General features: G+C 37.4%; 4 protein-coding genes and 1 long non-coding RNA gene across 7 annotated transcripts; 2 read left to right on the top strand and 3 right to left on the bottom strand.

Annotated features, from left to right (window-relative positions):
- The first annotated feature begins 12,527 nt into the window (after positions 1-12,527).
- On the top strand, positions 12,528-13,517 carry LOC126793551 (uncharacterized). The gene has a single exon (XM_050520102.1). The coding sequence runs from the start codon at positions 12,688-12,690 to the stop codon at positions 13,267-13,269; it is 582 nt and encodes a 193-aa protein (XP_050376059.1). The 5' UTR covers positions 12,528-12,687; the 3' UTR covers positions 13,270-13,517.
- A 190-nt stretch (positions 13,518-13,707) lies between these two features.
- Positions 13,708-19,095, bottom strand: LOC126793550 (uncharacterized). 2 transcript variants are annotated; one of them, XM_050520101.1, is made up of 22 exons: positions 18,826-19,092; positions 18,669-18,748; positions 18,511-18,597; positions 18,370-18,420; positions 18,145-18,262; positions 18,002-18,058; positions 17,601-17,665; positions 17,350-17,433; positions 17,059-17,109; positions 16,906-16,968; positions 16,753-16,799; positions 16,482-16,551; positions 16,323-16,385; positions 15,770-15,859; positions 15,645-15,683; positions 15,405-15,554; positions 15,246-15,323; positions 15,071-15,156; positions 14,804-14,852; positions 14,638-14,718; positions 14,278-14,371; positions 13,708-14,059 (listed from the first exon to the last, which is right to left on the bottom strand). In XM_050520101.1, the coding sequence occupies exons 1-22, from the start codon at positions 18,941-18,943 to the stop codon at positions 14,001-14,003; spliced, it is 1,680 nt and encodes a 559-aa protein (XP_050376058.1). In that variant the 5' UTR covers positions 18,944-19,092; the 3' UTR covers positions 13,708-14,000. The 2 variants fall into 2 exon arrangements, 1 of the variants encoding a protein (XP_050376058.1); XR_007672077.1 differs by having other exon boundaries at positions 14,012-14,059; positions 14,638-14,708; positions 18,826-19,095.
- Positions 19,096-19,808: 713 nt separating this feature from the next.
- Positions 19,809-21,911, top strand: LOC126795906 (uncharacterized). Its single transcript, XM_050522632.1, has 3 exons — positions 19,809-19,979; positions 20,267-20,364; positions 20,998-21,911. The coding sequence occupies exons 1-3, from the start codon at positions 19,809-19,811 to the stop codon at positions 21,566-21,568; spliced, it is 840 nt and encodes a 279-aa protein (XP_050378589.1). The 3' UTR covers positions 21,569-21,911.
- A 111-nt stretch (positions 21,912-22,022) lies between these two features.
- LOC126794702 (uncharacterized) lies at positions 22,023-24,175 on the bottom strand. 2 transcript variants are annotated; one of them, XR_007672179.1, is made up of 6 exons: positions 23,990-24,175; positions 23,875-23,914; positions 23,476-23,605; positions 23,268-23,343; positions 22,790-23,023; positions 22,023-22,456 (listed from the first exon to the last, which is right to left on the bottom strand). It is a non-coding gene; the product is annotated as an uncharacterized LOC126794702 (long non-coding RNA). The 2 variants fall into 2 exon arrangements; XR_007672178.1 differs by having other exon boundaries at positions 22,024-22,456; positions 23,268-23,346.
- Positions 24,176-51,825: 27,650 nt separating this feature from the next.
- On the bottom strand, positions 51,826-54,328 carry LOC126795904 (transcription factor MYB30). The gene is made up of 3 exons (XM_050522631.1): positions 54,196-54,328; positions 53,830-53,959; positions 51,826-52,915 (listed from the first exon to the last, which is right to left on the bottom strand). The coding sequence occupies exons 1-3, from the start codon at positions 54,326-54,328 to the stop codon at positions 51,826-51,828; spliced, it is 1,353 nt and encodes a 450-aa protein (XP_050378588.1).
- Positions 54,329-60,948: the final 6,620 nt, after the last annotated feature.

Genomic DNA, 60,948 nt, shown 5'->3' with positions numbered 1-60,948 from the left:
ATCACCATGTATGAGCCCCCTCGTACCACCGGAGCTATTCTATGACTCCATAAATTTGTATTTGTTAGCTTATAGTATAAGTTATGTACTTTGTAATTGATAGCTTAAAACCCAATTTCAGCTTCAATTCTAAGATGACTTGCTGGTGGTGGAGCTGTGGCATGGAGACTACTTTCCCGTTCGAAGAATGAAGCAACACCGTTCGAATTGTCCAGGTAAAATCTCTGTGTTTATTACAATCAACATATTTGTGTACCACCCTTAGGACATATTAGTGTTGTTTTTGGTTTACCGGAAATTTCGACGGTCAAACGAGGTCCAAATTGGATGGAATTTTAAAATGGTCACTAAATATATATACCGATCACATCGGATGGTGTCGATCAATCCTGAGAAATTTCCTTCATATAGTCGCTTCATAATGCGATAGTTTTATTCTAAACCTAATGTAAAGGTTATGATACATTAGTGGACACTTAGGCGATCGCCAACTCCAGTTTGAAATATGGTCGATCGACACCAGCAGATGTGATCGATATATATATTTAGGGACCCTGTAAAAATTTCGTCAGTTTTGGACATGGTTTAACGTACTTACGGTCAAACTGTTTTTCAGTATTCGCATTTTGGTAATGAGTTTTTCCTTATGACATAGTAGTATTGTTTTCGGTTTATCAGAAATTTCGATGGTCCGACGAGGTCCGAATTGGGTGAAATTTTTACAGGGTCACTAAATATATATACCGATTATATCAGCCTATATTGATCGATCCCGAGAAGTTTTTTTCATATACTTGTTTCATAATGCGATAGTTTTATTCTAAATCTAATAAAATATTTATGTATAATATTTTATTATTTGATGGGCCCACTGATCGGATTTTACACCTCTAATCTAAGCCCGACCCTATACTCATAAAAACGGACTTTTACAAGCTTTATCGCAGACCGAACCGGGTAAACATTCATTGAGCTTGCGGAGCTCCGCGGATTTTTCAGATCCGCGAGCTAAATGATGAGGCCTAGGTTTTAACTGCCATTCCATGCTCTCTCGTGCAGTCATCTACAAGCTGATACTAGAAGTCGCTGTATATATATTGAGCCAAATTGAGGGAGACCAGCTAGGTAGTTAATTTTCTTTTGTATTATTTGAATATCTTTAGGTAGGAAATGTAATGAAGGCGAATGATAATATATTAAGCAAGCTAGTTTGAAAAGGACAAGTCAACGTTCACCAACAACAGCAGCAGCATAAAATATTTACAATCAATCAACGCGGACGTACAGTATCATTTACAAATGCAGAGCACTTGCTCTGTCTACATCCATGAAAGTTCCATGAATTGAGCTCCTGGCATGGAGCGCCGTTGCCATTGTATGTATTCCCGCACCCCTCACTGTACCGTACAATTATTTCTCAGAAAAGAAATAAAGCTACCAGCCTTTCCAAAGACTATTGGGTTTGCTTTAATTGCAGAGACCATGAGGTCCCCGTCAGAAAACATAAAAAAAAAAAAAAGGAAAGAAAAAAGACTTCTACAGAAGTCATCCAAAAGCAAAATGACTGCACTAAAACCCTCTTCCTGAGTCCCTTCTCTCTTTCTCTCTTTCTCTATCGAGGGTTAGGGTGTAAGTTGCTTCGCTAACTCATAAAATATTCTATTGCCAACAACTACTTGGATGCGGTGGCTGCTCGGTGTGGTTGAGCGGGGGTGGTTCGTTGTGTGCTTGTATCTAAGTAAGATGCAGGAGATTATCACTGGAATCCCTGAGCGTCTCGCAATTGTGGACGAAGAAGAGTTGAACGTCGTTCAGATCGCTGATCCTAAGGAACTTGCTTCAGGGAGGTTTACAAGAAGAATGGTATATTACACTTCTTAATCAATCAATACAAACTAAGTCCTATATATAATCAACTAAGCATACACTTTAACAATAATCATTCACGCTAACACTCCCCTCAAGTTGGCGCATACACATCAATCATGCCCAACTTACTAAGTGAATCATAAAATGTCTTCTTAGACACACTTTTTGTGAGCATATCGACAAATTGCTCTTCTGTATGAACAAAATGAAAACTGATGATTTTTGCGTCTAGCTTCTTCTTTATAAAGTAGCGATCAACTTCCACATGTTTTGTACAATCATGTTGCACAGGATTCTGTGAAATATCAATAGCTGCCATGTTGTCACAGTACAGCTGCATAGCACACTTAGGCTTAATACCCAAATCTTGTAGCACATTTCTAAGGAATAATAATTTGCACACTCCCTGAGCCATACCTCTGTATTATGCTTCAGCACTAGATCGAGCTACCACTTTTTTTTTCTTACTCTTCCATGTAACAAGATTACCCCCAACAAAGGTAAAGTACCCTGATGTAGATATCCGATCTGTTATATTTCCAACCCAGTCTGCATCTATAAAACCACAAACCTCAAGGATATTATTGTGATTAGAGAACATTACTCCTCTCCCTGGAGCTGACTTCAAATACCTCAAAATCCTTACAACAACATCCATATGGTCCACACTGGGATTATGCATGAACTGACTCACTATACTTACTTCATACGCAACATCTGGTCTGGTATGTGATAAATAAATCAGCGTCCAACTAGCCTCTGATAACAAGGTTTTTCAGTAGGCACTTGATTTAGATATTCTACTAACCGATGGTTATGCTCAATATGAGTATCAATGGGGGTGCAATCCAGCATACCGGTCTTTGTTAGTAGATCAAGGATGTACTTCCTCTGACACAGATATATACCATCACTTCCCCAGACTACCTCAATACCCAAGAAGTACTTGAGTGTACCTAGGTCTTTCATCTCAAACTATGTGACTAGCTGTTTCTGTAATTTATCCACCTCAACAGTATCATTCCCAGTAACTACCATATTATCAACATATATAATTAGGGCTGTTACATTCCCTTATTGATGTCTGATAAATAATGTGTGATCTGAATTACTCTGTCTGTAGCCAATTCTCCTTATGAATTGTGAAAATCTTCCAAACCAAGCACGAGGTGACTGTTTAAGACCATATAAAGACTTTCTCAATCTGCATACAAAGTTACTTGGAGAAGCGGCCGCATATCCAGGCGGAAGATCCATGTACACTTCTTATGTGAGTTCTCCATGAAGGAATGCATTCTTAACATTAAACTGTCTAAGTGGCCAGTTTAAGCTAGTGGCACAAGAGAGCAATACCCGAATAGTGTTTATCTTTACAACATGTGCAAATGTCTCATCATAGTCTATGTCATATGTCTGGGTGAACCCTTTTGCTACTAGGCGTGCTTTATACGGGTTCACTGACCCATCTGGATTATGCTTCATTGTAAACACCCAACGACATCCCACAGTCCTTTTACCATGTGGTGGAGATACAAGCTCCCAAGTATTGTTCTTTTTTAATGCTTCCATCTCTTCCTCCATTGTTTTCCTCCATTTTGGATCTCCCAATGCATCTTGCACTTTGTTAGGTACTAATACAGTAGATATTTGATTCACAAATGATTCATATGACTTAGACAATCTTTTGGTAGATATAAAATTTGCCACATGATACTTAGCTTTAGCCTGAAGGGTAAGTTCATATTTTTTTATTGGCTGACTCCGAGTAGACCTATTTGGCAGGACATATTGTCTACTATTAGCCTCACTAGTATTAGTCTCAATAGAATGACTAACCTCAGATGAGTGATCTTCCATACCAGGAAATCATTGGTCAGGTGTATAAACAGTAGTAGGGGAGACATGAGGGGCAGTTGTGTTGTCATCTTCCAGTACCTGAATCTCTGGAGTGACTATACCAGAATCACCTGGTGGTGCCGGTATAGCTGACACATTGGTAATCTCAATTGATCATGTCACCATATCTACTGGCTTACTTGTCTCCCCCTCTCCATGATACAACTCTTCAAAATATGAATTCTCCACCTGAAGAGCAGTATCGGAAGAGGGAAAATAACTCATGTCCTCATAGTACTTCCTCATAGGCAGATGATAGCACCGGTATCCTTTCTGATGTCCGTCATACCCAACAAACACACACTTAATGGCTCGGGCATCCAACTTAGACCTCTAGTGTTTTGGAAGATGGACACAAGCAACACAACCGAAAACACGGGCATAAAGATTATGAAAAGAGGGTAAGGAGACATGAGATGCAAGTACCTCATATCGAACTTTTTCATGAACGACACGAGAGGGAAGACGATTAATGAGGTGGGCGGAAGTGATGACAGCATCACCCCAAAGGTATTTGGGCATATGGGCACTAAAAAGAAGTCACCGAGCCATGTCAAGTAAATAACGATTTTTCCTTTCAGAAACTCCATTCTGCTCAGGTGTATAAGAACACACTGTTTGATGAACAATTTCGTGTGTGTTAAGAAACTCCTGAAAGACATGATTCACATATTCCCCCCCCCCCCCATTATCAGAACGAATAACTCTAACTGTGGCATTATATTGTGTTTTGATAATGGTATAGAAGGCTTGAAAAGCAGGAAAAACCTCATTTTTAGTTTTCAGGAGAACAATCCATGAAAGACGGGTGCAATCATCAATAAATGAGACATAATACCGCATTCCTAACACAATAGACTCTTTAGAGGGTCCCCAAACATCAGAATGAATTAATTCGAAATGAAGAATACGTTTATTAGAAGTACTAGGATAATAAGTAGACCGATGACTCTTGCCCAAAACACATGTCTCACAACGTAAAAGTGACTCATCCACACTAATAAACAAAGTAGGCAGAGATTTTTTCATAACACTAAAGGATGGATGCCCTAAGCGACGATGCCATAACCAAACTTCACTTAACTTGTCAGAAGTGGAGATTAAAGCGGTTTGAGACTGTGCCCCTGGTTTCTCCCCCGCATATGTCTGATTCAGATGAAACAACCGGCCCCTCAGATACTCCCGACCAATTAACTTCCCGGTGAGAAGATCCTGAAATATTGCATACATAGGAAAAAATGTCACAGAGCACTTAGCATCAGTGTTCAATTGGAGAACATATATCAAATGATGAGATAAAGCATGTACATATAGCACATTGTGAAGTTCTATTGTGGGAGTAATACGAACTGACCATTTTCTTAAGACGGGAAATGCCTCACCATTAGCATTAGTAACATAGGGTACTGGTGGAGGAGACAATACGGAAAAATAAGAATTGTCATAAGTCATATGATCAGACGCACCAGAATCAATAATTCATGTATCAAAACCAACAAAGTTTGAAATATTTAAAGCCGTACCAATTTTTCCCTGACCCGCTATGGATGCGGTAGGTATTGCTCATCCTGTGATATGATGATCATGGCCAACCACACCGTAAATATCGGGTTCTTGGACGAATTGAATAGCTGCTTTCGTTGGGGGACGATAATTAGGCCGCTTAGGCCTAAGGTGTGGATACAGCTTCCAACAGGTCGCACGAGGATGGTTAGTATCATGACAATAATAGTAAGGCGGGCAGGGCTGATTTCCGAAGCCTGGTGGCGGTCTGCGCTGCGGAAGTGGTGCCAGAGAGCTAGCACAGACAGTGAGGCTGGAAACTTCAACTTGTGTCTGATGAAGACTCTCATGTTGAGATTCATCCTTACAAATTTATGTGAAAGCTGTAATTAGGCTAGGGGTTCGGTCTTTTGGAGTAATTCCTATTTCGCACTGTTATGCTTTGCATCAATACCTTCCAAGAAATGGTGAACTCGCTCAAGCTCATTTTCTTTGTGGTACCAAACAACATCCTCTTGATTCTTGATCATGCAAGGACGTTTCACATCAATCTCAGCCCAAATATTCTTTAGTTTGGTGTAATATTACGCCACCGGTTGCCCATCATGTTGCATCGTCAAAGCTGTGCACACTAACTCAAGAACATGTATGAAATCAGAGTCATTAGTATATAAGCTTTCCAGTGTCTCCCATATTGCATGCGCAGTGTCACATCATTGATCTGAGAACTCTCAACGCCGTCTCCATAACCCATTGAAATCAAGAGGTATACAGCGGAAACACCAAACAAAAAATAGAGATGAACCTATCTTGGGTGTACGTGCACCGTCAGTGAACCTGCACTGTCAACCAAGACTATCAAATCAAGTCCGGGTCGAGTCGGGTGAAGGTGGTCTGGGTCGGGTCAGGTGCCGGGTCGGATCTGATTTGGGCCGAGCTGGAATCTGAGCCGTGCTAGCGGGTCGGGTCAGGATAGTACCCGAACGAACGGGAAGAAGCAGGTCGGGATGGTAACGCGCAGTGCCGTTTCCAGTGACGTCGAAGCAGCGGCGTTGGAGGGACAGTGGCGTCGGAAGGGAGCTTGATTTGCCGTAAGAGATGGAAGCAGCGCCGGAGCTGGATACACCGGAGCTTGAGCGAGCGCCGCTGGATGATGGCAACAGCAACGCCGGAGCCGGATCTTGATACGCCAGAGCTTGAGCGAGGGCCGCTGGACGATGGCGACGTCGGAGGAGCGCAGAGGGCTGGGAATCCGGTCGGGTTTAGGTGAAGCCTGCAACAACGGAGGATCACGACAGCGGAGGAGCACTTCACGTTACATGAGCCGGAGTTCTGATCACATGGGAGTGAGCCGGAGTTCGATAGCGCCACGGTGCCGAGCTCGCAAAAAAAAAACGTAAAAACAAAACCCAGAAAAAACAGAGCACTGCTCTGATACCAACAAGAATGGTATATTACACTTCTTAATCAATCTATACAAACTAAGTCCTATATATAATCAACTAAGCATACACTTTAACAACAATTCTCCTCAATTCCCTCCGTGAATCACGCCCGTGATTCACGGAGCCATTCACGCTAACAGGTTTTGGTTGGTGGGGTGACTCTTAACAAATAGGCCTTATTGTTTTGAGGCTTTGAGGAGCACGTTGAATAGGATTTGGTCTGTTAAAGGGGAAGTGACGATTTTTCAATGGGAGGAGTTAGATTGAATCATGTTTTCTTTTGCAACTGATGCTGATAAGAAAAGATTATCGGTGGAAGTCCATGGAATTTTAATAATGCTCTGATCATTCTCTCAGCCTTTTATGGGATTAGTAATCCGCTTTCAATTCCATTGGAGACTCAAGCTTTTTAGATTCGGGTTAGAGGATTTTAACTTGAGTTTATGACCCCCAAGCTTGGCAAAGAAAATAGGCCATCAATTGGGAATCTATTATCCTATAGGGGGAGGTTTCAATGAAGATGGGAGTGGAAGATTTCTGCGTATCAGAGTTGGGTTACATGTGTCTAAACCGCTTCAAAGATGGATTAAGATGTTGGTGTCAGAAGGTTTTGTTTCAGTGAAACTTCATTTGGAGTATGAACATCTTCCACATCTCTGTTTTTTTTTTTGTGGTAGATTGGATCATGTAAGTTCCAGGTGCATTCTCCACAAGGAATGAGCTATTACAAAAGAACGATTTGGTGAGTTTCGAACCTTGTCCAAAGATGTGTTTTCAATTGACCCAGAATATCAAAGGGAGGGGAAACACTATGGGTTATTTCCAAAGCCAAATGGGTGGTCGATTCAGATAGATGATTTTGTGTTGGAAAAATGGTTAAATAAACTATTTCAAACCAAATTTTAATTGATTAATTAAATTAAGTTAAACTTATAATTAATCAAAGTTGAACATAGATTTGAGTTCTCCATAATGAGAGCTATAAGATCATATGTTTGTTTGTGTAATTTGGTTAGTGGGTGAATAAAAAATTGTCACTCAAAGATGACTACTTAAAATGTGGGAAAATGTTTGTCTCACATTGGAAAAGAAAAGTGTTGGAAAAGCTTTACATGTAATCCATTGTTTATGGATTGTAAAGTGTATAAACCCCCTTATATCATCTCGCGCACGCGCATGGTGGGGGTGCAAATCTCAGGTCACAAGGGAAACTCGTGTATTCTTGTGCGACCTGCAGACACGAATGCAACACCGAATTGAAAGCAAAATATGTTATGATATTTTGATTTCCTATAACATCCATTTTATTCATTGCTGATTGCAAATCCTCACTGTATAAATAACTACCATCTTTTCATTGTAAAATCATTCCAAACACCATCAACTCTCACTCTCTCAAAGTGTTCTTAAGTTTTCAATGGTAATAGAAAGATATACTTTTCGAGTTCATTGAGAGTTCTAATTAGTAGTGCAACTTCCTAGAATTGTATAGTCGTTTTTATCCTAGGAGACAAGCGCCAAGCATCCTTGCACCGGTAGAGGAGACATAAACGTCTGAAGGACAGTGTGGTATCACACACGTCTCGACTAGTTCTTCAATCATTAATTATTCGGTTGAATTCATATTGAATTTCTTTCGTGTTTTTCGTCATTAGATTTTATTGGTTTAATTATTTATAATTCAATTTATTAAATTATATATACAATATATCATTGTTTTTTTTTTTTACATTTTGATCGTGGTAGATGTAGAGAAGACTTTGAGAGGTGTTAGATGGAGCTTGATGAGCCGCCTGAGGAATCTACGGCGGTGCCGTTTGCTAAACGTCTTCGGACAAATATGTCTTTGACGGAGAGGGTCGGCTTGAATAAGACTTTGTCGAGTTTATTGCGGGTTCAGTCCAAATCAAGCTTTCTGCGGGACCAGTCCAAATCCAGCCTTTCTCAGGACCAAATTGAAGTGTACAATTCTCGAGACCAGACCGAGATGTGTGTTTTTCGGGATTCTGTTGTAGTTGGAAAGGAGAACATCGTGTAGCGTGTTACCTTTTCTGATGATTTGGAGGTGAAATTGGACTCTAAATTGAGTGGAAATTTGCTAAAGTCAAGTGAAGGACAGTCTGGCAACAATTTGGGCATGGGTGCTAGGGTGGCCCATGTTATGAAGGCAGATATTTACCTAGCTTTTAACCAGACCTTGGCCCAAGTCTCTGTTAAGACCCTAATTAAAATATTGGGGGTTGACGATCTGATTTCAATCCCTAATTGTAATCTGGGACTCCCTCTCCTAACTCAATTCTCTTCACGTCAATTGATTAGAGATGAGGTGTCGGGTGGCTCAGATCTTTCTGAGAATGATGGCAAAATGGCTCAATTTGAGTTCTATTTTATTTAATAAAATAAGCCAGCCCGAGCCCAACTCGAGCTTTTTCAAGCTGAGCTGAGTTTGAACATGAAACACAAAAATCAAATTTAGGCTCAGCTCGAGCTCAATCGAATGAAAACGAGCCAAACATGAACACTTTATTATTCGGCTCCGCTCATTTACACCTCTAGTTGGAATGTGTAGAAATTGGGGAACGCACACAATTTTCGAGCACTCCAATGCTTGTTAAAGGCGCAATCCCTAGATTTTTTCTTTATTATGGAGACAAAAGAAAAATGAAGAAAGCAATGGAAAAGTTGTGTGGAAAAATGGGCTTTAAAATTGTTGTGTACGTAGTAAGTAGTGCCGGGAAGGAAGGTAAGAGTGGAGTTCTAGCGTTATGGTGGAAAGAAGAGGTTCAAATGGAGGTTATTGGAGTTTCTAGAGCTCATATTGATGCCATGGTTCATGTTGATGGAGTGTTTGTCCGGATTACAGGTTTTTATGGTAACCTAGATACCTCTCTTCGTTCAGTTTCTTGGGAACTTATGAGACAGATTGCAGCGGAGGTGAAAGGTCCTTGGTTTATCTTTGGTGATTTTAATGAAGTAAGAAAGGCAAGCGAGAAAAGAGGGGGTGCTGATAGACCGGAGGCATAAATGAGGAGATTTCAAGAAGCAATTGAGGAGTGCGGTTTGATGGAGATAATGTTTTCAGGCTCCCCTTTCACATGGTCGAATGGCCATACGTTAGAAAGCTTGATCGGGGATTCGGGGCTTTGTCAATAAAGAGGCTAGTTCTATTTGGCGTCAACTCCATCAGTTTCATGTTGATTGTCTAGCCTCTGATCATCTTGCCCTTGTTTTTTCTTCGACCATAAAATGTTTACAAAAGAACTTGGAGAAAGAAAACAAGATTTCAGTTTGAGCCTCTATGGACAAAAGAAGAAAGTTGCAATGATATTATTCAGGAAGTCTAGCTCTCTGGCAAGGGAGGCGTATTAAAAAAATTACTCAAAATGGGAGATGTGCTTACAAGTTGGAATAAGCAAAACATATGGAATATTCTGAGGAAGTTGAAGAATCTGAGGAAAGAGCTGGAAGGCATTCCCTTTGATCATCCAGAGAGTTCTGCCCAGGAGAAGCAAAGACAAGTTAAAATAGAGTTAGAAAAGTATGAAAATTACAATGAAGATTTGTGGAGGCAAAGGTCGAGAGCAAATTGGCTAAGAGAAGGAGACAATAATACCAAGTTTTTCCATAACTATGCAAAATTCCGAGGATGAAAAACAAAGCTTTTGTGTCCTATTTTTCTCAACTGTTTACTTCAGAGGGTAGTAATTAGTTGGATCTAATTTTAGAGGCAATTCCGACGGTTGTGACATGTCAAATAAATGAGGATCTGCTTCCACCTTTTACTCGACCTGACATTGAGTTTCTTTGAATCAAATGGCATCGAGTAAGTCTCCAGGTGCTGATGGTTTATCTGCTCTATTCAAGAATTATTGGCACATAGTGGGTGATGAAGTTTCTGAATTTTGTCTGAAAGTCCTAAATGAAGGAGCGGGGGTATAATCGATTAATCAAACCCTTATTGCTTTAATTCCAAAAATTGAGTTCCCTCAAAGTGTTACTGATTTCGAAGACCATTGTGAACATGATGAAATAAATTTTACCATCTATTATTTCTCCTTTTCAAAGTGCCTTTGTGCCTGGGCGCCATATTCTTGCTAACATTATTGTTGCTTTTGAAACTATTCATACGATCAGAGCTCAGAGGAATCCAGCAGGTCCTAAGATTGTTCTAAAGTTAGACATTAGTAAAGCTTATGACCGGGAGGAATGGATTTATCTCCAGGAAGTGATGAAGAAGATGGGTTTTCATTCGAGGTGGTTTAGAAAATTCATATAAAATATAGAAAAACGTAAATATCTAAAATGAAAATTAAATATCATGATGAAATTAGTTTTTTTTTTACATTAATTCAACTTTAACCGATGCAAGTTTAGTTCAAAATAAAATAATAGTTATAAAAAATTATTTACATAAATATTAATTAATTAATATTGAAACATATATAATATATATTTTATTCTTATTGGGTGAGAATGAGGATTAAATACCATCTCCACCCGTTACCTGATTCCATATTTCAAGTATAGAGGATCCCCGTACATGTTCCCATACAGTCGGACACGTGAATTCAATTTCGGACACGTCTCGAACACACGAATTCAACTTCGGACACAAATGTAACCACAGAGGACACGGCTTGTTATCCTTGCATATTCTCTGTCAAAAACTCATAATTGCTATGCCGACAAGTTTGACCCTCGACCTCCGACCTCTAACTTCGACCCCACCCCCGTCGTTGCCGAGTCTCTTTCTCCATTCATCACCACCGCCAACGCCGATCTCATCAGGTGAAGTCTCTCTCCTCTTTCTCTTTCTCTTTCTAATTTCTACCTTACTTGAATCAAATGTCGATTTATGGATTTGGGTTAATTTGGTGTTGAGGAATGAAGAAACGATGGTGGTGAGATCGATCTGGGATCTTGTTGGTGAGGTTGATCTGGGATTTGGATGAGGCCGAAAAGGAATTTGGTGTTGAGGAATGAAGAAACGATGGTGGTGAGGTCAATCTGGGATCTTGTTGGTAAGGTCGATCTTGGATCTTGTTGGTGAGGTTGATGTGGGATTTGCTGGATAAGAGATTAAGAGGTCAATAGAAGAGTAGATAATTGTACAAAGCACCCATCACGTGATTTTGGTGTAAGGAGATGTGTACAGCACAAATACAAATTATACAATTATACAAACACATGTCAACTCCAATTAATTACCGTGAAATTGATTTCAATAAAAATAATTATTAAAGTTTGACCACAAATTATATGCTTCATTCTTACGTAAACAAGTATAGAGAATTATATCATTTATATGCAATGGCTCCTTGTATATACCTATGACATATTAATAAGTGTAGCACAATTTTTTTTAATTATTAAATATATCTATAATATTAAAATAATAATTAATTAACGTGTTCACCACGTGTCCGTGTTTAAAAAAAAATTCATTTATCGTGTCCTCATATCGTATTGTGTCGAATACGGATACTCATATTCATATCCGTGCTACTTAGATTTTCATAAAGAGAGATACACTAAGAATTGTAAACAAAACAAAATAAGGGGGTGTACATATATGCAGGTTGGAAACTAGCAAATGTTTAGTAATTTCTATCCAGCCGCGTACAACCGTGTTCCCAACGAGTAGTATCACACCATCAGTCACATCATCACAACACCAAACTCTGTCTCTTTGTTTCTTTAATTTCAATGATAAGCGACATCAGTTTAACGCGTACAAGTTAGATAATCGACAAACTCTCCGATCTGCATATATAAATAGGCACTGCTCTGCCTTCCTCTCTTCCATCACCACTGGCCACCTCAAAATCTATCTCTCAAGCTCATACTAAAGCGAGCGCATCTATTCTTTCTCTAGATCCGTATACATCTATCTGGCTAGTCAGCTTGAATATATACTTCTTATTATAAACATTAGTTCAAAGTTCAAACTCAGTTGATCGAAGATCGCGATTTGATGAATATGCTGCCCAACAAGAAGCGTGAGGCTGATCGTTTTGGTCAGAGAGCATGGAAGCTGCTGCGTATCGCATTGCTATGGCCAAGAAAGGGCGGCGTCTTGAAACACCACCTCACGATGCTGAGGGTCGTTCCCAAGTTCCTTAAGAATCACCTTGGTACAAATGCATCAACCAAGTCAAGACCACAAATCCATTACTTTGAACGCGAGCTCTCCTTCGACAAGACCCCCCTTTTCAACCTGAAAATGCATCGTCCACCATCCATGCGCTTTATCATTCCTTGCCTTAACCCCCCACTGGTACTGCAAGACGACGACGACCACCTCTTTCATTCTGATAAATATTATGATGAAAATGGGGGTGATTCTGATCTCGATGAAAATGGGGGCGATTCTGATCTGGCAATAACATTGTCAGAAGACTATAATGCAGCTCCTTATTCATGTGCTAATTATGAGGACGAAGCAGTTGATAGAAAAGCAGATGAGTTCATCGCTAAATTCTATCAGCAAATGAAGCTGCAGAGGCAAATTTCAAACATACAGTACAATGACATGTTAAATAGAAGCACAAACTAAGCAACTTTCCCTGCAATATTTTCACTCCAGCATCAACTCTATCGCCCTTCTAGTTTTATTTCTTTAGGTACATTTCATAATGTTTTGCAACAGGCACTGCTGCATTTTGTAGACACCGGAGTTCAAATGACTGATGTGCTTTCTATAAACAAATCAATTCTTTAATGTTAAAGCTTCAGATTTCAGTTTGTTAACGATACATTATGCAACTAACCTAATAAAATTATGAAAATGGGACCAAAATGAATGCCAATATTATGATCCCATCGATGAGACTATGAGAGCATCAGAATGGCTCGACAGTGGGCTGTTGTTGAAGAAATAATTCGGGTGGCTTCATTTGACAACTTACATACATTCTGATTTGTCAGAAGCATTGAAAAGAAGCCTGACAACACATAATCCAGAAAATAAAGCAAAGGAAATTACACTATTAGGGAGAGGAACATCATGCGATAGAAAAACTTACATTAATCCTTCTGGTGTACTATAGTTTGATAATTTGATATACCAACACTATCTCAGATGAGATGGGAACTGTTACAGTATGATGAAAGAACTTAATAGCTAACCCTCGAAATGCACACTTTTTAGCAAACTTTGTATTTGTGCCAACAGTTCTAGTGAACATCCCTAACTATCATGAAAGTGGATGAGACAGAAACAACCGGATGGCCAATTGCTAATCTTGTTCTATGGGCGAATTAAATGCATTGATACGCACAATTCTGTCAACTATTAATCCCACTAAGATATGTTTCCAGCTGCCCTGTTGCTGCCAAGATGAGACCTACAATTGCAATGGCAAAGGATGTCAACTCAAGTGCGGAGATCCAATGACTGAGAAATTTTCTGTTACAAGGAATGTCAGATATAACGGCTGTGTATTCCCCAAGATGCAAACACTTCTGAATAGTTCAAATATACAAAATTTAGCTAATGTAAATTGTAAATTTATGGATCATTTTTGTAATAGTGACAAATGTGAGGATAAGACATCCAAGATACCTAGAAAAAGAGCTGAGGGCCTCCTAGGCCTTGATTTAAATTCTGGATGAAATTGCACTCCAACATAAAATGGATGACTTGGAAGCTCCAAAATCTGCAGAGGAGAGAAGTACAGACCCTCAATATTGAAATAGATTTAAAACAAAATCAATAAACTTACTAGTTCACACTTCACACTCTTTATATATATATATATATATGAAGTTATGAACCGGTGCAGAAATATAAGTCTTCAAAGAAAACGCTTATTAGTATATAAGAGAATAGGAATTTGTGCAATTAAAAAAAAACCTAATTTTTAACAAATACTCAAATTAAAGTAAGCAATGCAGCCAACCGTCAAACCAGAAGAAAACCCACCTCCATTCTTCTTCCGCTATCATCCTTCCCTACAAATTTTAGGCCAGCTTCTTCAAGACTTTCAATAACATCTGGGTTTACCTACATCAGATATCAGATCATGTCGACTACATAAAATATACTTAAGTAATATCATGTTTCCACTAAAACTGAGCTTACAACTAACCTCATATCTGTGCCGATGTCGTTCATCAACATACTCTGAATTTTGGTACCTGGCAATTGAGAGCAATAAATAATATTGAGCATGTAATAGAGTGGATCTTAATCATAGTACTTGTCACAGACTCACAATAGAGAATTTCCTAACAGGTGATCTATTAATGGCATAATTTCATTAAAGCTTCCACAAAACCAACTTTGAAAGTATCAATTGGCAGTAACTGTTACTATATGTTTTTCTGGATTTGAATTAGAATTCTAATTCTCGTACAGTTTTGAAGTAATGCAATCAGGAGTTTGAAATAATGTTCTTCTCGATCCTAATCGCATTGTGCTTCCCATATGTGTTCTTGAACCCTACAGGCAAATATAAAACAAGCATTATGGATTGAATACGCAAGCCATATGTATTTCATAAACAAAGACAAGATGACCTAAATGTTTACCTCGGGCATGAAAATCACAACAGGATTTGGTGTTTGTGCATCAAACTCAGTGCTATCTGCCCTTTCTAAACCCAATACCTAAAAGAAGTAGTTAAGGTGGAGCTGATGTACGATCTTAAGATTAGAAGAAAACGTGTTGGGCAAAAAAATGGCACTTACAGCTCTAGCAAACTCAATCACACAAATCTGCATCCCCAAACAAATCCCAAGATATGGAACTTTGTTTTCCCTGGCATATTTTGCAGCTAAGATCATACCTCTTACACCACGATCTCCGAATCCACCAGGAATCAAGACACAAGCTGCATTCTGCATATGAAGACTAGAGACTTAATGCTAACATGTCCCCTTAGAACCAAAAAATTAAAATCTTCTTGGTAAACTTAGAATGAAGCATACCCTTAGAGTCTCCCATGCAGCAGTATGTGCTTCGGGTGTCTGTATGATAAGGAAAAGTTATAAGAAAATATCAATTAAGACGGTATACTAAATTCGCATCAAAGTGGAAGGTAAGATATCTATACCAATTTAGCACTATCATCTTCAAGGTCTGAAGCAGCAATCCAGTCAATTTCTGGCTTTAGAGAACATGCGATGCAAGCATGCAAAAGCGCCTGAGACAAAATTTAGAATATTAATTGACTAATTGTATATAAGTGGCAAAGGTTCATATTTTTATAAGTTTCAAATCAGCAAACAAGAAAAGGCTTTGATAAAGTTAGGCAGCTACGAGTCGTTCCATAACAATCTGAAAGCATCAAGATAAAGGTGTCTCTTACTATCCAGCTAAATCATTTTATGTAAGAGCAAATTGCTTTTAGATAAGATACTCAAACAACCAATGTTTTGGCATACAAGAATCAATCTGATCACTACTCTATGCTAGCCAGGCAAAAAGCAACTAGCATGTACATGATGATCCATAAATGAAAATGTAATCTAACAAGCATCTAAAGACCTGATGCACAGTGAATCACAACATCACCTAAATCAAAAATTAAGTAACCTGATACACTGATAATGAATAAACCCCTAGAGTTAAATAATATTCCCAATGGACGAGAAAAGACAACACACCTTCACTACAGACAGATATGAATCTGTAAGGCCAACATATTTTCCCACCATGGCAATTCTCACCTACGAATATCAGGTGATCCTCATATGATGAAAAAAAAATTAGAAAGGAAGAAGAAGGATAAATGAATCAGCGAGCATCACTAATCTAATACTAACAGAGTTGGAGAGATTGTCATAAGTCTCTGCCATTTTGGTCCAATCTTTTAAATCGGGAGGTGCAGCAATGCTGAGACAGAAAATTGAACATAATAAGCTTTCTGTGGTTCATATGACAATAAAATTAACAGTCCCAACATCATAAACACAGAATGATGTTTATTTTATGTTATTTACTCAAAAAATAAATTAAAATAAAACATCATAAACAGGATTCATCATCATCATCAAAGAGAGAGTATAAACCTCAAGATTCCAGGTAAATGCTTACCTTAGTAAATTAAGTTGTTGAAGAATTGACCGATGAGCATTTTGGTTCTGGTAGCAATGCGTAATAAAATCTTTAGAATAGATAATTTTAAAATAAAAGTATAAAAGAGGTATTTAGTCCTCAAATGAGACAAAGATATATTACTGAACTTACCCTGAGTAAGAGAGGGATGTACCAGATGTTTGGAACATCATGAATATTAAGAATATTACCAGCCTGAAAGAAACCAAAAAGGAAACTTATTGAGTTTGGTTCAAAGTTTCAGAAATTGAAAATCACAATATACTAACTTCAGTAACAACTTACTGCAACATGACAAAATTGTGAAAGTTTCTGCTTCGTACTTTCCAATAAAGGCTGCAATTTGCACCAGCAAAACAACGAATCATCAACAAAAATAATTAGTTTAATTTTTTTGGCAAGGAAGTGGGGGCGGAGGAAGAGTAAAGGCTATAAAAAAGAGGATGCCACATTGTATTTTACAAAGAGGGAGTCTGGTAAATCATTTCTATAACCAATAGGAACTAAGCAAAATATTCTAATGCCTGACTTCTCTACTCATTTCACTTGTGTGAATGTAGAGATGAGAAAAGGTACCTGCGCAGAGCGACATGCTAACAGATGAGGAGTCAAGCCTAATGCTCTCAGCTCCCGCACACTATGTTGCGTAGGCTTTGTTTTCTGCACGAATATACAAACGCACACCCGGAGAAAGAGTTATTCAACTAGAGACAGGATGAACATATTCTTCTTTAAATAAAGCCATCTAGGACCTTTAGAACAACAAACTAATATTGTAATGAATGAAACATAAGATTAACTAATCAAGGGGAAAATGAAAATCTTACTTGCTCTCCTACAACACCCAGTACCGGTATTAAGCTCACATGGATAAGACAGAAGTTTTCTTGCCCTGAACAAAGAGTAAATGGTTGGTTGCAAATAACTAGCATTCGGCGAACTGACATTTCATATGAACTCTATATGTAATTGAAACTGTAACCGATTTGTTAACACTTTAGACACTTGGACTATACGATAGTGCTCATTACATATCAGGCCATAATCAAAATATTCCTAATGAGATTCTTACATCATTTTAAATAGACCAACAATTGGATGATCAATATTTAATCACCGAGCACACAAACATAATATGCCAAGGGAAGCACGCATATAAGTGGATGTAGAGATGATCTCATAAACAAAAGCAGTGAAAACCCTTAAAGAAGAGCTTATAAAACCTTACCGACAGAGAAAGACAACTGCCGAAGAGCCTCAATGAATGGCATTGATTCAATGTCCCCTAAGAAGAAAGAAAGAAACTTTATCTGTTGCGGATTCAGTGTAAGAGTAATTATGAAATGTATTAATGTTTTAGCTAATGCTTACCCACAGTCCCTCCCAACTCTATGACACAAACATCTGCAGGGCCATCTTTTCCATCCACGGGAATGACAGAAACTGATTCAATCCAATTTCTGATGGCATCAGTGATGTGTGGAACTACCTAATGCCACTCAAACACCAAACACAGCAGGAAGTCGGTCAGCAGTACTCTAAGCATGGAAGAGAAAGAAAAAATATATATGATTGCACAACACATTATATCATCACCTGCACCGTCTTTCCAAGATAATCTCCTCTCCTCTCCTTGTCAAGGACAGACTGATAAGACAAGAAAGAACAGGAATTCGCAGAGTTTAAATTTTGATGACATTTAACAAAAGAGCCGGGTGATTGAAAAGATAAAAGCACCTGATATATCTTGCCGGTGGTGATGTTGTTGTCCCGAGTAAGAGTGACATCAACGAAGCGTTCGTAGTTACCCAGGTCTAAATCAACCTATCAAGAAAAGAGTTAAAGGGGCGCCCTCCAAATGTAAGTTGAGTGCAATTTACAAAAGAGGAGAATACCTCTCCACCATCATCGAGAACAAAAACCTCGCCATGTTCAAAGGGAGACATGGTTCCTGCATCCGTATTCAAGTAGGGATCTGCAGATTGTTGGCCAATAGAATAAGGAACAAACTAAGTTAATGCAAGGGTTTCGCGAGGGAGAGTAAAAGAGTACCAATTTTGATGCAGGTGACACGAAGGCCACAGGCTCTGAGAACGACGCCTATGCTGCTAGCAGTGACGCCTTTTCCCAGCCCACTCACCACTCCTCCGGTCACCAAAACGTACTTCATTCTCCGACAAAACTCACTGCTCCGGCTGCCTCACAGTCAGAGCAACAGTCGGGTCGCTTTCTTCGCCTTTTCTATTCAACTCTATTTGGCCTCTTTGCTCTACAACCCTTCATTAATCTTTATTGTTTGTTGTAACAAATCACAATCATGTTGCCATCTGTTATGCTTGGAGGTGATTTTTTTTTTCTGATACGATATATTTGGAGGTGATTCCGGTCCATATAAATAAGACTACTCATCACTCATCACCTAAACTCTGTCAATACTCGATTGGTTTGATAAATAAGATTACACATTTTCTCAGTCTTAATATTCTGAGTGCCCTACCATCCCAGCATGTAAGCCATTGAAGAAGTTTTGATAGCTCAAACGGTTGCTCTCCGAGAAGGATTGCATACATTACTTCTTTACACCATTTTAAGCATATGTCATTATTGACGGAGATTCCAAATTCCGTACTAACTAATTATATTATCATATGGTTTTCGAGTCATTGTTCAATAAACCTTTAAAATGGCTTCTCGGCTTGATTATATAAGTCTTCCGACATATTGTTTTGTGAAGTGAACTTTGTAGCATACCGTTTAGAAGACTACGCTCAAGTCCACCTGCTTCAACTGCGATCTGTCTTAATGTTCCACTTGTATCAGTTGAGAAGTCCTTATTGGTGTTATGTTATTGTTTTCATTTTATTTGACAGAGTAGGATGAAAATGGAATGAAATAATAATAAATTAATAAGCAGGCGAGCAAAACGATGTCGTTCGGTTTGTAGCTAAAGAAAAGGATTTTTTTTTTTGAAAAGGAAAGAAAAGGACTATAAAGCGAGCGTGAGTGACAAGTGTGGTAGAGACGAGAGCAGAGTAATGCGTCCAGAGGCGAGCTCATCAGGAGCAGCAGTAGTCTCAGAATCTACACCTTCATTTTCATCACCGTCGGCACCGTCAACCCCCGCATCATCTGGAAAGCGAAGCAGAGATCCTGATGATGAGGTCTACCTCGACAATTTCCACTCTCACAAGCGTTATCTCAGCGAGGTCCCCCTCTTCTCTTCTAATCCTTCTCCTAATTTCTTTTTAGGGTTTCATTTTTCATTCTTACTTTGATTTCTTCAATCAACCTTCTTCCTTTCTTCTTTCTTTTCAAGATTCAAACTTTCCTGCAATTTTTACTTTCAATGAATGCTATGTCAATCTTTATAGAATTGTTGGCCTTTCCAATTAAAGATCAACTGGCACTCTAATGCATGTTTAGCTGAGGCAGCATTAACTAATTTTTTTGATAAATAATCCTCATTACTTTTTTTTTCTTTTTTTTTTTGCAGATCATGGCATCTAGTTTGAATGGACTTACAGTTGGAGATCCACTCCCTGACAATCTAATGGAATCTCCAGCAAGGTCTGATCCAATGTTTTATGCAAGGTAACTTAGTTCTAGTAGCTTACCCTCGTTTAACAACCTTTTGCATTCCTCATGTCGTAATGAAATTAAATCGTATCTCCACCTTTAACTGTATTAGCTTGAGTTTGCAAGCGTGTCATAATATTTCATAGTATAGCGAAATCAGTGTTGCTAAACTAGCATCATAATTTCCGTTTGGGTCATAGGTAGGTAGCGCTAACACAAATCTTGAGAGAGGTCAGATTCAATTTGTAGCTGTCCTTGATGTTGCTCTGAATTAAGTCTCCCTTCCTTGAAGTTTTTGGGAAATGCACATAACATAGTAGTAGACAAGTAGCATTCTCATTCCAGTCTGCACTCTGCGCAGTATCTTTTCAAAATTACATTAAATTTGCATTAGTAGGACTTGTCGCTGTTGAATATTTCTACATAATTAGACAACCTTCAATGATTGACAGATAAGAGACATTAGCATCAATGATCTCAGCATCCCTTCACAAATGCTTTCTCATTTTCTTCCTGTCCTTGTTTTCTTCCAAATATATGATGGCATTGCTTTCTCTGTATTGTTCTTTTCTAGTAAAGAGAAATCTTTATTCTCTCATCTTTATTTTGGTCACTTTATTTTTGTTTTGTGTAACTATATCTTTCCAGGGATGAGATGCCCTTAGAATACTCACCAATGTCAGAGGACTCAGATGACTCGAGATTTTGTGAGAACCCTATCAACACATTTTCCTCACAACCTGACAGCACCCCTTCTAGTCCAGTCTCTCCATATAGGTATCAAAGACAACTTAATGGGTTTTCTTCAACTTGTTCGACTAGTTCGCATGCTTCACATAGCTGCCCTCTCACTAATTTCAACTGCCCACAGTCCCGTCAACGAGGCTCTGATTCAGAGGGGCGATTCCCATCATCACCTAGTGACATTTGCCACTCGGCTGATTTAAGGAGGGCTGCTCTCTTACGATCAGTGCAGATGAGAACACAACCCCTTGGTCCACCATCTTTTGATTTGACATTTGGTTCAGGGCAAGAGTCTATATCTAGTATTGAAGGCGAGGAGAGGCCATGTGCCTTTATGAAATCTTTAGTTGATGAAAGGGATTACCAAATTGGTGAGTGTTCTTCTATGGCTATCTCTGCGCCAGACTTCAAGGCAGAAAAATCATGCAGGATGATGAATATGGATGTGAAGGGGAATCAGTCCTCCTCAGGCTAATGCTTGAGCTCGCCAATTGTAGAGTGTTGCAGATGGTGCTGCTAACTGTGGGGGTGGAAAGCTTACCACTTCTCACTTATATGTTCCCTTGATCCTGGGGAGGGGGGCTAACTCCCATAACTGTAATTCTATCATTGTAAATCAGTTGTGTAAATTGTTATTATCGAGACCGAGGCTCGGATTCGAAACCCTCAGCGCCAGCGGTATTAAATTTGATTCCCTTATTCCCTTATGTAAATTATTTGACACCTTTAATAGCTTCTTCGTCGGAAAATAATCTTCTCTTTGAAGTAACCAAATGATTTGCTGGGAATTCAGCAAAATAAACGAAGAGTTGCAAGAATTAGAATTGTGTTTGAACAATGTAGTTTACCGGAGCAGTCTTGAGCGACTTCCAAATGATCTGCGCTGCAGGGTGTGGCCCTTTGTTGATATCTTTTTTTTTTTAAAGAAAACGGAAGAACAAGGTACTTTATAGCTCAGAGATGTCTACATTTCAAAACTTCATTGAACTTTTACTACTACAAACCCTCAAGACCCTGCATGTCAATATGAACAAATCAGATATCAAAAATTGGCATCTCCACAAATCTCTTATTAGTATTACTATACGAAACATCAGCAATCAGCCAATCAGCTCAGTCACCACTGGTACTACTAGTTCCGCAATCAGGGTGAGCCTCAAGGTGGACCAAGGCATTATGCAGATGCTCCAAGTCTCTAAACACACGGCCTTGATGGTGACCTGCCTTCTCACTTCTGCCAACTGATGGCTTATAAGCAATCCCGCATCCAAGTTGGCATTAGTTTTCTTGCTCACAGCAGCAGCTGAGTCTCTGATGTAAATTAGCTGACCACTTACGGTCATTCATGACTGTACCATTCAACCTGGCAACCATACACATAATGAAAATGAGAACATACATGGGAACCTAATTATTCATGCACGATTTATAAATTTATAAATTAATAAGAAACAGTAGTATATCATCTCCTCAGATCAAACAAATTCTTGGGTTTAGAGCATCAAACAGAAACTTTGCTATACTACCCTCTTCCATCTGAAGTACATAGTAGCCGGGTGCGAAATGTTGATAACCCACTAACCCATAGTGATTGTCATACTCTTATAATAATGTAGTCCATCTAGTTGTTATTTAGTGAGTAACAATGCAAACCAAAAAAAAAAACTACATGGAATAAATATAAGTTGTATCATACTTTGCAAGTATGCTGTTTATGTCAGCACTGTCTTTGATGCTAAAGAAAGCATCCACTCCATCCTCTTTTGTTCTGACAAGTCCCTTCAAGCTGCAGAATCAGTGGTTTCTAAGTTGATATTGGTAATCTTAATGCTAACTGACTCTTTGTCGTCTACTGGATGATTTGTAGGTTCAAAGCAGTTTATAGAAACCTCATCAAACAGAACCAGTCTCTTGCTTGCTCCTACACTCTCTGATCATTCACATTGAATACTCATTAGACAACAATGGTAGAGGAGGATCTCGGAGTGAAAAGTAGATAATAAATATCCGCTAAGTATCAATATCACATAAATCTAGCTTATTAATTTGACCCATAAAGAACCAGGGAAGGTTAGTTGTATATGCATATTTCTAATTCTAAAAGAACTATCTTGTAAAGTGGTGAAACATTGTTGCAATTATGAAGGATGAAATGACAGTTGGATTAGAGTTACCCAATTTTGAGGAATCACTTTTCAAGCTGGTGCTGCTTTCTAACCGTACTCCAGACAGTTTCCCCCCACGGTTTGCCTTCTGATTGAAATTGAAATTTGTAAATACGCGTTACATATTCCAACTCAATGATAGTCATGGAAATTCAAGCATACACAGTAACTGTATTGTAAGATTGAAAATAAGCCCATTTGGACATGTTGAAGATACCTTATTGTATGGCTCGGGCTTCTCCGTCTTCAACTTGGGAAGACTATTTGCAGCTTCAGGAACTGGGGATCCCAATTCTGAGAAGTCATCATCTACAGGAGATGAAGACAATGCCCTCCAAACATCACACCTGCCATCGGAAAAGCAAATTGATATGTTTCTGAAAAATGACGCAGCAAGTAGAAAATTGAGGTTACAACACAAGCGAGCCTCATTGTGGAGACCACACACCAACTTACAGAAGCTTGAAAAATGATTGCAAGATTTTTAAGCAAGTAAACTCGGAAATTTAATACTAGAAGTGAGGACTGTACAGAGCAAAATCCTGAGACAAAATGGAATCAACTCGCCTACTGCAATATAGAAAATAAATAAAACATATGATTGGAAAGTAAGTACCGAAGATTTGTTGTTGCGACTGAGATGAAGTCATGTTTAACTGAAAAGAATCAAAAGCGTTATGCTGAGAGTCTGTTGAATTTTGAAGAGAGGCAGAGAGAGTGAAGAACATTACCGGCGCAGGCTCGGAGCCGGAGCTTATTAGGGTTACATCCCCAGAGGCAGCGAAACCGCGCTAAAGTGGGAAATGGCAGTACGCCGCCACTCCATTTTGTAGCAAAACGGAAAACGGGCTACCATTTGTAACCCAACGGGTCTCCTTACAGAGGTAGCCCAAGAATATATTTTCGATGAGGGTGGACCAAAAAGAATGGTATTACCCCATGAAAATTATTTTTCCTTGATTTTTTTTTTCCTTTGAAAGAACAGATGATCTCAATCATAGATTCATAATTACTCGCCTTCCGCGCTCACGCGCGTTTGCATATAATTTTTTTTATTTACTTTGTTATGACTTATGAGGAACAATGTTACATTGCAATTATTAATAAAATCTTGACATTCAAGTTGGAGAGTGTTGAGAATATTACATAATGAAGATCAGATTCTTTGTATCTTTGTAAATCTTGTATATCAAGTACGTATATTTTTCTTTCCTAGTTGGTTAGGTTAACTTGATCTCCAAGTAGAGAACGTGTGTGTATAAACGCCTTGTATCAATGAAAGATATTATATTATTCCAAACCAAAACACCGTTTCTTATAAATACACGCATAACGCTTACGCGTGTTGATTTGCTTTTATTTTATTTTAATATGTAGAGTGTTGAATGAAAAACATCATTAGTGTGTCTTCGTTAAATTAAATAACGGAATGAGTTAATGACGTTTATGGTCAACAGACATAACATATCAATCACCATTATGTAGCCTTAATTACCATTGTAATTATCATTTATTTATATTGTAATTTTGACCCCTATATAAAGGAGAGTATTAATGAAATGAGTAGACCATTATATTTTCCCTACAACACGTTATCAACACTTTTGTTTTAGATATGAGTTTTGAAAAAAATGAAAAAAAAAAAACAGAAAACCATAGTTTTTGAAAAATAATTTATGCCATGAAAGAAATCCGACAGCATAAGACGAACATTTTTGCCGGAAAGAAAAAGTATGTTTTTTCCTAGTAAACACCCAGAAATTCGCTTTGGGCACCCCTCCCTTCTCCTCCGATCTGCCATGTCGGGATTCCTCCACCCGACGTTTAGCATCGACAACGCCGCTGCCCAGGCGAGATTGACCCAAAGGCCGCACCACAAATCGACGCCGCCCCAAGGTCGGGGCTTTCGCTGTGTTCCTAGGTTCCGCCACCTAGCGACGACGATGCAACGCCGACGCTGCAACACCGACGCCACCAAGCCGCCTCGATAGTCGTCCAACCAAGCACAATGGCCCTAGCCAACCCTCAATCCGAATATTCCAATCCGCCGCCGATATGCATGCCAAGACAGGGCGCACCTTCAGCCCCGAGAAAGAACCAGCATCGCTGCCGCCGTCGCAGTGCAGCGAACGATCTGTCGATCCCACCCAGATCGCGATCGGTTCAAGACACTACAGGCACGAACCGGCAATCCATCATTCCAGATCGGCGCACCTCGATGTCGTTTCCGACCGCCCAATGTTGTGCTTGACCCAGATTGGCGAGATCGACTGTGACCCGACGAACTCGCGACTCGGACCTGTTCAGGCCCCAATCCGGCCTAGAACCGACCCACGGAGAAAAGAGATTTTTACCTCTGGTAAATTTAAAACTTAACTCTGTAGTAAAAAATTAAATATAATTATTTTGCTACTTTTACCTTTCAGTGAATCATATTTACTATTCACTGTTACTGATTTCAATTTAAGTATTTAACAACTACTACCGTAATGGTAAATGTGCAATCCACTTTATCTTTTATATATTATTTATTACCTTCATTGAATAAGGTAAATGAATATGATTAAAGTGACTAATCATGTAAATATTGTTGTTTTTTGCATGTGATTTATTTATAACCATGTGACAAACAACATGGAATCATGAGATCAAGAATCGCTTAATATGCAGTTTATTTGGCAAACAAACAAGTAAGATCTAAATTAGTATTACCGGTTTTATTGAATTTCATTCATATAAATGAAACTTTATGTGTTATGTGAGCAAAGTACTCTCAGAATATTGTGCATGTTATATGCTATGTTTTTTTTATCAAAATTTGATTATTTAGCATGTCATTAAATCGTGATGCTATGATTTAAATTTTTTTATAAGCATTATATATTTATACATGGTCATTGGCATGTATCATAATTGCCTAAGTTTTGTAAATTACTTAACCATGTTAAATGATATGCTCTATTTGCTGCATATGTTGTGTTCATAATTATATAATTTTTATAATTATGTTATTTGGCATATTATATGAGCATTGCCATGATAACGAAATTTCATGAGAATTTTATCATTCAAAAACACAGAGAGGACAAACATATTCTTGTGATAAAGTATTTTCATGAAGTATCGAAAAATACGACCATTTCAATTCTTGGTCTTGCAATACGATTTGTATTTCTTTGAAATTAATTAAATTGTATATCTTTACTGTGATATTTAAAGCTCCAAAGTGATCATAATGTATGTTGATATGTTTAATTTTCGTGTACGTCTATTTAGAATTTTAGACTGTGAAAGTAATAAGTCTCGTACTCTATCTATAGTTGGTTAAACCAACACAACATCTCTTGGACTCTAAAGAATTTGATTACTAACCTCTCTTGCATGCCAGCTAAGGCTCAACTATGATCAAATTATGCAAACATGTTTCTTGCAAATAGCTTGGAAGCGTAATGAAAATCTTGAATGAGAAAGTAAGGTCTCTTGGGACAAAGAAATTTTCCCAAAATGAAAATTGCAAAATACGACAGTAATAACCCCAAAGCAAATGGCAATTACTATGAAGATATAGTTCCCTACAAACTGATCAATGACAATTGATACCAATGTACCGTGTGACAAAAGGTATAGGGGACATGACATGAGAAATGAAGCATCTTATTACGAAATGAAAATAGAATGATGAGAATATGATGATTTGAAAAAATATATTCAATATCGAACAACATGATTTAAAAAAAAATCAATTCAAAACAAGCGATAAGAATCTAGCACAATTAATAAAATTTCAAACTTTAATAATAGTTTGTCACTATTTTTCCAAAATATAAATGTAACGGCTATTATATCTGTCTAAAATTTCATTAAACTTCGGTATTGAAGTACCTTTGGATTTGACAAGACCTTGATGCAATCGTTGACATACAACCAAGGTTATGACTTTTTCTCAATGAAATGATGAGAATATTCTAATATTAATCGAGATATATGTGGTTCGATTTTTTTGACTTTGCGAAATACCGCATAGAGTAAACAACTTCCTTAGTTGCTTGGATCATTTCCAACGCAGTCTTTCGCGGAATGAGGTTCTTTCTTATCTTTGTGTGAACTTGACATCCTTTTGAATACGGAAGGCCGAGTGGTTGTACTACCGATGCGATTAAAGACTGAACCTCTACTTGTTATCATGTTCGCACGGTCAAAAACCGACACCCTTGTGATTGATCATTTAATACGTTCAGATGTTGCTCTTCGAGAACCTGGACGAATGCGATTGAACGACGAAATGGGAGGAATTGATTAAACATCTTGACTCTTATCTTCAACTATCTCGACACTGATATGTTGCACATTGGCTCACTCCGCCCTTCTTCTTCCTGAAATTCTAATTGTCTTGCTCGAAGTGAAACCGAGACCAGCTTTAGAAGAATCAATTGTTGCCCCTTACTCTCTTAACTTCTTTTGTGGCTCATCGAGCTCATGCGTCATCTTTGTTACAGTTTGATCGTCTTGTTTGCTTGATGAACCAAAGTCGTATCCAGCCTTTTTTAACAGCTTGTATGTGTTAGGATAGAACCCTTCACTTGTTCTATTCTTGGGCAACAATCCATGTTCCGTCTTACCTTGAATTAGTTTGACAAACCCATTTAGTGACTACTTTGTAGGATTTTGGTTGCTCACCTTTATTAATGGCAATGTCGATTCCTCCCTCAACAATTTCACATAATTCTTTTCTAATTTTTGTGGACACTCTTGTGACTTTGTCCCCACAAATGGAGACTTCTCATCCCTTCGTCTAGACTTCAGAACATAGCAAAGGACCAGAAAGGCATGGCTGGCTTTTCTTTCCGCAGACGATGTTGCAGCTTCAGATGAAACTTTTTGCGACACTTCACCATGAAGCTCAATGTCTTTTGATTTGACATCATTCTCCTTAATTTTAGCGGCTTTCCCCGTAGAGGATACTCTGACCGGAATGACTTCTTTCATTAACTCCTCATCTGTGTAGAATTTAGAATCCGCAAAATATTATTCAACTTCTGTGAATGGTTTAGTTTCACCTACCACGGTTTTCACACCTCCGCGATAGAACTTGAAGTATTGGTGTAAAGTGGATGGCACGATGCCATTTTCATGTACCCATGGTCGTCCCAACAACAAGTTGTACGAGGTCTTCGCATCGATGACATGAAACAAGGTGTTTGATTTTATCTCTCTGATGTCCATGCCTAGTCTGATCATCCATATCGCTCTTTGTCCTCCTTGGTTGAAACCTTGGATTATGAGACGACTCATTGATACCTCATCAACGTTGATGCCGAGTTGAGACATGGTTGACTTGGGCATGATAATACTGCTGACCCTCTGTCTATGAGCATACGGTTCAACTTCCGTTCTCGCATGTACCCTATCACAAAAAGGGGTCAAATATGTGGCTTAGAGCCCAATTGAAGGTCATCATCGTGAAGTGAATGGCATCACAATATGCATCACATGCGCCACATTTCTTCATGCTTGTGGAGTGTTTTTCTACGTCAATAAGCAACTCCACAAGTGCACATCTCGTTGATTTTGGCAATTGCATCAAGTCAGAGAGGCTAAGTTGGAAAGGTAGACTCTCTAATTGTTTCAACACCTCATTTCTCTTTAACACTTGACTTGCACCTATTTCTCTTGCTTCAGATTTTTCGTCTTCTTTGGAGCTGACTTCACAACTTGTGGCCATTGAAGTGTCATTCGGTTGTTTTATAGGCAAGTGCTCTATTGACAAGTTCCGGCGAAGAGCCTTCCACAAATATGGAATAACTTTCGCCTCAAAACGTCCTCGTCTATTCTCCTCCCGTCGTGCAGGTGATTTCTTATGACTTGGTCGGGCTATCAATGAATTTGACATCATACATTTGTGAGTTCTTCTCTGGGTGACTAATATACATCCTTCATCATCGGCATTAGAGGCAACTTGGAGGATAGGGGTGGAAGCAAGACATTCTTTAACTTTTTTGGTCTTCTTATGTTCGCGCGCCGTCTTTGTGAAATTGAACGGTGCTTTCATTCGGTGAAAAGAGAATGGAACTAGCTCGAACAATCCGAATGTTACAATAGTGCAATTGACTTCAGCAACGTCGTCAACGTCCAGCTCAATTTTCCCTTGCTTGGCGAGATTCATTATCAAATCCTTGAGAACAAAGATCTTCTCTATAGGGTGACTAACGAGGGGGTGATATTTGCAATACTTTGGATCGTTGACACGATGCATTTCTTCTGGACGTTTGCAATCTGGAAGATCTATTATCTTGTTTTCGAGCAGATCCTCTAACATGCCCGCCACATCAGAGTCTAGAAATGGGTACGTCTTTCGCTCCATATCCTTCAACGTGCGTTTACTCCTATTCTAGGTTCGAGGAGGTTCCACCTTATTGAACTCCTTCTTATCCCACGTAGAGATCTTAACCGGTGCAGTATTGATGACCATTGATTCTTTGGATGTTTTCTTCATAACCTTGTCCAATATGCTTCCAAAGACTTTGTCTTTTCGTTGGTCAACCAGGGACACATTCTTTCCCTTATGACTTGTCAAGCTTAGCTCCATGTTGTGGGCTCAAGCAGCCAACTCTTCGAAAGAACGAGGCTCGATTCCTTGCAAGATGTATAGCAAATCAAAGTGCATGTCTTGGATGCACATTTCAACGACTGACACCTCTGATAGTCGGTCCTTGCAATTAAGGCTAAGTAAGCGCCATCTATTGATGTAGTCGACCACGGATTCATCATTTCGTTGCTTCGTGCTAATTAGTTTCATCATGCTCACCGTCCGCCTTGTACTATAGAATCGATTGAGGAACTCACGCTCCATCTGGTCCCAACTATCAACATACTCCGGCTCTAAGTCTGTATACCACTCAAAGGTGTTTCCGTTCAACGAGCGAACAAACTGCTTGACAAGGTGATCCCCTTTTGTCCTGGCGTTACTGCAAGTCTCCACAAAGTGAGCGACTTATTGCTTCGGATTCCTTTTACCTTCAAATTATTGGAACTTTGATGGCTCATACCCCAGCGGTATCCTTAAGTTGTCGATCTTCTTAGTGTAAGGTTTGAAGTAAGTGAGGGAGTCACGAGAAGGACCTCCATATTGAGCCCAAATTGAGTTGGTGATGATGTTCTACAATTGCTAGAGTGACAAGGAACCAAGCGAGTCGTCATTGTTCTTAGACGTTTCTCCCTTTTCATTTACTTTGCTCCTGCCAGGAGACCATTTGGTGGAGTTCTCATCATCGTGATCTTCCAACTTGCTATAAAGCTCAGCGATTTGCACGTCATTTTCTTCAACCGTTCGGGTGAGCTTTTCAACCATCTCCAACTAATTGGAGAGTTGCTCCTCGATTGTGGATGTCCCCGTCACCAAGACCTGCGCATTGTCAGAAGAGGACTCATGCTCCATAGAATGAAAGTTATCGCCATCTTCTTTGGGACTTCCATGGTATGATGTTGTACTTGATTCGTCATCAGAGAAAACGTCTTATAGGATAGGGTCATCACCATGAACAGATAGAGGTGATTGCTTGTTTGGCTCCTTCTTCTTTGACACTTGCTTCTTCCCACTCTGAGCGGCATGCTCTATTGCTCCCAAGCTCTCCAAGGTGATGACTGGTTGACGAGGCTTACTAGAAAGTGCCATAAATGTCGTGGGTTGAGCTCTAGCCACGCTTCGGGTGACAGGGGAAATTTGTTCACTCTTTGATTTGGAGAATGTTTGTTTGGATTTCTTGATCGGTTCGGCCTCTCCGCTTGACCTCGCGGTTATGGACTTGGATTTCGTCGATGGAATGGCTTGGTTGTTCTTGGAAGCCATCGCACAACAAATTTGAAGATTTCTTCAGAGAATGAGATAAGAGGCCAAAAAAAAGTCCCACTGGGGTGCCAATTTATAGAATGAAAATCTGAAAACAAATAAGAATGCAGACACGTGTACAAAAAATGTAATTTATTGATAATCAAGCGTGACGTTTTAATCTTTGTGAACTCTTCTGATTCTATCTCCGTATGCAACTTGGCTCAAGGGTGACGTGCACTTGATCTTGAGAATTTGAGTTTGGATTTGGATTTGATAAAGAACGAGCGATTTGATAGCTCAATGATTCTTCGTGGACTTGAGTTTGGATTTGGATTTGATGAAGAACGAGCGATTTGATAGCTTGATGATTCTTCGTGAACTTGTGAGACTTCGAGATTTCTCTAGAGTGATCTTGCTCTCTTTTGTGTTGAAGTCGAAGCAGGGGTCCTTCTCTTGAGCTCTAGTGCCTATTTTCTTGCTCAAGTCTCATTCTCTTCATGTTGAAATGAGTATTTATAGTGTCAATGTTTCTATTTTATAGAATATTTTAATGTCACTAAAATAATAATATTTTTTAATTGTATAATTAAATTAATATGTATTTTATGATTAATTTAAAAATTAGTTATTTTCATAACTAAATTAAGTAGAAAAAAATTGATTTAATTATAACCGTTAATGAATTAATTAATTTAATCAAATGTCTGATTACCATTTCGAATCGTTAATAACATTCAATTTTCGATTTAAGTCGGAATCACGTAGCTTCGATTACGATCATCCATTTATGTCGCGAGTTTTATTCGGATCCGCACTAATTTTGTTGGACTTTGGGCCACATGTGCAATTTTATCGGGTTCTTCATCGACTTAATCATTTAATGAAGATGATTTACTTTATTAAATTCCATGTGTCTACAAAAACCTTCATTATTATTTAAAGAACATATTTCGAAGTTCACTTAGCTCAATGTACAAACATTAATTTCGATCATCTGCTTACTTGTAAAATTGATGTTTTGATATGTATCAATAGGAATTGACATCTTTATTAATCGATTTCGTGTTTTTGTGTTTTCGTCTTGGGTGGCTTTTGTCTGCATAACAGATTGTCATGTTGAACGAAATTCAAAATTCCACTGTAGACCTTCAATCTCTACGTTTCTATCACATAATTGTAAGAGGTACCCAATAATGTACCAAATAATCTACTAATCTATATGTAACACATTCATCTACTAATCTATATGTAACACATTGATCTATTTACAGCATTTTTTTCTATAGTTGTTTTTCTTCCGTTAAGTGTGTTTATATAATTTTTATTTTATTGATTGCATGACCTTTTTCATCAAGTTCTATGTGTTCATAGTTATTTGGATGTAAATAAGATTTGATGAGCAAGAGAACCTACATAATCGAAGAAATTTTTATGCAAGTGCCATGGTGGTAAGAGACATTTAGAATGCAAATTTTTAGCATAACTCCAAAATGTAATGGATAACTGACCCATTTTGTTTATCTTTTAGATCTTCATTTTTACTTTAATTTAATCTTCATGTTTGCTCTATTTACTTATTTTTAGCGGTATTAATCCCGTAGCGGAGCGTGGGCAAACTGTCTAATATATAATGTTTCCGGAAGTTAATTGGAACTATTTGACATGTTTACTTATTTAGGGTAAATAACTTTTATTTGGTGTACTTACGCAATGGAGCATAGACGTAGGCGTCGACTAGGGGTGTTAATCGGTTTGAATGGTTCGGTTTATAGGTGATACCGAACACCAAACCGTTCTATTTATTCAGTTTGGTTCGGTTTGGTTTTTCACTTTTTTTTTCAAAAACCAATTGTGTTCGGTTCGGTTCGGTTTGGTTTTTCTCTGGTTTATATCAGTTTTTTCTTTCGGTTATTTTGTAAAGAAAATCAGAGTTTCTTTCCTTGTCTATCTACTTGATTCTTAACGAAATAAAAAGAACATGCAGACATATTTGTAAAATTCTATTTACAAGATATAGTTGTTTCACAAATGCATACAATTGCAAAAAACCACTAAACAAGTTATACCACATTAGTAGGCATGTTGTCGTTCCAATGTCTAAAATTCAAAATATTAAATTTTGACCGTCAGATGTGATCAGCATATTTAAATACGGATATGGTAAAAAATTCATCTAATTTTGATAAAATTTGGGTCTCGATCGATGTGGTCAACATTAACTTAATTTCATCTAATTAAGTGTGAATTCGTTCTTACCCCCTCCTTCTTGACTAGTTTTGGTGGATTCTTTCACGCACACACTCTCATATATATGTGATGTAGCAGCTAGTGTAAAATTTTCAAAAAATTTACCTTCCAGGGATAGGGCTACCCATAGGCCCATAGGGGATAATAAGCGTAAAAAGGGTTGACTGCCTCGATCGGGACACAAACGTTATCGAAAATATGTGATTTTTTTACCATAACCATATTTCACAATATGTAACGCATCATGCGGAAATATTTGCAAAATTCTATTTATAATATATAGTTGCTTCACAAATGCATACATTTGCAAAAAACCACTAAATAAATTATACCACATTAGTAGGCATGTTGTGGTTCCAATGTCTAAAATTCAAAATATTAAATTTTGACCGTCAGATGTGATCAGCACATTTAAATAAGGATATGGTAAAAAATTCATCTAATGTTGATAATATTTGGGTCTCGATCGATGTGGTCAACATTAACTTAATTTCATCTAATTAAGTGAATTTGTTCTTACCCTCTCCTTCTTGACTAGTTTTGGTGGATTTTTTCATGCACATACTCTCACATATATGTGATGTAGCAGCTCGTGTAAAATTTTCAGAAATTTTACGTTCCAGGGATAAGGCTACCCATAAGGGATAATAAGCGTAAAAAGGGTTGACCGCCTCGATCGGGACACAAACGTTATCGAAAATATGTGATTTTTTTTACCATAACCATATTTCACAATACGTAACGCATCATGCGGACATATTTGCAAAATTATATTTATAATATATAGTTACTTCATAAATGCATACATTTGCAAAAAGCCACTAAACAAGTTATACCACATTAGTAGGTATGTTGTGGTTCCAATGTCTAAAATTCAAAATATTAAATTTTGACCGTCAGATGTGATCAGCATATTTAAATAAGGATATGGTAAAAAATTCATCTAATGTTGATAATATTTGGGTCTCGATCGATGTGGTCAACATTAACTTAATTTAATCTAATTAAGTGAATTTGTTCTTACCCCCTTCTTCTTGACTAGTTTTGGTGGATTTTTTCATGCACACACTCTCACATATATGTGATGTAGCAACTCGTGTAAAATTTTCAAAAATTTTACGTTCCAGGGATAAGGCTACCCATAAGGGATAATAAGTGTAAAAAGGGTTAACCGCCTCGATCGGGACACAAACGTTATCGAAAATATGTGATTTTTTTACCATAACCATATTTCACAATACGTAACGCATCATGCGGACAGATTTGCAAAATTCTATTTATAATATATAGTTGCTTCACAAATGCATACATTTGCAAAAAGACCACTAAACAAGTTATACCACATTAGTAGACATGTTGTGGTTCCAATGTCTAAAATTCAAAATATTAAATTTTGACCGTCAGATGTGATCAACATATTTAAATAAGGATATGGTAAAAAATTCATCTAATGTTGATAATATTTGGGTCTCGATCGATGTGGTCAACATTAACTTAATTTCATCTAATTAAGTGAATTTGTTCTTACCCCCTCATTCTTGACTAGTTTTGGTGGATTTTTTCATGCACACACTCTCACATATATGTGATGTAGCAGCTAGTGTAAAATTTTCAAAATTTTTATGTTTCATGGATAAGGCTACCCATAGGTGATAATAAGCGTAAAAAGGGTTGACCGCCTCGATCGAGACACAAACGTTATCGAAAATATGTGATTTTTTTACCATAACCATATTTCACTATACGTAACGCATCATGCGGACAAATTTGCAAAATTCTATTTATAAGATATAGTTTCTTCACAACTGCATACATTTGCAATAAGACCACTAAACAAGTTATACCACATTAGTAGACATGTTGTGGTTCCAATATCTAAAATTCAAATTATTAAATTTCGACCGTCGGATGTGATCAGCATATATAAATACATATATGGTAAACAATTCACCGAATTTTGATAAAATTTGGGTCTCGATCGATAACATATTTAATTATGTATATTAAATATATCTACAAATAATATAATTTCTTTATAATATATATATATATATATATATATATTCGATTTTTCGGTTCGGTTTCGGTTTCCAAACATCCCAAACCAAAACCACACCAAATCTTTCGGTTTGGTGCGGTTTTTTTATTCGGTTTTTTTTCGGTTATGATTCGGTTATGGTTCGGTTTTTTTTCGGTTTTCGGTTTTCAATTAACACCCCTAGCGTCGACAATAATATCCACATCAACATCAGAAAGTACACCTTTTTTCTGAAAATTTTATAAACAAAAAGGACCGGACATAATCAAGAAGATACTCAATATATATACTTATATGGTGTAATCACGTACCATGCAGTAATAATTACAAACCAATCATCGTACGTGATCTACATATTCTTATCAACATTGAATAATCAACACAAGCTAACTAGTAGCTAAATGTCAAAAACATTATTTTTTACATTTTAACGTGTGTTGAAGGAAAACCACTATTAGTGTGTCTTCGTTAAAGTAAATAACAGAATGAGTGAATGACGTTTATGGCCAACGGACGTAACATATCAATCACCATTATGTAGTCTTAATTACCATTGTAAGTACTATTTATTTCTATTATATTCATGACCCCTATATAAAGTCATCAATGAGATGAGTAGACAATTCCATATTTCCTACAACACGTTGCCTTCAACTGAGTTTTTCTGCCAAAGAAGAAAAAACAAAAAAACCCCAGAAAAATTCTTCTGTCGAAAAAAATTGCAGAAAAAGACAAAGCCATAGTAGAATTATTTTTTTGCCTCAGGGCACCCAAGAAATCTCTCTGGGCACCGATAATCTCTAATATGCCTTGATCGGGTTTCCCAGTCGGTGTCGTGGTGGTCTAATCGTATAAAAGTGACTAATCATATATATGTCGTTGTTTTTGTATGTAATTTATTAAATAACAAACGCGACGAGCAACATAAAATTATGAGATCAAGAACTACTTAATATGCAGTTTATATGGCAAAATCACATGCAAGTAAGATCTAAATTAATGGTGTCGTTTTTTATTTAAATTTAATTTATATACATGAAATTATACATGTTACGTGAGTAAAATAGTATCTGAATATTGTGACATGTTATATATTATACATATTTAACATTATTTTAAAATTCAATTTCTTAGCATGTAATTAAATCGTAATGCTATGATTTGCGGTTTAAGCATTATATTTATACATGGTCTTTGGCACGAGTACAATAATTGTCTTAGTTTTGTGAATTATGTAACCATGTTAAATACTGTGTTGTACTTATTATACATGCTATGCCCATGTCAATTATTTTATTTATCATGTTATATGACATAAGTATAACCATGATAATGAAATCTCATAAGCATTATATGAAAATTGACAAACATATTACTATGATAAATTAGTTTCACGAAGCATTGAAAAATACGACCATTGAAATTCTTGATCTTGCAATCTAATTTGTATTTCTTATAAATGATGAACTTGTATGACTTTACTATGATAATGCAACTTTATAAAGCTCCAAAGTGACCATAATGTATCTCGGTATGTTTAATTTTTGTGTATGTTTATTTAAAGTTTTAATTAGACTTTTACACTAATAAGTCTCGTACTCTATCTACAGTTGGCTAAACCAGCACAACATATCTTGGACTCTAAAGAATTTGAGTACTAACCTCACCTGCAAGCCAGTTAAGGCTCAACTATGATCAAATTATGCAAACATGTTTCCTGCAAATAGCTTGGAAGCGTAATTAAAATCTTGAATGACAAAGTAAGGACTCTTAGGACAAAGAAATTTTCCCAAAATGAAATTTGCATAATACGGAAATAATAACCCCAAAGCGAATAACAATTACTATGAGCATATAATTTCCTACAGACTGATCAATGACAATTGATACTAATGTAATGTGTGACAAAAAGGTATAGGGGACATGACATGAGCAATGAAGCATCTTATTACGAAATGAAAATAGACGATTAGAGTATGATGATTTGAAAAGGTATATTCAATATCGAACAACATGATTTAAAAAAAATCAATTCAAAACAAGCGATAAAAATCTAGCTCAATTAATAAAGTTCAAACTTTAATTACAGTTTGTCACTATTTTTCTAAAATATAAATGTAACGGCTATTATATATGCCTAAAATTTCATTAAACTTCAGTATTGAAGTACATTTGGATTGGACAAGACCTTGATGCAATCGTTGACATATAACCAAGGTTATGAATTTTTCTCAATGAATTGAGAATATTCGAATATTAATTGAGATATACGTGGTTCGATTTTTAATATTTTGACTTTGGCGAAATACCGCATAAAGTAAAGCAACTTCATAAAATATTAGTATGACATGAATATCTGAATGCAAATAAATGCATCATGCGATCCCCATAGTAGTAGTACTAAAGAATAATAGTACTATATCTGTAGATATATTTAATAATATCAATAATGATCGCTAATGTATAATCATTCGGGATTCAAAATGTACATGCATTATGAGATGGAGATACTATTTTCTGATTCTATCGAATTACTCTAAAGAATTTGGGTTTGTATTTCATTTTCATGTCTTAACTATATACTTCATTAACACTTTATGTAACAAGAGCCAACAAGAGACAATTGGACACTCATACGTTTTAAATATTTATATCAACGACTTTCCATGTGAAAAGAATAAGTGAGATTACAGTTTACTTCCGTTGCACTATCTCTAATGACTGCGAATGTAACCGAGTATTAGAGAAGTTCATAAGTTCATTTAGCAAGTATATATGAAGCTGCTTAATGAATCCAACAACGTCAAAAGAAATTGACCTTCAGGATTTCGACATATTTGGGCTTTGACATGATTTACTGGGATACCCAAGTCATACTATATGTGTCAGTATATTAAAGGAGTTACACCAGGAAACTTATATTTTTTGGGCAAGAACTAAGAAAACAAAGTACTGTAAAAATCCTTATATTTATTTTTATGGAGGAATTGAAGATGTAATTTCATCCCCATATTTTGTCGCTCCCCTCAAACGGAACCGTGAAATGTTTGATGCAAAATTATATGCACTAACACCATATTATGCTTCTTGTATCCATTGTGATTATGTATGTAAAACTAATCATTCAATGCTTATCGATCTCTTAAAGAAATTTGGATTGAGATCATCTTATGCAAAAGACATGAATCAAACGAAAATTATGTGGATTAATTCAACCAACTTGCAGACACTTTAAAAAATTTATGGTGTTGGTTGATGTGTCGACATGCTGGTCACGTGTCATCACACCATTCACTACTAAAACTAATGTTACTTATGCTAGTTACAAATCCAGTTGGTTTCACGAAAAATGACTAAAGTACTAGTCTTGATATTGGTAAATGGTAATGCACACCAATCTTTCCGTGTAGGGCAATGTAATTTTTACATACACAACTTATTACTCACTAGTTCTTGGCTATCACCTTAATCATTGTCAAAAGAATTACAATCCATACCATCGAAGGATCAAAGTACTTGAGCTCGCCAGGATTGACACGGATTTACAATCCTTGAGCTCAACTAGATTCACCTACGTGCCAAATTGCAACGCCACATCGCATAATGGTGAAGCCAATTAATGTGAATAAGTGTTCTTATTGGAGACGAGCATCTTGATTGTCCGCTATATTGCAACTTTGACAAGCGATCTCATTTTCCGCTAGATATGTGGAATATCACTTTGATGAGACAGTCTTCTCGTCGTTAGGGGGAGATAAGAACAAAAAATGTTCAAGTGGAACGACATAAATTGTCGTGGTTTGTCCCCACTATTGCACAAAGTGATGATATCAAAGATATTAGTTGCAAATATGCTTACAAGGTTCAATGTCCTAAAAAGAAGACATGACGCCACCGAAAAAGAATTGGACATTGTGTTGCTGCCATAGTTGGTGGCATGTTGACATCATAAAGTGGCATATATGGTGTCATAGGTCGTGGCTCTCCAAGGAAGAGGAGGAGACCACCTTATGTTCGATATATACTCGATTAAAGGAAGAAAGCAAGTTTGGCACAATTGGATCCATTCATCCATAATTTCAAATCCGCGTGATAACAATTTCCTCGATTTTAGTTATCACTTTGGGACGCCTCAGATGTTAGAACAAATCCTTGCAAATACATAGATCTCTAAAAATACAAACCACATGAGGATATAGGATATTGAGTCTTGATATCAAACCATACTTCGTTGAGATATACCAACGTAGTAATTTTGACCAAATGGAAAGAAGCAATCCAGCATGAACTAAGGTTCACTCACAAAGAGATAGGTATTTAGGCAGGTGAAGCCGACACAGCAAGTGTAGCTCTGTCATATATTTTGTTAGGATGCGTATGATAATTAAGAGTATAGACTCACCACATGGCGCAAGGTCTCTCACTAAACTCACTAAAATTGATTACGACAAAATATTCATTTGTAATGGACCACAATGAGATATTCTCATAATGAATGTCATTGCACTACACTACTTTATCAGTTTGGTAGTTTCTGAAAAACTGACAAATGTAACTTATGAATGTTGTAACAAGATATCTCTATGTGGGATCGAAATTAAGAGATATACATGAAAGTCATAGAACATACTTTATTAACCCAAGAAATGGTACTAAACCACGTTACGCTACAAAAGTAATTGAAACGTGCACGAAGTAAATACTTGTTTTGGAATAGGGATAAGAAGAATTATGTCATTGCTTACTCAATATGGATTTGCATAGTTTTTTGATGAACTAAAAAGATGTCGCCATTATAAATCATATGTCAAGAATGATATTTGGGAAGACACAGACTCGAAATGGATCTCGAGGACTGTAATATTGATGACTAATCGCCAATCGGCTTCAAGTACTCTAAAGGTTAAATGACACGACCCACCCCAAATAATAACCTAATATCTAGGATAAGTCGTGCGGGGACTACTGACAAAGGGGCCTATCCAGAAAAATTTAGGCATAGCCTCCCTTGAAAGTAGCCAACCCAACCTGCAAGAAAACTGCACTTCTAACAATAAACAACAAAAATCAACTTCCACAACGAATAATTCAACTTAGTTATACAACTGAAATCCAACCTCTTAAACATCATAAGATCATCCCAACAAATTAAGAGTATCAAAGCAACTAAACGTCATAAAAAAAACATACGACTTGTAGGCTAAATAGGTAACCTACAGTCTGGCGGTCGGCGGAAGGGAACGCTGCCACACAGTAGCTATAGAACGTCTGTAAGCCTGCGAACTGGGCATTTAAAACGAAAGACCCAGGGGAAAGCATTAAAATAAATACGTTAGAGTGAGTGGACAAATATCAACATCAATAAATAAATAATAATATTTATACTTTCCCATTTTCCTTTTTATAAAACCGAATTCAATGCATGCACGCTTTAATCAAAGCTTTCAAAAATAAAAATGTAGATATACTCATAAAACTCGGACTAGACCCCACTAGTCACATAATCTCCTTGAGATTATTAATAGAAAGCCGACTAGCCCCGCTAGTCAAATAAACTTACTGAAACTGAATCGAAAAAGTGGACTAGCCCCGCTAGTCACATAGAATCATAAATATCAATAAATGGATTGACTAGCCTCGCTAGTCAATATGGAATCAGGAATGTCATACCAAACGCCCCTCGGGCCCGAATATATATATACATATATATATGTGTGTGTGTGTGTGTGTCAAATCTCAAGTGCTCAATACAGTCACGTCACGTTCACGGAGAGGGTATTGAGTCGTCATGTCAGTGCCGGCTAAAAACCCTCGCCCCCCGGGCGGCATCGCCTCTCAGGCGGAATCATAAACTCATATGCTAGCATAATCATCTCCCGGTATGGCCTCAGACAATAAATAAGTGCACTAGCCCCACTAGTCACAAGATAACAAATGAGTGTAAACACAAAAAAAAACACAGTATTCTTATCCATTGATCATACCTCGTTTATAAGCCTCAAGCAGAGGATACCGGATTAAGAATGGATATGATTCCGTTGATCGTGCCCCCTTTAAATAATTAAAGCAGAGGATACCAGAATAAAATAAAATAAAATCATTTTTATCCGTTGATCATACCTCCTTTAAATAATTAAAGGAGAAGATACCAGATTAAGAATATATAGAACATGTATGGTCCCCCACCGTACGTATAAATTTCAAAATACAAATATCACAAATTTCAAGAAACCCCGTTCCCGAATAAAATCCACAATTTTCAATTAAATCGAATAAGGCGTTATAAATATATATATATATATATCCCATATATATATCCAAGACAAATAAATATCATTTCAAAGCAATTAAATCGTATAACACCAAATTACGTAAATAAATACTCATGCATGCATTTAATTCAAAATAAAAGTCCACTCACAGTAACCGGGCTAAGCCGAGGGTCAATCTGAGGTTTCCTCGCCTCGAGTCTACTCACCTCTAGTTGTAGAGACAAAAATAATTAATTACCGCAACCCGGTAATATTTAATAAACGAAAACAATAACCCTCACTCGCCCAAAACCGTTAACTCTTCCACCAAAAATTCCTCAAATCCACTAACAACCTCCGTACACTTCCCACAATATTATAACATCCTAATACTGCGAGTTCCCCAATTCACGGGTTAAACCACAACCTAAATTCGAATAAAATACGGACAATAGTCGCCCAAACTATCCCACAACTCCTCCAAAAATTCCACAAAAATTCCTACAACATCCTCAACCATCACAAGGCTTAAAAACGTCATCAGAAACTCTCTGGGATGGCGGCAGCCGCCCTTAGCGCCGCTGGAATTGGCGGCCGGCCGGCCAAAATCCGACCACCACCAATGGCTATCAAAATTCACCACCACAATCCAATTAACATTCCTAATAACTTTCTAGTTCACATCAACAACCAATTTCAACTTTAAACCGTCCAATTAAACAGAAATCAAAACCCCCAAATTCAAGAACCTTAGAAATTCAATTAGTCGATTCGATCACTTACCCTTCGAATTGGTTCAATTCCTTCGGTGAGATTCAAGCATGGAACGAGGCCTTCAAAACGCACCAAGCATCCCGGCCTATGGTGGCCGGAGGAGGGAGTTCCGGCAAAAAGAGGATTAAGACAGCCGGAGCTTCTCGGCTTCGTAGATCCCGAACGGCGGAGCTAGGGGTGGCGCCACCTAGCTCAATCGATCGGCGACCCTCTAAGCTCGAAGCAGAGACCCGTGCGGCTGCCCACTTCGGCCGGACGGCGGAGAATGGCGGCGAGGCAATGGCGGGGTCGAGAGTCGGCTCGGCTGCGCGATTTCGCGATTTCCTTCCCTTTTTTATTTTTGTTCTTCTTTCCAAAAATCGAAACTTACCCTTCCCAATATATAAAAACTCCCCATGTGAACAGTAACTTTCTGAAATTGGCGTTTATTCGACGAAACACTTTTACAAGGATATCCGAATTTTAAAATATTAAAATCGGATTTTGGTTACGAACGTGCCAAAAATCCGAACGATAATACTATTTTACGAAATTAAAAGATTCAGGTCGTGACAATTCTCCCCCACTTAATAAAATTTCGTCCTCGAAATTACATACCTGCTACTGAAATAGATGGGGGTACTGTTGCCTGAATTGATGCTCCGGCTCCCAAGTAGCCTCTTCCAATTTGTGACTCCTCCACAAAACCATAACCAACGGAATGGTCTTATTTCTCAACACTTGCTCCTTCCAATCAAGAATTTGGATTGGTTCTTCCACATAAGTCAAGTCCTTCTTCAGACTAACGGGTTGTTCTTGCAATATATGAGAAGGGTCTGCAACATACTTCCGCAGTATAGACACATGAAACACATCATGAATTCTAGATAACTCAGGAGGTAGGTCTAATCGATAAGCCACTAGGCCTACCCGCTCCATGACCACATAAGGACCGATGTATCTTGGGCTCAACTTCCCACGCTTTCCAAATCGAACCACACCTTTCCAAGGTGAAAGCTTCAGGAATACTCGGTCGCCTACTTTGAACTCCAAGTCTCTCCTACGGTTATCTGCATATCTCTTCTGTCTGCTTTGTGTCGTCTTTAGTCTATCCCGTATCACTGTGATATCCACATTTGTATTAAAAATAACATCTGGTCCAGCAAACTCTCTTTCTCCCACTTCATTCCAACATAAAGGCGTGCGACACTGCCTCCCATATAAGGCTTCATAAGGGGCCATGCCAATACTCGAATGATAGCTATTGTTGTAAGCAAATTCCATCAATGATAGCTTCTCATCCCAACTCCCCCTGAACTGCATTGTACAAGATCTCAACATATCTTCTAGGGTCTGAATGGTCCTTTCAGGCTGTCCATCAGTTTGAGGATGAAAAGCCGTGCTGAATTTCAGTTGAGTTCCCAATGCTGTTTGTAATTTTCTCCAAAATCTGGATGCAAAATGTGGGTCTCGATCAGATACAATGGACTCAGGCACACCATGAAGTCGTACAATCTCACCCACATACAAATCCGCTAACTTCTCTAAGTTGGATTTCTTATTCACCGGCAAAAAGTGTGCGGACTTAGTGAGTCTATCCACAATCACCCAAATGCCATCCTATCCACTCCGCGTACGGGGTAGCCCAAAGACAAAGTCCATGGTGATGTGATCCCACTTCCACACCGGAATTTCCAAAGCTTGTAGCAACCATGCTGGTTTCTGTCTCTCAGCCTTCACTTGTTGACAAATCAGGCACCTACTCACATAAGCTGCGATCTCTCTCTTCATATTAGGCCACCAATAATGCTCCTTAAGGGTTCGGTACATCTTCATATTTCCTGGATGCATGGCATAAGCAGAACTGTGACCTTCCTCTAAAATCTCATGTTTAAGCCCTTCATTTCTTTTAGGTACACACAACCTATTCATTCTCTAAATCTCGTCTTATTTAACTTGGTATCAGAATAAAGATCTGAAAGGACTTTGTCTCTTTTTTTTCCGCTGCAATTAATTTGTGGAATTAAACCTCATCGTTAGGGTTTTTTTTCTCATATTTTCATCATCGCCAAAGTTCATCTTCTTCTTCAACAGGAAATTTACTTTGGGCACCTCATTATTTACTTTGGGCACCCAAATAGTCTGTCGCTACATCACCTTCAACAACGTCAACCTGCCGTCGTCATTCTTGCATCTTCGCCGTTTGGGATCCTTTCTCCCATGTCGGTCCTTCAAACCCAGCGCCACCCATGTCAGTCTGGCATTAGCCTTACCGTCGTCAAATCTCTTCTCGGCAACAATCAATCAACCAATCCAGGTCACCGGTCGTTTCTGTCCTCAGTGTCTTCAATTTCAAGATCAGCTTCTGGCACAGCCAGTCTCGACTGCTTTATGATCTGTCCTTGGCAGTCCAATCCCGACCCGAGTCGACCTCTCTCATCTGATTTCAAGTATCGGCAGTCCAACCCAACTTTTCAGTCTGACTCGACCCGATCACCCCCGACCCGTTTTTCTGCTTATTTGTCAGTGCGAGTACACCAACATTGAGGGTTCACCCGAGGCAGGTTCATATCGTTTTTCAGTTTTGAAAAAAAAAATCTCGTGTGTACGTTGGCAATTTGGATTCTTGAGTTTCCGAAGGAGAGCTTGACATTGAGTTCCGTAACTTTGGAATGATCAATATAATATGGGTTGCAAGGAGACTACCTGGTTATGCTTTCATTGATTTTGTCCACATGGAGATGCTGAGAATGCTATTCGAGAATTGGATGGCAATAATGTTTGGAGAGTTGAGTTCTCACATGACTCTAGAAATGCTTTTAGTCTATATTGCACAAATGGTAAAAAATTTGTAACTACAAAACCTCGGGCTGGTAGTAAGATTGTAATGGATTTGAAAGTTTCTAACTTTCTTGGTTCTAATACTTGGATTATTGATTCTGGTGCCTCCGATCATATGACTTTTGATAACTCTTGCTATATTACTGAGTTATCTCCTCCACTTGTGTCATATGTCACTAATGCTAATAGAGATGTTTTTCCTATATTAGGGAGAGGGTCAGTTCGTATCACTCATAATTTAGAACTTCACAATGTTCTATATGTACCTGATTTATCACATCACTTGTTATTTGTTCCCTAGTTGAACACTGAGTATTGATGCTCTGTAACATTTTCCCCATGTATGTAATTTTTTAGGATCTTCTCACCAAGGAGATAATCAATCGAAGGGGTTTGAGGGGCAGATTGTTTCACCTGGATCAGACATATGCATGAAAGAAACCAGGAGCACACCCACCCACCACCCTAACAGTAAGTTCTAATAAGCTAAGTAAAATTTGGTTGTGGCATCGTCAATTGAGGCATTCATCTTTCCATGTTATGAAAAAAAAAAATGGCTTCTTTGTTTATTGGTGTGGATGAGTCATCTTTGCATTGTGAAACATGTGTCATTGCTAAGAGTCATCGTTCTACCTATTATCCGAGTTCTTCTAAGAGTCCTGTCCATTTTGAATTAATTCATTCTGATGTTTGAGGACCTTCCAAAGAGCCTACAGCCACGGGTACTAAGTATTATGTATCGTTTTATGATGATTGCACTAGGGTGTCATGGATTGCTCTCCTTCATATCAAAGATGAGGTTTTTTATGCTTTTCAAACTTTTCATGCTCATGTCCAAACACAGTATAATAACACCATTATATTTATTCATTTTGATAATGGGGGGGGGGGATATGTCATCCGTGTCTTTCAACAGTTTTGTAAAAGTCATGGGGTTGTTCACCATACCACATGTCCCCGAACACCAGAGCAAAATGGAGTGTCCGAAAGAAAAAATTGTCCATCTCCTTGATATGGCTCGTTCCATTCTCTTTAGTGCTCATATGTCTAAGTATCTCTGGGGTCATGTTGTAGAGGCTTCAACTTATCTTATCAATCATCTTCCATCTAGTGTTCTTCAAGGAACTATTCATGTTCAGGTTCTTGCATGTCATGTCTCCATTCCCTCCCTGCCTGTATTTTTGGTTGTGTGGCTTTTGTTCGTGTTCCTGAAAGTCAGAGAAAGTCTAAGTTAAATCATCAGGCGATCAAGTGTGAGTTTGTTGGTTATGGAAGCAGTCAAAATGGATACAAGTGTTATCATCCACCCACCCACCAGAAAGTACTATGTCACTATGTATGTTACTTTCTTTGATGACATGAGTTATTTTGCTTCTTCTTATATAACTCTTCAAGGGGAGAATTCATTTTTTGAAGAGTTGTGTCATGGCGAGGGGGGAATCAGAATAGTCATTGCCGAAGATACTTTGACTCTAGTAGTAGAAACTCATTTTGAGGAGAAAACTTCAGATAATCAGGTAACAGTAGTCGTAAGAGCTTATTCTAAAGTAGATACTTCAGTTAACAAGATACTAGCAGTATCAGAAGGTTCAGATAACCATATTCCAGCAGTATCAGAAGCTTCATCAGAGGTAGAAGCATCAGACACCCAAGTTCCAAAAAGAGAACCAATATTTAAGAGCACATATGTCCCTCCCGCCATCACTCATACCCGTGACCAACAACTTCCAGGTACAGAAGATCACTCATCTGAGGTATGTCCATCCACCGATACTAGTAGTGAGTCTAATAGTGGGCAATATGTATTACCAAACAGGTCTACTAGAGGTCAACCCCCCCCCCCAATATATGAACCTAGTTTACAGGCCAAATCAAAATATTCAGTAGCCAACTATATGTCCAATAGGAGATTATCAAAGTCATATGAATCTTTTGTGAATCAAATTTATGTTGTATCAATACCTAACAAAGCACATGATGCAATGGGAGATCTAAAGTGGAAGAAAGCAATGGAGGAAGAGATTGAGGCATTGTAGAAAAATGATACTTGAGAACTTGTGCATCCACCACATGACAAGAAGGTTATAGGGTGTCATTGGGTGTTCACTGTGAAACATACTGCAGATGGATTAATAAGCCAATATAAAGCACGCCTTGTTGCGAAGAGGTTTACTCAGACATATGGTATTGATTATGATGAGACTTTTGCTCTCGTTGCAAATCTGAGTTCTCTTATCATTTGTTGTTAGTTTGAATTTGCCACTCCGACAGTTTGATGTTAAAAATGCATTTCTTCATGGAGAGTTAGCTGAAGAGGTGTATATGAGTCTTCCTTTAGGCACGTAACTACCTCTTCTGGTGATTTTGTGTGCAAATTGAGAAAGTCTCTATATGGTTTCAAACAGTCACCTCGTGTTTGGTTAAGGAGGTTCTCACAGTTCATGCGTAAGATTTGTTACAAACAAAGTAATTCAAATCATACCATATTTCTCAAGCACTAACAAGGGAATGTAGTAGCTTTGATTATATATGTTGATGATATGGTGATTACTGGCAATGATACTGTAGAGATGGATCGGCTACAGAGATAGTTGTCTTCTGAGTTTGAGATGAAGGACTTGGGTGATCTCAAGTATTTCTTAGGGATTGAAGTAGCAAGGGGGAGAGACAATATCTACTTGTGTGAGATGAAATACATACTTGATTTGTTGACAGAGACATGTATGTTAGATTGCACACCTATTGACACCTCCATTGAGCAAAATCATCGTCTAGCAGAGTATCTAGACCAGACACCAATTGATCGAGCTCGCTTCAGAGGTTAGTTGGGCGCTTGATTTATTTAACTCATACTATACCATATATTGTTTATGCAGTAAGTGTAGTGAGATAGTTCATGCATAATCCGAGTGAGAGTCACATGGATGTTGTTGTGAAAATTTTAAGGTATTTGAAGTCAACTCCAAGGAAATGAGTAATGTTCTCTAAATACAACAACATTCTTGAGATTAGTGGCTTTATAGTTATAGATTGAGCTAGAAATATTACAGACAGAAAGTCAACATCCGATTATTTTACCTTTGTGGGATGTAATTTGGTCACATGAAAGAGTAAGCAGCAGAAAGTTATGGCATGATCGAGTGTTGAAGCTAAGTATAGAGGTATGGCTCATGGAGTGTGTGAATTGTTGTTGCTGAGAAATCTACTACGTGATTTGGGTGTTAAGTTTAAAAGTGATATACAAATGTATTGTGATAACAAAGCAGCAATTGATAATCATAAAATCCATTACAACATGATCGTACTAAACGTAATGGTGGATCATTACTTCATAAAAGAGAAGCTAGATGCAAAGATTATTAGCTTCCATTTTGTCCCTACTGAAGAGCAGCTTGCAGATATACTCATTAACATTCATAAGCATCGATAAAACAAAGGTACAAGATCAATATCACAAAAGTGCAACTATCTTGAATGAGGATAAAAGATATAATAACAATTTTATAAAATTTCACCCAATTAACATTCAATAGTATTCTAAAATCTGAAATTTGATTGGTATACAATTGATTTTTTGGCAAAACAACTATTAGTACAATTATAAAAACAACCATCATTTCTTTTTTGCCTACAACAATTATACCAAATCATAAGAAAAACTCAGAAAATTGATTTTAGCAATTAAAATAAAACACATAATTAAGAACATAAAGTTTTTTTATCTTATTGAGAGAGAGAGAGAGAGAGAGAGAGAGTACATCAAATCTCATGTCTAGATGCTTGATTTCTAACAAGCATGATATAGTGTAAAAATACTTCAAAATCCAACAAAATCAACTAATAAATCAAATCATTCAAAATCAATCTATTTTTGAATACCACCAGAATTCATAGGAGTTTTTGAAATCTTAATTGAATACTTTGAGATTTCAATGGATTGTTTAAAATCTTAATTGAATACCACAAGATTTTAAAAGATTCTTAAAATACATGAAAATCTTATAGGATCCTAGTTGAATACACCCCCCTAAAAGAGTTTCTAAGAAGGCGTTCTATGACTTACTTGGAAAGTTGTACATAGTTGATGTGTATGCGTCAATTTGAGAATGAGTGTCAGCATGAGTCATATAATGTAATTTAGAAATGTACATCATATAGTTAGTACTTACATAATATGTATATGGTAGTACGTAGTATATAGAATTGTAATACAATATAAACTCTACATGTAGTATCCAGTGCGAGATGAATAGATATCAGAAAATTTATTACGTAAATCTGGTCTGATTTGACTCATATTGCAATCTACACAATAGACATGATTAACTTATACTAAATTACAAGGAGGGCTAGGTAATGAGTGGTGGAAGATTCGGGTACGTAGATACATGAGCTCAGAAACCAAAACTGATTACTACCTGGCTTCTAATTAAGGTGCATGGATATGTGGATCCATGTCGACCGTCCGGTGAATTTGATTCATCGAGGTCAGCAAGACAGCAACGGAGGAACTAGCTATCCAAGTCCTTCAAAAGTGTTGAAAATGAAGTGTTATATAATTCGAAGAGAGTACGTAGTAAAGAGTTATTGGTCCACGCGCGCTGCCTCGTCCGGCCAATCTTGAACAATGTCTCCTCATAGATGCGTCCTGCCACTATCTTTGGCTAGTTTAAGTATGACATTGACGCCATATCTACATAGTCTCCTGTCTCCAGTCGTAATTTATTAGGTTGCTCCCGTACGTATTAGCCATCGTCGGTCGATCCACATAGCAGGATACGTGGAGGTGTGGTGGGCTATTGAATTGAATTATTTTAGACGACGTACCTCCACAGGCCACAGCTCAAACAGATATCTTATATTTCACGATTCACTTTTTGTTAAGGTTTGGTTGAGTCATCTTGGTGTGCCCGTGTAATATAATACTAGAAACTGCACACACCAACACACATTTTATGAATGTGTGAGAAAATAAGCGGTTATTAATGTGAAAAATTGAGTAATTTATTTTTGAAAATATTTAAATTTTAATTATAAAATTCTTATTTGTTTGATTGTCAATATGAGATACAAAAATTGTATTTTTAGAAGTTCGGATTTTTATAGTACTCTAGAAGCTCGCTTTATAATAGTAAATATTTGTAGTCATTTGTGTTTTCGATCGATCTTCTTCTAATTTCATAATCATCATCATATTCAAACTCTATACGCGGTTGATATGATAGTGTATATGATATAGCAACGTGTAACATTAGATAATAATGGCTTGGTTCACGCGTACGTACGTCGATCATTTCCGTTTTGATTTTGTATGTACTTAATGATAATAATGTCAATCTTCCAAATATGTAATTTATGTTGTGCGAGTAACATATGATTGTAAAAGTTGACGATTTCGATCACGTCTTTCTCGTTAGTTTCGTAATCAACAATCATAATGATAATCGTTCATATTCTACATGGTATATATAACTTCCAAACATGTTTTTCGTTCTATGATCACTATACAGCCTTCGCATCTACTAATATATATATGATGTTGTATTCTCATGTGTGTTATTCACATATATGTACACAACTACACACACATAATGATCGTAATAACTTGCCTTTTCTCCTCTAATTATGAAACATTTCATTATTTCATACTACTACGATCTGCATGCGATATGATAACATGATATTTTGATATGGCACCAATAACAAAAGTTTTGTTATGTGGTCACTGAAATGACAAAGTCGTTTTTTTTCTCTCCAATTTATGAGAAGATGTACATTTTTTTATATCTCCGCAAATATAATCAAAATATCTATGGTGTGCTAGTTTCCTGGCTCTTCTAGAAGACAATAAGATATGGACTTTATTCCTTAAAGTTGAAAGGTATGCACGTAAATTTATATAACATTCATGATAAATTTTTATATGTTATCGTAATACTACGTGACAATGTCTAGTGATATTTCTTGCATGTTATACTTCGACACGTGGATTTATTACACTAAAATTATAATTTAACATATTTTTATTATTTGTGAAATGACCTTCATGGGTATTAATGATTTTGAACTAAGATTTTGGGTTTAGAATTTAGGGTTTTGGGTTTATGGTATTAGAGTGTAGAGTGTAGAGTTTTAGAAAGAAACTCAACATAGTTTTTGATAAATAAATTAAATATAATATTTTTTAATTAAATATTGCATTTCAAATGTGATTGGAATTGTAGACTACTAGACATTAACACGTGGTGTTTCGGTAGCACTCAAACATTTCTCGACATTCACAACTTGTGACGCCCGGAAGAGAGCCGCCACATAAAGTTTGAAATACAAAACCTAATTAATTGATTTATGGTAGAAAATTTATTGTTTTGGAAGGGTGGTAGAACTTTTTATTAGCCTAATTATGCAGCTTGTTATATTTCGCAAACTTTAGTGCTAGTTTCTGATGATTTTCGCAACCAAAAGAAAGAGAAACCAGCTAGCTTACAAGCTTATATATGTCGTTTTATGTAATAACTAGGAAGCAACAACTTATCAAAAACTGGGAAGCAACAAAACTAAGAAACAAAGATGGATCAAAAGGGTACGTAGAAAATTAACTGATCGAACTCAAGATAGAAGCCAAGCCAGAATGGCATTATCATTATCGACATTGGTTTGGTCATGATGATCATCTGCAGCCTGCTGCTTCTCCCACAACCAAGAAAGCATATTGTCGTCATCTTTCTGATCAATATTCCATAAGTAGTCATGCCTATGGATATCACTCTCCCAGTCCCATCTCAATTCATCATCCATCAATGTCCCATTAATCCCATCACACTGCTGCTTCTGCTGATCAAAATTACAAGTAGCTGCTGCTGAACCTGCTGGATAATTAGAGCATGAATTATACCAGTCATCCGCATCAAACGCAGCTGCTTCTACATCTCCATAACTTGATTTTGAATTTGAGTTTGATGATGAGCTCAGATTAGTAGCACTAATCTGATCGAGCTGATGTTCCTCGTTATGACTTGCCACTGCGGTACAATTAGTCATCACCTTATTTGGACCACAAAAAAGTTTGCCGGTGTCCTCATCCCTTATAACGCTTAAAACATCATCATCATCAACATCGCTTTGTCCTTCACCACTTAAAGTCAGCACCCCAGTTGGATGCACTATTATTTCACTGACGACGTCTATCTTCAAGTCACTGAAAGCCACTTCTTTACCGTCATCAATTTTGCCTGCCGAGCAATCAGATGGTCCTCCTCCGCCTAATGCTTGTGTTTGTTTTTGTCCGATGCCAGCTGCAAATGCTGCTGCTGAATGTGGTGGAGGGGGACACAAATTAATTGATGATGACGAGCTCATCACGGTTGTCGATTTATCATCGTTATGAGTACAATTCAAGTGGTGGTTATTGGCTGAAGAAGTGTAGGTTGTTTTGTTCTTCTTCATGGCCCAGCGACTGGTTCTGCCACCTCTTCCTCTTCGCTTGGATGATGAAGGTCTTAATTCCATCGCCATATTGATTTGTATATCTGCAGCGGTGCTGCTGCTGCAGCTACTACTAGCTACTGCTGCTGACGGCATATGCATCATATTAATAGGTCTCCTGAAAGCATCTATTTTTCGACTCAAGTGCGAGTTCCAGTAGTTCTTTATCTCATTATCCGTTCTTCCCGGTAATTGACTTGCTATTAAAGACCACCTGCACGTATATATACGTAATCAAAAAGTTAGTCTAATAGTCTGATCGATGCAAAGATTATATCGGGTGAACTAGAATGTTACATACTTACATAGATATATCACTCGTGTATCATTAATTAGTCTCGACGCCTCTGTTAAATATTGATATTTATAAATTAATTAGTAAAAGGAGCGACTGAGCGAGTAAGACGAAGAAAGAGTCGGTCAGTAGATAAATTAATGCAAATAATATATATAATTCATTATACACAGATTTTCACTGAATAGTTTAATATATAACCTTAATTAAATTAACTGATGTCGCGCAGTCTTTACCTAAGACCAATTAGTATATGTAATTAATCGAACTATTTCAACTGGTATACTGAATTATTATTGATATGGACAAATTAAATAGTAAAATATTTTAGTGCCTTAATTATATGTGTTATGTCACGTTATATTGTTATGTCAACAATTATAATAATAATTTTATTAATCCAATAATTTTAAATTATTATAAAAAATTATAATTCTTGTTTATATCATTTATTTTTTCAAAATTCTTTTAAAATATAATTAAAAAATTAATATTTATAAAATATGCTTGAAATATATATATTTATATAGATGTGTGTGTATATATATAAAGATATTTTTATATTTTTATTTAAAAATGATATTTTGTGATTATTATAAATGCTGACATAGCAATATAACGTGACATGTCACGTAGAATTGCGGCGCCGAATTTGTCGTTATATTATGTCGCCCAAGTATTCCTCAATTAAATATTGATGCCTATAAATATAAAATCTCGCAAGGTTCCGAACATAACATTCCGGTCGGAAAGGTAATAGAGATCGAGACAGTGAGAACAGTACGAACGTACCAGCTAGATAGAACAAGAAATGAACACATCCACACACGTACCTATTTCCCAGAGAAGCATGCAATTTTATGATAATATCTTCTTCTTGAGGAGTAATATTTCCCCTCTTTAAGTCAGCTCGCAGATAATTTATCCATCTCAGTCTGCAGCTCTTCCCGCACCGCAGTAACCCTTCAGTATATATGCAACACATTCATTATATTAGCTGTACGTTAATTAATTTTCACCGAGAGATATTTGTATGACATAGCTGCTGCTGGAAAATTACCTCGATTTACAGATCGAACTAGAAAAACTAGTAATATTTAAGCCAATGCAAGCGAGCCATAATTCAAAGTGAACACCTAGCTATCAGCCTTTTAATTTTGTAAATGCAACAAGTACATTTTGGTGATTGTATTACGTACCTGCATTCTTGGGCATGGATCTCCAGGAGCCTTCCCCATTAGCATGGATGTAGTTAATTAAGGTTTGATCCTCCTCTTCTGTCCATCTTCCCTTCTTCAACCCAACTTTCTCGCAGCACGGAGCCCTCCCCATTTCTGTACGTATCCACAGTACTACTACGTTGTGCTCTAATATTGCTACAAGGCAGAGCAAACTACTCGACCCTCAATGTATAATACAATCTTGATATATTATATATATTGCCCAGCAATGCCAGTAAATGCTCAGCAAGGAATCGAGGAGAGCTATGCCGGAAGCTTAGTTTTATAACATAGAAGCGCGCAGCCTAGCTAGCTGCGGCAGCAATCAAGTTAAGAGGAGCTGGCCTGGCAAGGCTAAAACTGATCGAACTAGCTAGAGCAGCTATAGATAAATGGACTGAGTAGGACGAGCAGAGTTGCCAGATTATGCAAATGTAGACATATAGAGTGAGGACAGACTACCTAGAGAGGTGCAGGGTTTAATAAAAGTACGTGATTAACAGAGAAATTAAAGGAAGACATGATCGATGGAGAAGGACACAGAAGACATAAATACGGGTGGGGCTTTTGATGGAGAAAGGGTTTATATGGAGGTGTGGTGTGAGATTGTGCCACGACGACCTACAAGTGAATACCAGAGTCGTGGCCTCTCCGTTGTCGAGAGCCTCGTGATGGGGCTTTGCATTTCCCACGTCCATATATCATATATGTAAGTCATGCCCGCAGCTCCCTCCTTCTGGCCTTTTCCCGATCGACAACCACGCACCTCCACCTCCACCTCCACCTCCACCTCCACCTCCAAACACCTCATTAATTAGTTCATCGATCAAGTATGCCTTTGTTATCTTATTTACCCCTACGTACGCACGTAAGATACCTTGCGGCCTATATAGTACTTAATTACTTTTTTTGTGTTGGTTACAAGCCTACAACACGAAGTATAATACTGTATAGATATCTAGTCCTTGTTGTTTTCAAACCTAAGTGACGTAGATCAACTATTTTCTGTCTATACAATTCTGTGTTTAGATATGTTCGATATTCTGGTCATCGGAAAAGAAGGAATCCAAGAAATCGTGAAAATCATACAATAAACAAAAGCTGGAGAAACTGCCAACTATGTCTACTGTGAAAACAACGTACACCAGAAGAGATTGCTTTCAACCTCGATCTGTAACGTACGTACCGACGATTTACCGTTCAGTTGCTGGTGAAGAGTGAAGACACTAGTCTTTGGTCTCTATATTTATAATTTAATCTCGCTTTAGTGAATTAGTGATGCATATTTGTTGCATGCGACTAACCGAATTTTGACAAGCTTTATTGCGCAATTACAAAAGTACAACACAGTTAGGCCAATATAGATTTGATTGTCAACTATATAATAACCGCTTTTCTAAGAATATAATTCCTAAGATTTGTTAGAGCAAGTTACTGTCTAGCTAGGGATCTATAGTTATGCAATTTTTTTTTAAAGATAGTGAATATATATGGTCTCTATCTAGAACGGGACATTAAAGTGCGAGTATTATTCATAAGCCATTAAATATATATGGATATATAACATGATCATTCTTACATACGTTCATCAAGAATGGTGATTGACAAAGAATTAAAATTGTATTAAATTAATGAACATACCGAATTCATTAAGGCTGAATCATTCGTGTAAAGCGTGATTTTGAGTGAAAATGTATCAATTTGGATGAAAATGTAGAAATGATCAAGTCATATGTACCTACAATCTATACGTTATAACTTAAATATTGAATGGTGGAAATGTAAAATTTTAATTGGAAAGTTGGTTTACAAATGAAATCTACGATGTAAGAACAAATAAGGACCTCCATAACCAAAAGAGTCTAATATATACATATCCATTCAATTTTCCTATGTACTTAATTAGAATAACGTAACTCAGCTCCATGCATGCTTACCGTTTGAGAGTTGAGAGCTATGCATGCAACTCGTTCATTACTATAAGTACGTGTCATGTTGATTTTATGGAGCGGAAAAAATAAAAACCAAATAGTAATCGTTATACCAAATTATAATAAAATCTCTATAAATTAATAAATATGGGCCTAATGAAATTTATTATTTTAGCGATATATTAATATATCAATTAATCAATAACTTATTAATTTATCAAGGTATAATAAATATATCTTTTGCTTTTTTGAAGAAAAAAGTTTTATTTTATTCATGCACCACATTACTTAATTTATCACTGATACTTTATTAAATATTTTATTTTTCTGATATATTACATTGTCCAAAAGTATTATGTTATTCGATATATTATATTATTTTATTTGATGATAATTAAATGAAATTTTAATGAAATTTTATCATATAAATTATGTCATTATTAATTTATATATGATAGGATCTATATGAATTCTCAAATTTCTATTATCTTATAAATTTAGCGAATTATTAATTTAGTATGTTAACTCCGAGTCGGAGCCGGTAAAAATATTATTTTAACACATTCATTAATTAATTATGTATTAATTTAACAAAATTTTACTATATCTTGCTATATAAAAATGTTATTAATTGATTCGTTGTTTTCATTCGACATATTTGTACGCAACAAGATATACGTGTTGTCAATATCGATCGATGAACAATCACTGCCATTTTTCTTAATTGAGAGACTCATACGCACATCCTAGATTTTTAGATTCTTACATTGTCATGTAAGCTGTAAGCAGAAACATGCAAGAGGACCCGATACAGCTCATTAATTAATATACTTGGATGTCGTGTTTCTTTCTTGTTCACAACTTCACATAACTTATAACGAATCTCAACTTATAAAATGAATTTTGTAGTTTTTTTTATCAAAAAATTGTAGTTTATTTCCATCACCGAATCCAACCACGTACCTCATTTGCTACGATTTGTCATGCATACTCTATAATTATAAACAAGTGGACGAAACTGAGTATCAAGTGTTTGGACTTGGCCTAGTTTTGAACTAGTTCAAGAAGTGGTGTTTGAGTTTGTTTACACACTCGCGATCTTATCAGCACTTGACTTGAGTTTGGTATGGTGACTTTGGGAGTTAAAATCAAGTTTGTTTACCTACTCCGGTACTCTCGTTGGTTGATTTCTTCACTAAGTGAGATTATAATTAAAGTTTATCATACATCACCTAATGTTAAGGGCAAAGGAAATTAACTCCTTTGAGGACTTATATTTTTATTTTCAGAACTAATATTTACAACTTTTATGACTCATTTTCACCACTTTAAGGTAGTTATATGAGTGTAATTCACTAATACATCATAAAAGTTTCTTGATGACAAGCTTGAGTATCATGAACCTTGGTGGATTTTCTTATAGAAATAATTATATGCTATAACTAGGTTGTTGTGAGTCAACCTCATAACTGCCTCATAAACTCTTTATATATGAAAGATTTATGTTACTAGATCAAATGATACTAGGTCTTGGTTGGATTTATATTACTCACTCCAATTTTGTTTAGTACGAGGTTAAGACATATTTTATTCAGTAAGTAATACAAATATAACACATCCTTCAAGGCCAACAATAATTAAGAACTATCTCTTATGACTCTCCAAACCTAAAACTAACTAGATTCACAAAAATAAAAGTACACGTACCTTTTGAATACAGTTTATATCACATTTATCTAAGTATCTAGGAAGATATAGACGATAAAATAAAGGTTGCAACCAAATTTCTTAGACATTGTGACTCAAACTATGTAATCCAGCTTAGCATAGGAAAACTATACCTTCTCCTTTCCTAGTTTGACGGGCCGTTGTGCCAAAAATACCCACGCTAACCAAGCCGACAGTAGACTGACGGCCCAAAATACCAAACTCCAAAAATGGTAAATCACAACAGGCACATAACTGAATGAGGTCCAGACCCACTGACCTAAACTAGCCTGCCACCATTAACTTCCACCTAGGTTCCTCATAAACCCAAAACTGCCACTTCTTGCAACCCAACATTGTCGTTGTCGTCAGAAAAAAAACCTACAACCGAAACAGAGAGAACCGGCAACAACGAGCCGTCATTGTCAACCATTCGAACAAGAAAACCCAATTTGCAAGTTGAAACGACATTGTTGCTAACAAAACCTTACAGCCCCGACAAACCCCTCTTGAATACTGATTGAAAAACAATATCGCCGATTAGAAAACCAGAGGTTCGGATTCCATTACTAATCCGAATTAAGAATCATGGAGATCGGCACAGCCTTCGGCCCAAGGCAAATATGCTACTTCCCTCAACAACACCAGAAGAAGAAAAACAAACAACTGATAGACCAGACAGAGAAAAACCCCGCTGCCCCTTACCTTACAATCAGAGAAGGAGAAAAAAAAATAGACTTCATTCCTCATAATCGGGGATTCACTGAAATCGGTCATGTTAAAGGTCACCCTGCCATCATAGTTTGGACATTTCCAACCCTAGCATAGAAAGCTAGCTAGAGAGAAACTGCTAAAAGAACTTGTACTCATCTACAATCTGGTTTTTAGAGTCTCCAAGCTTCTTATATTAGAGCTCCCAAATTTTTTTTGTAATTTCGCGGATAGTCTAGATTTTAATATGTGGCAAATCTTTATTTTTTTTAAATAAGCGACGGATTTTCAATGATAAGAAAAATGTATGACTACAACATAAACATGGTTCACTCATATTAGGATTTCGTTAAATTAATAAAACCATACGAAATAACTAAACAAAGTTTAGCAATCTCAATGTTGTAAACCCTGAACTTGGAATCTAGAAGAGTACTAGAGAACTGTGAATGCCTTCGAAGCATCTTGAGGAGCCACCCCCAAGAAGAGCCTCTATGATAGGTGAAGTAACCAATCAGCAAAACAAACCCCTAGGGTCCCAAATCCGAGCCCAACAGTGTTTGGGCCGAAACACCCAAACCCCAACTGGACCACCCACAATACAGGCCCAACTAATTTGGGCACCCAGCACAGCGCCCCCGCCACCAAAAAGCACTCCCCACCATCGTTAGTGGTTGAAGAAAAACCGAGCAAGACAACCTGCACCTACTGATGACGACCTCCTAATGTCGCTCAAATCTAGCTCCCCACCAGTAGGCAGACCGATGGACTCAGACACCAGCGCACCCCATCTCAATCGGAGCAAACAATTAGGTCCGCGCAATCCGAGGCCGCTTCCAACTATAATCCACACCTCGAATCCATAAAGAACGAAGACTTGGATCCCAAATTCGGATCCATGACCTCCCATAAGATCTGTCAATTGGCCAAGCCAGTGCCGCCTCCCTAGGCTGCATCTTGTCGCCATTCCACCACGCCGAACTCGTAACCCCCGACCACTCAAGATGTCGTTCCTTTGCCAATTTTTCGATCCATCTCTCCTCACCAATATGAGAAAGCATAGAAGAGAAGGGGATGTGACAACCGGACGATTGAACAAGGAGGGTTCTCGAGCCTAGGAGACTCGCTGGACACCGACTACGGGGGGTGACGGCGTAGGCTACAAAGGACGGAGGGCTAAACCCTAGCCGCCGCACATTGATGGGAACGAGATCCCCCATTCGCTACTCTGTGGAAATTCTTTGTTAATAAATAACTTACTCAAATTATTTCAAAAAGAAAAAGTGAAACTTGCGTCTCATCAATTTAAGTGATTAAAAATTTAAACATTTAATAAGTAAGAATTTTAAAGGGCTTCTTAAAAGTAGTCACATTTACTTGAAATTAGAAAAAAATCAAGCAAGATTTCAAAATTAAAAAAAAAGTCAATTTTTTTAAATCCCTTAGACCGTCACTACAAGAGTTAACAAAATTACGCAAGATGCCACTGACTAAACTAAAGTCTCTTGACTTCATCATCGGAGAGAAGATCTCACCGTCCTGGACGACCTCGTCTTCCCGATTCTAGCGAAACCTGAGCCATTGAGATGATGACCTTGAATGAACTAGGGAGGTTCTTGATGGTGAGTGAGTCCACCACCCGAATCAGTGTCACTTGAACCTAGACCCCGAGCTCGGCTAGACCGCAGCAGTAGGTTTGCAGCATTGTTGGTCGCCGATAGTATGGGATTTTGGGCCGAAGATTACTTTAAATCTGGGTTGGTGATGGCGTCGATTTGGGTGAAGGAGGTGGAGTCATGGTCCGGGATCAGGATCAGGCACAGACCTGATCTTGATCTATCAACGATGACGACAGTGCAATAAAGAAACTCTTTATTATAACTTTTAAACTATTTTAGAGAGCATGTTTAGTTTTTTTTAATAATATATGGGATTTCTAATCTCGTTTAACCGACACATTAGGACTAACTAATCGATATTTTTCGAATAACATAGTTTAAGACGTTGATATTGAACTACATGTCTCCATGAGTGTTTTTAATGCTCTAATTTATTTTTCCGGTGTTTTAAAAATATGTTTTACATAAATATGTTTTTATGCGATTACAATCATGGCTGTCGAATTCCATCTCACATTCTCGACTCTAGGATCAATTCATATTGGGCTTTAAAGAAGTCCATTGTTTCTTCCTTCAAAACCCATGACCAAGTCCCAATTTCCTGTCCCATTTCCCTTCCATTTTATTCTGCCACATTCACCTCTTTTCTTCATTTCTTCCTTCTCAGCTCGACAACACATCTTATTCTCCCTCTTCTCACCGACGCAGAGCATCACCATTTTCTCTTCCTCGCACCGTTGTTGTCTGGTAATATCTGTCACATG

This window comes from Argentina anserina, chromosome 5 (assembly GCF_933775445.1).
Source record: "Argentina anserina chromosome 5, drPotAnse1.1, whole genome shotgun sequence".
NCBI classification, from domain to species: domain Eukaryota; kingdom Viridiplantae; phylum Streptophyta; class Magnoliopsida; order Rosales; family Rosaceae; genus Argentina; species Argentina anserina.
The sequence above is the reverse complement of the archived record's forward strand: the minus strand, read 5'-3'. Positions and strand labels throughout refer to the sequence as shown.

What these genes read in the sequence shown, in the direction of transcription:
- LOC126793550 (XM_050520101.1), bottom strand. Translation starts at nt 18,943, where the DNA reads ATGAAGTACGTTTTGGTGACCGGAGGAGTGGTGAGTGGGCTGGGAAAA. An exon ending in AAGATGATAGTGCTAAATTG is followed by an intron (nt 15,684 to 15,769) that starts GTATAGATATCT and finishes CTTATCATACAG; the next exon opens with ACACCCGAAGCACATACTGC. An exon ending in ATAGCGGAAGAAGAATGGAG is followed by an intron (nt 14,372 to 14,637) that starts GTGGGTTTTCTT and finishes TCTCCTCTGCAG; the next exon opens with ATTTTGGAGCTTCCAAGTCA.
- LOC126795906 (XM_050522632.1), top strand. Translation starts at nt 19,809, where the DNA reads ATGCGTCCAGAGGCGAGCTCATCAGGAGCAGCAGTAGTCTCAGAATCT. An exon ending in ACAAGCGTTATCTCAGCGAG is followed by an intron (nt 19,980 to 20,266) that starts GTCCCCCTCTTC and finishes TTTTTTTTGCAG; the next exon opens with ATCATGGCATCTAGTTTGAA. An exon ending in GATCCAATGTTTTATGCAAG is followed by an intron (nt 20,365 to 20,997) that starts GTAACTTAGTTC and finishes ATATCTTTCCAG; the next exon opens with GGATGAGATGCCCTTAGAAT.
- LOC126795904 (XM_050522631.1), bottom strand. Translation starts at nt 54,328, where the DNA reads ATGGGGAGGGCTCCGTGCTGCGAGAAAGTTGGGTTGAAGAAGGGAAGA. An exon ending in ATCCATGCCCAAGAATGCAG is followed by an intron (nt 53,960 to 54,195) that starts GTACGTAATACA and finishes TATATACTGAAG; the next exon opens with GGTTACTGCGGTGCGGGAAG. An exon ending in CATGCTTCTCTGGGAAATAG is followed by an intron (nt 52,916 to 53,829) that starts GTACGTGTGTGG and finishes ATATACGTGCAG; the next exon opens with GTGGTCTTTAATAGCAAGTC.
- LOC126793551 (XM_050520102.1), top strand. Translation starts at nt 12,688, where the DNA reads ATGAATATGCTGCCCAACAAGAAGCGTGAGGCTGATCGTTTTGGTCAG.